This window comes from Nicotiana tomentosiformis, chromosome 4, assembly GCF_000390325.3.
Source record: "Nicotiana tomentosiformis chromosome 4, ASM39032v3, whole genome shotgun sequence".
Taxonomy (NCBI): domain Eukaryota; kingdom Viridiplantae; phylum Streptophyta; class Magnoliopsida; order Solanales; family Solanaceae; genus Nicotiana; species Nicotiana tomentosiformis.
Genome location: NC_090815.1, coordinates 34,718,290 through 34,790,378, shown reverse-complemented (window position 1 = coordinate 34,790,378; position 72,089 = coordinate 34,718,290). Strand labels below are relative to the sequence as shown.

The window sequence follows — 72,089 nt, the reverse complement described above, 5'->3', positions numbered from 1 at the left end:
GCAAAGAGTTTGGGGAGTTTAGCATATCTACCAGCAGCAGAGAGTCCATTGGCATTGGATGTTCATGCATTAGCCTGCCAGTTTTTGAGATTGGATATTTCTGAGCCGAGTCGAGTATTGGCTTGTGCGGTCTCTCGGTCTTCTCTTTATGATCGTATCAGGGAGTGTCAGTATGACGACCCCAATCTGCTTGTCCTTAGGGACACCATTCAGCACGGTGATGCTAAGGAGGTCACTATTGGGGATGATGGTGCATTGAGGATGCATGGCAGGCTATGTGTGCCCAATGTAGATGGGTTGCATGAGTTGATTCTCCAGGAGCTTCACAGCTCGCAATACTCCATTCATCCGAGTACCGCGAAGATATACCAGGACTTGAGCCAGCATTACTGGTGGAGGAAGATGAATAAGAACATAGTGGAATATGTAGATCGGTGTCTGAATTGCCAGAAGGTAAAGTATGCGCGTCAGCGGTCAGGTGGATTGCTTCAAAAGTTAGAGATTCCAAAGTGGAAATGGTAGCGGATCACTATGGATTTCGTTGTTGGGCTTCCATGGACTCATCGGAAGTTTGATGCAATTTGGGTGATTATGGATAGGCTGACCAAGTTAGCTCATTTCATTCCTATAATGACTACCTATTCTTTCGACTAGCTAGCCCGAGTTTATATCCGCGGGAGCGTCAGGCTTCATGGCGTATCGGTATACATCATCTCTAACCGGGCTCCACAGTTTACATCACGGTTCTAGAGGGCCGTATAACATGAGTTGGGTACTCAAGTGGATTTGAGCACATCATTTCACCCTTAGACGGACAATCAGTCTGAGCGCGCTATTCATATATTAGAGGATATGCTACGTGCGTGTGTGATAGATTTTGGAGGTTCTTGGGATCAATTCTTGCCACTTGCAGAGTTTGCCTACAATAACAGTTATCGGTCGAGTATCCAAATGGCACCGTATGAAGCTCTGTATGGTAGGCGTTGTTGGTCTCTAGTGGGTTGGTTCGAGCCAGGCGAGGCTATATTATTGGGTACATACTTGGTTCATGATGCTTTGGAAAAGGTTAAGGTGATTCAGAATCGACTACGCACAGCCCAGTCCAGAGAGAAATGTTATGCAAATCGAAAGGTTCGTGATGTTGCATTCCTGGTTGGGGAACGGGTCTTGCTCCGGGTGTCACCTATGAAGGGTGTTATGAGGTTCGGAAAGAAGGGCAAGCTAAACCCAAGGTTTATCGGCCTATTTCAGGTGTTGCGACGTGTTGGGGCGGTTGCTTCTGAGCTTGCCTTGCCTCCCAGCCTATCAGGAGTTCATCCAATATTCCATCTTTCGATGCTCCGGAAGTATCACAACGATCCATCTCACGTGTTAGATTTCAGCTATGTCCAGTTGGATAAGGATTTGACTTACGAGGAGGAGCCGATGGCTATTCTAACCCAACAAGTTCGTCAGTTGAGGTCGAAGAGTTATCCTTCAGTCTAAGTGCTGTGGAGAGGTCAGCCCATCGAGACAGCTACTTGGGAGTCCGAGTCAGACATGCGGAGTAGATATCCCCACCGTTTCACCAGCCCAAGTACTTTTCTATGTTTGTTCAAGGACGAACGGATGTTTTAGAGGTGGAGCATATGATGATCCGATACGTCATCTTATGTTTTAGAACTTAATTCTGCGCTTTAAAGCCTTAAATACCTCATCTTAACCCACCTCGATTTGTGTGCACAATCTGGGTTTTTTTCCAGAAAGCTTTTATGTTAAAAACTGAGAAAATATGAAATTTTTGCCTTAAGATCCTTTTGGGTTGACTTCGGTCAACGTTTTGAGCAAACGGACACCAGATTCGTATTTTGTCAGTCCTGGTGGGTCCGTATCGTGATTTAGGACTTTGGCGTATGCCCGGACTCGAATTCGGAAGTCCCTAGATCGGGTTATCGCACTTTGTTGAAATTTGAAAGTAAAAGGCTTAATGACTTTGAAATATTTAACCAATGTTTGAATTTTTGGATATCGGATCCGTATTTATGTTCCGAAACCCGGTATAGGTTAATACGCCATCAACCAAGCAATACCCAATACTCTTCTCGCTCAAATTCCGCTCTAAGGCCACAATAGAACTGCACCATATGTGCATGTAACCAACGAATCACAACTCCTCATAGCATTGAGGAGTAACTCACAGATCTTTTCAGAACACGAATAAGCTCCACATCAACCGAATGGCACATCCTTCAACAATAGCAGTATGAAGCCAACCAATTCGGCTGAGTGTAGAATACACATCCTAATTGGGCCTACCAATGGACTCCCAAATCATCTCTAGTCACCCACAGATAGATAAATAACCTCTGAAAGTCCACAATGACTGAATCATAACACATTCTATCATATGACTGGCTCCGGCCACAACTTCACAGTCCACAACCATGAAACACTCTGCTCCTGAGAACTCCCAATCTCCAAATCCATAGAACACGCGAATCACCATATTTGATTCCATCCCCACCGCCCGAATGCCTAACACCTCTCTCATACACTATCATCCCACGAGAAATACTTTTAAAATTCTTCCGTGCCACCTGGAAAAATTTGAATATCAACAGTCGATCAACCAGGAGAGTGCCGCAATACTAGTGAAGTACCCATAAATCCAAAAATATTGCCCCTTATGAAATGTACACTCTCATCAAGCCATACCAAATAGAAATATCATTTACCTCGTCGTCTAAAACTTCCCATGCTGCCTAAGAATTCTATGACCTTCCCTTCAAAACTGAATTGTGACCTCGCTCAAGCAAATCTCAATTCCACACAACAAACCACATATACCATGCCATCATGCGAAGAGTACACGAATCTCATAATCAACTTTGAGTCACAAGCAGAATACATACCCGATCAGTCAGAATCCTCCATTGATCTCATCCCGGAGAAAAATCCCAATAAGCAACATATTCCTTACACCGGTAAGAAATATACTCCTCGAATCGTGGTAAAACCATTGAGAACCCTTCGAAGTCCATTTGTACATAACCAAACTATCAGAACTGAATCTCTCTAACTTAACCCAGCCACGCAGGTCGCCAAATCCCAAGAGCATTTCCACGAAGCACTTGTAAAAACCCACCATATCACAAGCACCCAAAGAACCGATTATATCCATTATTTTGCTGATTCAACCTACTACCAAGCTGTCCTATTTTTCTGAGTTCCTTCTGAATTACCTTCAAATTGATTCTTCTCCTCGCCATAATACCTCAATTCTCAACAAAAATTCACTACACGAGATCCTATCATATAACCACACCACCCTAAGGCTCATAAGCCGCTGAATGCTCTCTTAAGCACCACAAAAGTACCACAATCGAGATACCCAGTCTGAAGATACCTTCTGTGAATTTAAATTTGTTTCCTTCACCTTCTTGATACTGAAATGCATAATCCACCATGATATAAAAATGCCACAAGTTTTGATATCATCCCATGCAAATATCAGATCCTAGCCATATGCTAATCCGAAATTCTCAATTTCTACATATAATTCTTGAATCCATTAGAACCATTCTCGAGAGCCATCCACTCTACTTCAAATCTCAATTGAAACGACCAAACGGACCGAACGACCTGTGCCCCAATAGTACACCAACACCCAAGGGAATAAGGAGTAACCCACACTCCTAAGAATTCGAGAAAATTCCTAATCCGTGTACACTACATCCTTTGCGAATAACCACTCAATTATTTTATGATTCCCATATACCCATAGGGTGAAATACAACTTGTATCCAGAAATTTCTTTACCCGAGTCATCCTCGATATCGACCTCTGCAAGTCATAACTGATTCACCAGTATACCTCAAACCGAAACTAATACGACACATAACAGTGCAATCGACTCGTCGATAGCAAACTCCCCCACTTGGCTCAAAGCCATAGAACAAAATAGTCGATAACATCACGATACCCATACTTAATTACTGCCAAAATCCCGCACTGAAATTCAACCAAATCCTTCGCAAGCCCATGTAACACAAACCATATAATACCTCAAATCGTCTGCAAATCTCGCATTCACCCTTGTAATAGTCAAGCCAGCTTCCACAAGCGAACCAAACTCAAATTGTAACATATATCATTCACTAGTAAAAGAGAACTCTCTATAAAACATCAGAAGGACCACACAACCCGAGGACACCTTGCAGGAGATAACCCGCCTGCTCTGGCTCAACCGATATCTCTCTATACCCTTCCACAGTCACGACTACTACGCAATCACTTATTCTTCTTGATTCTGAACACATCAACAAGACATGAGAATCTACTTCACTCCACAACTAAACAACATGAGAGATCCTTCAACACACCTACAACTCGAGGCCATATGCCAAATCAAGACATAAATCAAACACCCAATAGTCCTTGCTACATCTCAATTAAACTATTGTCGTCATATTCGAACAATCTGAACACACCTCGCAGTCACATCATACTCACCACATAGTCATCCAATCATATTTTCCACTAATAGGGACACCAACGGATATATAAGTCCCAAAATCACGTGCTCACACAATCGAAATCTTCGTGCTCCAGCTACAGTCAAAACTCGAACTCAACTCCTCCAGACTGGCCAATCATCAGCACGCCAAGATCACATCTCGCACCTCAACCATGGAATCACAAACCGTCATTGCACAGCAGATACCGAGCGATCACATGCGTATATGAATGCGTGGAAGGAATTCAAAGAGTTACGCTTCAAGCTGAATCAATTTCGCACGATAAGGAAAGAAAGAAAGATGGGAAGTATATCCTAAATGTCATGTAGCCTCTCAAATATAGGTTTGGATGTCATCATACCGATCCGCAAGACTCTACTAGGCATTTGCTCATGACTTGTAGAACCTATGACCCTAGAGCTCTGATACCAATCTGTCACGACCCAAAATCCAACTAGTCGTGATGGCACCTAACCCCAACCCGCTAGGTAAGGCAATTACCAACTATCCAATTCCAATGAAATTAATATGGCAATTATTTAAAAGAAAGTATCTAAAACCAATACATTTCCCCAAGAACTCGTAGTTCAAATCATGAGCTTCTAAGAATAAAGTTTACAAAGCAGAAATGAAATAAGTACATAGTCTGTTTGAATATTATATAAACAGAGTTTTTATAAATCTAAGGCTACCATGAACAAGAGGCAGCCACAACAGGAATGCAGGTACATCTTCAAATCTGGCAACCATCGAGCACAACAACAACAACAGCCAACATCTGCACGCAATGTGAAGAAGTGTAGTATCGGTGAAAATTACACTGGGCTATAAGTCGCGGTGGAAATTATATAAGGACGAGTTCCTTGTGGTGAAAAACTTATGAGTTTAAATTCTCCTTTTGTGAAATTAAAATTTGTACTATAGTATTAATAAGGAGTCATGCCTGTTAGGCTTATTTGATAATACTTTTATGTGTTTTTGTGCATATTTACCCATAATTGTGAGGAAAATATTGAGTTTTAGCCTACGAGGTGAGTGCACAGGCGGCGTTAAATGTGGCTTGTTAAGTCGGGTAAATAGTTATGAGGTCTTCATGCCTCACATTTTGCTGTCAGTGTTGTGAAAATTCGAAATGAGGTTTTTGTTAATATGAGGTTAATTGGCGATGCTGTAATTGATTATGTGTCACGACCTAAAATCCAACTAGTAGTGATGACACCTAACCCCAACCCGCTAGTTAAGCCAATTACCAACTATCCAATTCCAATGAAATTAATAAGGCAACTAATTAAAAGAAAGTATCTAAAAGCAATACATTTTCCCAAGAACTGGTAGTACAAATCATGAGCTTCTAAGAATAGAGTATACAAAGCGGAAATGAAATAAGTACATAGTCTGTTTGAATAGTACATAAACAGAGTTTTTATAAATCTAAGGCTAACATGAACAAGAGGCAGCCACAACAGGAATGCAAGTACATCTTCAAATCTGGCAACCATCGAGCACAACAACAACAACCAACATCTGCACGCAATGTGCAGAACTGTAGTATCAGTACAACCGACCCCATGTACTGATTAAGTAACAAATTTAACCTTAGGTTTAAAGTAGTGACGAGCTTATACCTAGGTGGGGTCCCAACTTCAATAACCAACAATAGCTCATAACAACATAAAACAAGTAATACCAGAAGTAACTCAACAATCAAATGCTCAACAAAACATGATTTCTTTAATATGAAAACCCAAATCATTTACCGGAGTTTCCAAGAATATGAATAAGTTTGAAAACAATAATTTTAACAAAAACCTTTCAATAATAAATAAGATGTTTCATTTTTCTTTCCAGATAACCAGTGTAAAACAAATGCATCACTAAGCCCCTCTCTTAACATGTGTGAGAAATTATGAATGATGTGATATTGTACAGCATGAGGAAAACACATCTCTATGCCTGTATGTAAAATGTGCATGTCAATGCGATGCAACTCAGTGATAAAATCATATGCATACTCTTAGAGTACCATTTCGATCAGTCCTCCCAATCACTCAATCCTCATAGTCACTCATGCCTCACAGTCACTCAATCCTCCCAAATCACTCACACTTGGCACTCGCACTTAGTAGGTACCTGTGCTCACTAGGGGTGTTCGGACAACTTATGTGCTATAATAAAGCCTATAAGGCTTGTTGCAGGCGGGCAGCCCCGATCCACATAATAATCCTCACAATCAGGCCCTCGGCCTCACTCAGCCATCAATCTCTCCAGTCTCTCTCTCATGGGCTCACAATGTCATGAAAATATCCTGAAAATGATGATATGATGTATCAATAAATAACAACAGAGACTGAGATATGATATGTAACGACATGAATATGACTGAGTATGAATTTTCAATTTAAAACAAATAATTCAAAGCAATATGATCTCTGTGGGCCCCAATAATACTGGCACATAGCCTCAACATGATTTTCAATACGATTCTCAACTCAATTTCTATAGCACATAAAACTATATAGAAAATGCCAAGACTATTTAACTACAAAATTCCACGGAAACAATTATGTCACAATTTCTATGGTGCACTCCCACACGCCCGTCACCTAGCATGTGCGTCACCTCCCAGCAATTCACATAACATATATATTCAGTGTTCATACCCTTAGCTCCAAGATTAGAAGAGTTACTTACCTCGAACAAGCCAATAACAATGCCGAGCAAGCCAAGCGATGCTCCAAAGAAGCCATCACGCACGTAGCGATCTCCTAACGGCTTGAAACTAACCAAAACCAACTCAAGTACATCAAACAATGCTAAAGGAATCAATCTCGATCGGAAAATCAAATCTTGAATCAAAAGCCCAAAATTGGCCAAAAGCCCAACCCGGGCCCGCACCTCGAAACCCGACAAAATTTATAAAATCTGACAACCCATTAAATTACGAGTCCAACCATACTAGTTTCACTCAAATCCGGCTCTAATTCGATGTTCAAAACTCAAAAATTCATATTATGAAACTTTAGGCCAAAACCCCCCCAATTTCCTCTATAAAATTCACAATCCAATTGCCAAACACGAAGGTAGATTCATGATATAAGCTCAAAAATGAGTAGAGAACACTTACCCTAATCCACAAGATGAAAATTGCTCCAAGAATCACCTCAATCCGAGCTCCATAACTCCCAAAATCCAAAAATGGCTGAAACCCCTGAAATAGAGTAATTTATACTTCTGCCAAGGCATACTCTTATGCAAACGCGTCAACACCATCGCGTTCGCGATGAACAAGATAATCTGCCACCATAATACACTTCATGTTCACGGTAAAAACCTCGCGAATATGACTCACAGCTGGCTCAGACCTTCGCGAACGCAGATCCAACAATGCGAACGCAATGAAGAAGGCCTCCAGCTCAACCCTATGCGTCCGCAATCCATCATACGCGAACACGAAGAAGACTTTCCCCAACACTATGCGAACGCAGACCATTACTCGCGAATGCGTAGAACAATTTGTTGCTGCCATCCAAATGCACTACGCATTCGCGACACTTGCCACGCGAACACGATGAAGAAATGAGATACCAGAAAATAGCAGAACACAGCAATACCAAAATAAAGAAACATTATCCGAAATCAATCTGAATCATGCCCGAGCCCCTCGGGACCCTGTCCAAACATACCAACAATCCCCATAACATAACACAGACCTACTCAAGGCCTCAAAACACACAAAACAACATCGAAACAACTAATCACACGTCAATTCGAATTCAATGAACTTTGAAACTTGAAACTTCCACAACCGATGTCGAAACCTATCAAATCATGTCCGATTGACCTCATATTTTTCACACAAGTCACATTCGGCATTACGAACCTAATCCAACATCCGGAATCGGAATCGGAATCCGACCCCGATATCAAAAAGCCCGCTCCCGGTCAAACATTCCAAAATTTTAACTTTTGCCATTTCGAGCCAAATTCAACCACGGACCTCCAAATCACAATCCGGACGGGCTCATAAGTCCAACATCACCCAATGAAGCTAACAGAACCATCATAAATCCAATCTGAGGTCAATTACTCCAAAATCAAAACTTGGTCAAACCTTTCAAATTTAAAGCTTCTAGCTGAGAATCATTCCTCCAAATCTATTCCGAATAACCTAAAAACCAAAATCAACGATGCACATAAGTCATTATACATCATACAGAGCTACTCATACCCTCAAACAACCAAGCAAAGTGCAAATGCTCAAAACGGTCAATCGGGTCGTTACATTATGAACAACTATTAAGACCAGAGATGTGGTTATGGGCATACGTATGATGTGTGCATAGGCACGAGTTTCTACCATCGGTTGAGGTTAATACCGTGCGTTGATATGAATTTTTTTTGAAAATGTTTCGAGTATACGGAATTTGGTTTTAAAGTTATAAATGTGGATAAAAGAAATAATCTCAATTGAGAAGGTGTGGTCAGACGTATGTCGATTGCGGTGATGTATAATCACTTGTGAGTATATGTGTAAGAGAAAAATCAACAATTTGATAACCTTAGAAAAATTCTTTCCACGTTCGAGAACGAACGTTAGTTTTAGATATGGAGAATGTGATGACCCGATATGTCATTTGTTTTTAATTTTAACTTTCATTTATGTATTCCGGGACCTCAAATAGATCCATTCAGCCTTCCTCGATTTTGCGTGTGCAATCCGTATCTTTTTTCGGAAAATTTTATGTGAAACACCAAAGAAAATATGAAAGTTTTCCTTTAAAACTCATATGAGTTGACTTCGGTCAATATTTTGAGAAAACGAATTCAGATCAGTGTTTTAATGATTTTGGTGTATCTGAATCGTGATTTGGGACTTGGGCGTATGCCTAGAATCAAATTTGGAAGTCCCTAGCTGGAATTATCGCCATTTGACGGAAACTAGAAATTTAAAGGTTTAAAGAATTTTTAAATTTGGCCATAATTAGATTTTTGTTGATACCAGGTCCCGATTTGGATTCCGAGAGTTCGATCATCTTCATAACAATATAAATGACTTATGTACAAAATTTGAAGTTATTCCGAGGTGTGTAGGCAACGTTTCCCGTTAGTTTTTGAAAAACTAAAATAAAATAAAAGGTTTGATTTTATAAAGCTTGAATTTCTAAAGTTTGACCAGAGTTTGACTTTTGAGCAAACGACTCCGAAATGAATTTTTGATGATGTCAATAGCTTCGTATGGTAATTTTGGACTTAGGAGTGTGTCTGGATATTTATTTGGATGTTCGTAATTGATTAGGCTTGAAATGAAGAAAATAGTAAGTTAAGTTTGAAAGTTTGATCGGGGAGTTAACTTTTTGATATCGGCATCGAAATTCGATTCTAGAAATTGGAATAGCTCTGTTATGCCATTTATGACTTGTGTGCAAATTTTGAGGTCAATCGGACTTGATTTGATAGGTTTCGGGATCGAATGTAGAAGTTGGAATTTCTTAGTTTCATTAGGCTTGAATTGGGGTGTGAATCATATTTTTAGCAAAGTTTGATGCGATTTGAGGTTTTGACTAAGTTCGTATGATATTTTAGGACTTGTTGGTATATTTGGTTGGGGTCCTGAGGGCCTCGGGTGTGTTTCAGATCATTTTGGGCTACTTTGGATGCTGATTTTCTGATATTTGGTGTTGTTCTTCGCGTTCGCGAGGAGTGTCTCGCGTTCGTGAAAAAGGATTTGGATTCTGAGATTTTGTTCTTCGCGTTCGCAAAGAAGGAAATCTCTGTTGCAATAGTCTAACTTTGGAGGCTCATATCTCGCAATCTATAAGGAATTTGGAGATGATCCAAATATGAAAGTTCTAGCCCTTTGTATCTTGTTTTCAGAAAGATTAACCACTTTTCATTTGGAGTTGTGTACCAAAAGTTATGGTAGATACACTACATGCTATATAGGAAGAGTTTGGAAATCTCTGTTGCACAGGGCTGACTTTGGAAGCTTATATCTCGCAATCTATAAGGAATGGGGAGATGAGTAACAAATAAAAGTTATAGTCCATGGAGTCTAGTAGTTATAAAATTAAACCATTTATCATTTGGAGTTTTGTACAAAAGGTTATGATCATTATACTAGAGGCTGTCGGAGAAGAGTTTGAAAATGGCTGTTGGAGAATCTGTTCACCGCGAACGCGAAGAACAAACCCCTGGACGGCAGAATAAAGCCTAAATTTGTCTCATACTTCCATTTTTGGAACCAAGGAAGCTCGGGTGAGGCGAGTTTTCGAGAGTTTTTCAAGGAAAACATTGGGATTTGAGTTGTCTGGAGGTCAATTCAAGCAAGAAGGCGATTTTGGAATATTGGCATATAATCAAAAAGGTAAGTATCTTGCCTAACCTTGAGTGGGGGAATTACCCCTTAGGCATTGAGTCTTATGTGAAAATTGTGTGATTGGAAGTCGTGTACGCGAGGTGACGAGTACGTACTCGGGCTTATATGTGCAAATTTTATTGGTTTAAAGTTTTAGGCATCCTTATGTATTAAATTGGATAATTTTTGGCATTTGGTAAATCCTTAAATTATCACGCCTCATTCCTTATTTGTCGAGTTAGTATTTTATATAATAATTTGGTGTTGTTGTCACTTGGATTTTTTGTGAATTCTGTGTGTTTGTTGATTTGATATTTTTCTTGGAAATAAATTCATGATGGAATCCTTATCTGCAAATATTTATAAAATAAGTTTAAATTGAGAAGTTAATATAATTATCAATAATTTGGATTAATGAAGGTGTTTCCCTATACAGAGTATTTTTCACCTCTGTTGATTGTTTTGAGGTTTTATATACGTTGTATGGAGCCTTGGACTATTTGTTGAGAAATGTATTGATTCTGCTACATATTTGGAATTTGGTTGTGGTCAGTGGAAAATTGTGATATAAATTATAGTATTGTGTTTTGGATTAAACACTCTCCTTGATGTTATTTATGCTTCCTACCTTGCTTGTTAATGACATACATGCGCTTGGTAAGGAAGAGTGTAAAGCATGAAAGGTGATGTCGTGCCATTTGAGAGTATAAAGCACAAAGGGTGATTCTGTGCCATTTGAATTATATTATCATGTGAGGGAGAGTGTAAAGCACGAAGGGTGATGGTGTGCCAGTTGAGAGTGTAAGGCACGAAGGGTGATGCCGTGCCATTGAGAGTGTAAGCACGAAGGGTGATACTGTGCCATTTCATTTATATTATCATGTGAGGATGAGAATAAAAGCACGAAGGGTGATGCCATGCCATTATTGTTAAATTATCATATATTCATGGCACGAAGGGTGTTTCCGTGAAGGCGAGGACGAGAGACATACATTATATTGTGATAGCGTTTTGTTGTGTATACATTCATGCCTTTATCTTGAGATGTTATTGTGCACCTATATTTTCTATGTGACTTGTAGTCATTGTTGCTTACTGTGTGCCTCCCACTTTATTTCTTTTATTGTTATTGACTTTTCTCCCACCTAGTTGGTACTGTTATATGTATGCATGGTAAGAAAGAGATAAATACACGAAGGGTGTTGCCGTGCTAATTGTTTTGGTCTACACACACACACACACAAAATATATATATATATATATATATATATATTGGGTGAGAATGAGACAAGTGCACAAAGGTATTGCCGTGCCATTTGATGTGATATGTTCAATATATTTCTTACGCCAGGAAAGTTAAATGAGGTGTCACATGGTGACTTTTATTTGGAAGGATTATATTTGAAAGATATTTACTTGAAAGAATTATATTTGAAATATATTTACTTGAAAGAATTATATTTGAAAGATAGTTATTTGAAATTCTTATATTCGAAAGATATTTATTTGAAAGAATTATAATAGAAAGATATTTATTTGAAAGAAGTATATTCGAAAGATATTTATTTGAAAGAATTATAATGGAAAGATATTTATTTGAAGGAAGTATATTCGAAATATATTTATTGAAAATGATTATATTCTAGAGACTTTTATTGGAAATAATTATAAATAAAATATGTATATCTTGGAGGAGTTGATTAATTGGTTGTACTTGTGTTTATTATTCGTTTGAGCAATATTTATAGTGTTCCTGTTGCCTCGCAGTTTAAATCACTAGTTGATTGTTGTTGCTATCACTGCTATTTGTTTTCTATTACTATTTTATGCTATATTGCACGGGTTATTTGACTAGTGAGTGTATTGACTGTACCTCGTCACTATTTCACCGAGTTAGTCTTGATACTTACTGGGTACCGACCGTGGTGTACTCATACTACACTTCTGCACATTTTTGTACAGAGCCAGGTATTGAAGATATCGGATTCAGACAGAGATTTGAGTATGATCGCAAGGATTCAAGGTAGGACTGCTTGGTCCTCGCAGTCCCTTGGATTCTTTTCATTTTATTGTACTGTTAATTTCTTATTCGAACAGTATTGTACATTCAGTCCTCGAGATCATTCAATGTATTCAGTTAGAGTTCGTGACTCGATATTACCAGTCTTGGGAGGTTGTATTAAAATATATGTTTTAAAAAACAAATGTCTTGAATTATGATTATAATCGGCTTACTTAGTCTTAGAGAATAAGTTCCATCATGACGCTTGTGGTCGGATTTTTGGGTCATGCCAATTTTTGGCAATTTCGGTAATAGATTTGGGTTTTCATTGAAGTACTTGAAAGGCAGAACTATTTTTAGAAATCATGTTTTGTTGAGCATTTGATCGTTGAGTTACTTATGGTATTACTTGTTTTATTTTGTTATGAACTATTGTTGGTTATTGTAATTTGACCCGACCTTGGTACAAGCTCGTCACTACTTTCAACCTTAAAGTTAGGTTTGTTACTTATTGAGTACATGGAGTCGGTTGTACTCATACTACACTTCTGCACCTTGCGTGCAGATGCTGGCTTCTGATGTTGCTGCGTTCGTTGGGAGCTGGATCTGAAGATGTACCACCATTCCGGTTGTAGCTGCCTCTTGTTCATGGTAGCCTTAGATTCATAAAACTCTGTTTATGTACTTTTCAAACAGATGATGTATTTACTTCATACTAGCTTTGTATATTCTATTCTTAGAAGTTCATCATTTGTACTATCAGTTCTAGGGGAATGTATAAGATTATGATTTTTCTTTACTTAAATTGCTTTAATAATTGTTGTTGGAATTAGTTCAACAAACATAACCTTAGGTTGAAAGTAGTGACGAGCTGGAACATGGCCGGGTCCAACACTAATAGCCAACAATAATCCATAAAAAAGTAAAGCATTTACATAAGAAAGTAACTCAGAGATAAGATACTCCGCTTTTTCCTAGTGTTTCCGAAAATATCGATGAAAACTCAAATCCTTTACCAAAATCGTCAGAAATATGTGAGATAGTTTGAAAACTATAATTTTTCCAAAACCCTTTCCAAAATAAATAAGATGTTTCATTTTCACTCCAGATAGCAAGTGTGAAATACCTCTTTATTCCCACATATCAATATGTATGAAAAGTCATGAATGACGTGATACCGTACAGTATGAGGAAAATGCATCTCTATGCCTGTATGTCATGTGTGCATGCCAATGACATGCATCTCAGAGATGAATCACGTACTCACACTCTCAGAGTACTCAATCTCACTATCTCACGCTTTCCACTCATCATGCTCAACCACTCGGTATTGTATATGGCCCATACGGCCCAGGGAAATCCACCCCGGAACATATACAACATTGACTATAAGTCACCTAGTATCGAGGAAAAAGGGCAATCCAACCCTGTGGAGAAATTCATCTCCAAGTATCAAGTACTTCGGACAAATCCATGTCCAGGGAAATCCATCCCTCAATAATATCATCCGCGCTCACTAGGATGTGTACAGACTTCAGAGGGGCTCCTGCAACCCAAGCACTAGAATAATCATCAATATAACCGTTGCGGCGTGCAACCCGATCCCATAACTATCACTTATAATCAGGCTCTCGGCCTCACTCAGTCATCACTCTCTCCAGTTTCACCCACGGGCTCACAATGTCATGAAAATAGTCCTGAAACAATGATATGATGTATCAATAAATAACAACTGAGATTGAGATATAATATGAATGCATGAATATGAAAGAGTACGAAATATAAATGAAATCAGTGAGATGACAGTAAGAAGCGACCACTATGGGTCCTAACAGTATTAGCAAAAAGTCTAAACATGATATCTAGCATGATTGACAGCTCAGTTACTTAATCACATGGTGAAAACACAGATGTCAACAAAATAGGGCCACTAAACAGTGCTATAAAAACAACGAAGTCCCAATTCAAAGGGTGCACACCCACACGCCCGTTACTTAGCATGTGCGTCACCTCAACCTCAATCACTTAGCACGTAATTCGGGGTTTCATACCCTCAACACTAAGTTTAGAAGAGTTACTTACCTCGAACAAACCAATACTAATGCCGAGCGAGCCAAGCGATGCTCCAAAGATGCCAACACCCGTGTTCTGACCTCTGAACGGCTAGAAACTAACCAAAAACAACTCAAATACATCAAACAAGGCTAAGGGAACCCATCCCAATCATAAAAAATAAATCTTGAATCAAAGCCCAAAATCGGCCAAAAGTCCAGCCCAGGCCCGCACCTCGAAACCCGATAAAACTCAAAAAATCCGACAACCCATTCAATTATGAGTCCAACCATACTAATTTTACTCAATTCCGACTCCAAATCGATGTTCAAAACTCAAATATTCATATTATGAAACATTAGGCCAAAACCCCCAATTTTCCTCTTTAAATTCACAATCCTATTGCCAAAATGAAGATAGAGTCATGGAATATAACCAAAACTGAGTAGAGAACACTTACCCCAATTCATATGGTGAAAATTGCTTCAAGAATCGCCTCAATCCGAGCTCCATAGCTCCAAAAATGTGAAAATGGCTTAAACCCTCGAAATAGAGTATTTTATAATCTGCCCAGGCCTCCTCTTTCATGAACGCATCAATACCATCGCTTTCGCGACGAACAAAAATACCATCCACCAAAAATGCTCTACGCGTTTGCGACACAAGCCTCGCGAATGCGATACACACCTGAGACAGAACTACGTGAACGCGACCCAAGCCTCGCGAACGCGATGAAGAAAGGTCCTCCATCCCCGATCCCAGCTTAACTCTACGCAAACGCGAAGAAGACTTGCCCCAACGCTACGCGAACGTGGACCAAGACTTTCCCCAACGCTACACGAACGCGGACCAATACTCGCGAACACGATGAAGGAAATGCTACTGCTATAAAAATACACTAAGCCTTCGCGATACTTGCCTCGCGAACGCGATAAAGAACTGAGACACCACATACCAGCAAAATAAAGCAGTGGATGAAGTAGGAATAACAGGAACAATAGATAAAATAATAGCTATTTCTAGGACCGGAAATAAACAGGAGACAATAGTAGGAAGATATCTAAAGGGAATAACATCTTCTTTGAATATTACTTCTCTGGCAACCTAAAAATCCTTTGAGTGAATAACATACATTTTATATCCCTTTTATGTCATAGAGTAATCAAGGAATATAGCAGGTACAACTCTAGGCGAGAATTTATCCCCTCTTTTGAGATTTGTGACATATCCTAGACATCCAGATACCTTCAGATGATTCAAGGAAGGTGAATAACCATGTAGCACCTCATTGGAACTCTGTATGGACTCAAATATCCCCATGAATGGTATGAAAGTAAGTACTAGAAACAGTGTTACTCAAAGGAAATAACAGTTTTGATTGTTTAGCTAGTGGACAAACAATACAATGACCTTCATACTTATCAAGTTCTACTGACTAAAATTCTTTCATCCTTTTCAAAGTACTAACGGGCACATGGCCTAGCCTTCTATGCCAAAGATCTACATTTATTCTAGTACCAATTATTGTATTTACAATAACTGACTTTGAGACATCTTTTGTTGTCACAGCAGGATCCACATGAAGCTTGCTATTGTGGTTGAACACATATAGACTATTATCCTATCCACCAATACCCTTCACTTTGCTTCTGAAGAGGTCTTGGAAAATAAAGAAGCCAAGATAGAACAAGACTGCACACTATAGTTCTTTTGTCAACTTTGACACATACAAAGATTATATTGAAAACCAGGTATATGCATCACATTGGTTATATTTTGGCCAGGAAAGAGATAGGTAGAGACTATGTGATTGACAGTAACTGACTTCCCACTAGGTAGATGAACTTTGCACTCTTTAGATTTATCACATAAGCTACTTTCAGTCAAAATTTGTATGTTGTTAACCAGTGGTTTGATGCTCAGGAATCTACTGTCCCTTAATTAGATCCTCACTAATGGTAGTAACTACATTTGCTATACCTACAGGCACAAATTAACCACCATTCTCATTTCCTTTGCCAAGCATCTGCAGAATCTGAGTGTACTACTCCTGAGTAAACTGAGGAATTCCAGCTAGTACAGCTTGAATGTTCTAATTATGACCTTGACAAGGTGTTGCATTTCTAGCAAGATTGACACTTGCACAAAAACCATCACTGATAGAAGCAGAGTTAGCATAATTGCTAGGTTGGTTATCTCTACCATAATTGGCAGAGGGAGTCTTCTTCTTGGTTTTGAAGTCTGCTAGATATCCTATCAGCTTATAGCAAGTATCTCTAGTGTGCCCCATGAAATGACAATAGTCACAACACAAGTTGTTCTTTTTGTGCCTATAGACAGGCCCTGAACTAGCATATCCTTCTTTGCTATTGAACATGGCAGTGTTTCCAGGACTGGATGAATTAGCAGCTTTGTACCCTCCATTATTGCAAACAAAGTTATTCCATCATTTACTTCAGACACATGTGTGGGAGGAGTCAATGACCTCCTGCTTACCTCAAAGATAATCATGGCATATGCTTTATTAATAGATGGAGTTGGTTACATCATTATTATCTGATTGCTAGACTGAGCATATGACACATTCAGTCCCATTAGGAACTGCAGAAGCCTTTGAGACTCAAAATGATTAACATACTTTTTAGACTCTTCACAATCACAACCAGGACAAGACATTAAGGCATCAAACTCTGCCCACAGTTCTTTTAGTTTTGAGAAATAGACTGAAACATATGAGATCCCCTGAGTTAAAGTAGCTATTTGCCTATGAAGGTACAATATTCTAGATCCATTCACCTTATCAAAAGTTTTTCCTAAGGTATGTCCAAACCTTCTGAGCACTCACAACATACACCATACCACTCAGTAATTGATTGCTAAAAGAGTTTATTATCTATGAAAGCACTATAGTATTGCACTTCTCCGACAACTCATGTAGAGATGGGTCAAATATTTCCTTAAAATACCAAGCATCGACAAATCCTAATTTTTTCTTTCCAAGTAAACTTACTTGTCTAGAACTATTCCATAAGGCATAATTCTCAGGTCCAGTGAGTTTGATTGAGATTAGCGAACTATGTGGAGTATCGTAGGGCTGGAGAAAGACTGGATGATGCTGATCTACAATTGCAATTGTGCCAATGATGCATCTAGCTGGAGGTGGTGCAGGAGTATTAGTGATGCCATATGAACTTTCAATCGCCATTGATGATGAAGTTCAAATCTCAAGGAAATTTCTAATTTGTGTAACCCTAATTGCTCAAAGATGAATCACACCAAAAATTGGTGAATCGAAAATAATTGGGTGAAATGAAGAACATTTGAAGAGAACACTAGATAGGAGTGAACAAAGCTAGGATCAATCCGCAAGCTCTAATACCGAGATGATTTATGGAAGATAATATTTAACAAATAAGAGGAGAGATCAGAGAGACTATGGAGGGAATATTGTAACGACCCGACTGGTCATTTCTAGTATTACAACCTAGTTTCCCCATTTACTTCTCAAATTGGGCTTTACAGTTGTTGTGTGACTTGCCGGGGTAAATGGTTCGGGTCCGGTGAGGTTTTGGAATGAATTGGAACACTTAGTTTCAAGGTTTAAAGCTTAAGTTAAAAATAGTGACCGGATGTCGAGTTATGTGTAAACGACCTCGGACTCGAATTTTGATGATTCCAATAGCTCCATGTGGTGATTTTGGACTTAGGAGCGTGTCCGGTAAATTATTTGGAAATCCGTAGTGGAATTTGGCTTGAATTGCCGAAAGTTAAATTTTGGGAAGTTTGACCGGGGGGTTGACTTTTTGATATCGAGGTCGGAATCCTATTTTTTAGATTGGAATAGCTTTGTTATTCCATTTATGACTTGTACGCAAAATTTGAGTTTATTCCGGATTGATTTACTATGTTTCAGCATTGAATCTAGAATGTTCGATGTCGATTCTTCAAGAATATGTGGTATCACATTAAGAAAATGAGCTCCAAATTCAGTTTTGATTGAAGTATTAGATCCGTATTGAAATTACAGAGCCATAGCAAAAAGAATCATTGAATTCGGACATCGTATGAGAGAGTTATGTCTATTTTCGTGTCTGGAATGATTTTTCCGTCGCCGCGAGCGCCCAGGGTAGCGTGGGGCGCTAGCCCTGGCGCTGGGAATTTTGGGATACTGAAAACTGCGCCTTAGGCAGCGCCCCACACTACCTGTGACGCCCAAAACAACTGAGGGTTTATAAAACGGGGTTCTTGCCATTTTTACTCATTTTTGAGTTTATGGAGCTCGGTTTAGGCGATTTTTGGGCAATTTTCATGGGAAAAAACGGACCTACTCGAGGCCTCAAAACACACATAACAACATCTAAACGACAAATCACACCTAAATTCGAAATCAATGAACCTTGAAACTTCAAGCTTCCATAACTGATATCGAAACCTATCAACTCACGTCCAATTGACCTCAAATTTTGCACACAAGTCACATTTGACATTACGGACCTGGTCCAACTTCCGGAATCAGAATTCGATCCTGATATCAAAAAGTCCACTCCCGATCAACATCCCAAAATTCCAACTTTCTCCATTTCAAGCCAAATTCTACTACGGACCTCCAAATCGAAATCTGAACGCACTCCTAAGTCCAAAATCACCCAATGAAGCTATTGGAACCATCAGAATTCCAATCCGAGGTCAAATACTAAAAAGTCAAACTTGGTCAAATCTTTCAAATTTTAAAGCTTCTAGCTTAGAATCATTCTTCCAGATCAATTCTAAATAACCTGAAAACCAAAACCGACAATTCACATAAGTCATAATGCATCATACGGAGCTACTCGTGCCCAAGAACTAGCGAGCGAAGTGCAAATGCTCAAATGACCAGTCGGGTCATTATATCCTCCCCCACTTAAACATACGTTTGTCTTCGAACATGCCCAAAGTTGTTCTCAAAGCCATCAAACCGCAACGTAACCTTACCATGCACATACCCGGGGGTGATCCTACGTCACCGTATCCCATATAGGTATGATAACATAACATAACTGAAATTTCTTAATTCAACCTAGCCCATAAGCCTTAGAATTCAATTTCCAACATACGGAATTTACTATAAGATCAGAACCTCGCATCTACACACAGTGTAAGTCTGAACAAGCTGTATCAAGCCATATCTATAACCCAAGATGTAGTCACATGATATACAGCAAAACTTAAATACTCATAGCGATAATTTCCAATCATAGTAGCTGCTTAAAATAGCTCAATGCCGGTAATGAACCTCTTATCAAACAAAGCCTAGTTCTAACACCTTCATATACTACAAATGATGAAAGAAACACACAGAAACTCATAGCCATTCATCAGATCAACCAGTTGTGGAATCTCCCTCTCCTTCGACAAGAACTATAGCAAATTTTCTAAGCCGACTTTCGATATTATCCCTCCAACATGTTGTAATCAATTCTGATAGTATCCATTCTAGGTCCAATAACTTCATCTCCTCCAACACGACCACTCTAGTGACATGACACATCAATACAATCTAAAGCCACAACCCGTTCAATCCGTGCACCAGTAATCAACAATCCAAATGTACGCAAATCATGGAAAAATGATTCAAACGAGAGAAACATCCCGCAAGCTCAATGGGTACCACCCGAACTCAATGCTAAGAACCCATCACACACCGCAGAACCAAAACACGCAAATCTAACATAAAGGATCATACCTTAATGTAACTCTGCTACAATGTGTGACCCATCCAAACGCTGGTCCATGTTATGTACCTCGAGCCACCCTGTTCTAAATCAATAACCACACAAAATTCAACATCACGCACCCAAAGTGCATTTCCATAACTACGGAGAAGCAAATGACACAACACCACACAAAACCCGATAGAGCATAATCAATACGCCATCAACCAAGCAATACCCAATACCCTTCTCTCTCAAATTCCGCTATAAGACCCCAATAGAACCACACCATATGTGCATATAACAATGAATCACAACTCCTCATAGCATAGAAGAGTAACTCATAGATCATTTTAGAATACGAATAAGCTTAACAATAATCGAATGGCACAACCCTCAACAATAGAAGTATGGAGCCAACCAATGGACCCCCAAAACAACTCTAGTCATCCACAAATAGATAAATAACCCTCTGAAAGTCCACAATGATTGATTCATAATACATACTATCATCTGGCTAGCTTCAGCCACAACTTCACAATCCATAACCATGAAATAATCTACTCATAAGAACTCCAAGTCTCAAAATCCATAGAGCACACGAATCACCATATCTGATCCCAACTCCACCGCCCGAATACCTAACACATCTCTCATTCACGATCATCCCACGAGGAATACTTCTAAAACACTTCCGTGCCACATAGCAAAGTTTGAATATCAGTAGTCGATCAACCAGGAGAGTGCCGCAGTACCAATGAAGTATCCATAAATCAAAACATATTGCCCCTTCTGAATGTACACTATCATCAAACCATACCAAATAGTAATATCATTTACCTAGTCATCTGAAACCGTCCGTGCTACCTAAGAATTTATATCCTTCCCTTCAAAAGCGAATCATGACCTTGCACATGCCAATCTCGATCCCACAAAACACACCGCATATACCATGCCATCATATGAAAAATATGAGAACTTCATAATCCACTCCGAGTCACAAGCAACTACATACTCAATCAGCCAAGAACTTTCATTTGATTTCATCCGGAGAAAATCACTATACATCACATGCTCCTCACGCCAGTGGTAAATAAACTCCTCGAACCGTGGTATAAACTATTGAGATCTCTTCGAAGCCCATTTGCACATGATTAATCCATCATAACTAAATCTCTATAACTCAACCAAGCCACGCCGGTCACCCAAAACCCAAGAGCATTGCCACGAAACACCTGTAGAAACTCACCACGTCATAACCACCTAAAGAACCGATTATATCCATTAATGTGTAGGTCCAACCTACTACCAACTTGTCCTAATTCTCCGAGTTCTTTCTGAATTGCCTTCAAATTGTTACCTTTCCTTGCTAGAATACTACTAACCTTAACCAAAACTCGTCCCACGAACTTTAGCATAGAACCACACCGCCCTAAGGCTCATATGTCACTGAATTCCCTCATAAGTATCCCAAAAGTACCACATGCAAAATACCTACTCTAAAGAGACTTCTTGCGAATCTAAAGCCATTGCCTTAACCTTCCTGATACTGATATGTAGAATCCATAATGATATAGAAATGCCACAAGTATCAACACCATCCAATGTAAATCTCAATTTCTAGCCAAATACACATCCTGAAGATTCCCAATTGTTACATATAAATCTTGAATCAATAAGAACCATTTTCGAGAGTCATTTACTCTGCTCAAATCTCAATTAAACTGATCAAACGGACCGAACGACATGTGCCCCATTTGCACAGCCACACCCAGGGAAGTGACCCCACCTTAATGCAACCAAATAATTTCCTACTCCATGTACACTACATCCTTCACGAATAACCACTCAATCATTCCATGATTTCCATATACCCATAGATTGTAATACAACTCGCATTTAGAAATTCCTTCACTCGAGTCATCCTTAATCTCAACCTCTGTAAGTCATAACTGATTCACAAGTATACCTCAAACCGAAACCAATACAACACCTAGTCGTGCAATCAACTTAGCGATAGTAGACTCCCCCACTTGGCTCAAGGCCATAGATCAAAACACACAATCACTCATGATGCCCATACTCTATTACTGCCAGAATACCGCAGTGAGATTCCACTAAATCCTCCATAAGCTCATTAAACACAAATCATCTACAAAAATTGCATTCGCCCTTGTGATAGTCAAGCCAACTCTCATAAGCGATCCAAACTCAAATTGCAACACATATAATTCACTGATAAAAGAGAACTCACTACAAAACAACATAGGAATCACACAAACCTCAGGACACCCCGCAGGAGATAACCCACATGCTTTGCTTCAAACTGACATCTCTCTATTCCCTTCCATAGTCATAACTATTACACAATCACTTAATCTTTCTAAGTCTGAACTCTTATCACGACATTGAATACTTACTTCACTCTAGAACTAAATAACATGAAAGATCCTTTAACACACCCATAACTCGAGATGATACGTCAAATCAAGATGGAGATCAAGCACCCAATAGTACCTTCTACACCTCAAGAAAACCCTTCTTGTCACATTCAAACCACATGAACACATTTCGTAGTCACATCATACTCATCGTGTAGCCATCCAGCCACAAATTCCACTAATAGGGACACTACCAGACATATAAATCTAAAAGCACATCTCGCACCTCATCCCAGGAATCACAAGCCGTCGATGCACAGCTGATACCAAATGCTCATGTGCGCATACGAATATGTGGAAGGAATTCAAGGAGTTACGCTCCAAGCTGAATCAATGTCGCACGATAAGGAAAGAAAGATGGGAAGTATATCCTAAATGTCCTGTAGCCTCTCGAAGATAGGTATGGACGTCATCATACCGATCTGCAAGACTCTACTAGAAACTTACTCATGACTTGTAGAACCTATGAACCTAGAGCTATGATACCAATTTGTCACGACCCAAAATTCACTAGTCGTGATGGCACCTAACCCAACCCGCTAGGTAAGCCAACTAATAACTATCAAATTCTGATAATATTTAATAAGACAATTTTTAAGTAAAAGAAATTATCTGAATCTTATACATTTCCCAAGGACTGGTAGTACAAATCATGAGCTTCTAAGAATAGAGTGTGCAAAGCTGATATGAAGAAAATACATCTTCTGTTTGAAAAGTACATAAACAAAGTTTTATATATCTAATGCTACCATGAACAAGGGGCAGCTACAACAAGGACGCAAGTACATCTTCAAATCCGGCAACCATCGAGTTCAGCAACAACAACAGCCAACATTTGCACGCAATGTGCAGAAATGTAGTATCAGTACAACAGACCCCATGTACTAAGTAAGTAACAAACCTAACCTTAGGTTGAAAGTAGTGACGGGCTAGAACATGGTCGGGTCCAACACCAAAAGCCAACAATAATCCATAACAAAGTAAAGCATTTACATAAGGAAGTAACTCATAGATAAGATACTCCGCCTTTTCCCAGTTTTTCCGAAAATAGTTCCACTTTTCAAGAATATCGGTGAAAACTCAAATCCTTTACCGAAATCATCAGAAATATGTGAGATAGTTTGAAAACTATAATTTTTCCTAAAACCTTTCCAAAATAAATAAGTTGTTTCATTTTCTTTCCAGATAGCAAGTGTGAAATACCTCTTTATGCCCACATATCAATATGTATGTAAAGTCATGAATGTCGTGATACCGTACAGTATGAGGAACATGCATCTCTATGCATGTATGTCATGTGTGCATGCCAATGCCATGTATCTCAGAGATGAATCATGTACTCACACTCTCAGAATACTCAATCTCATTATCTCACGCTTTCCACTCATCATGCTCAACCACTCGGCACTGTATATGGCCCATACAGCCCAGGGAAATCCATCCTGGAACATATACAACACTGACTATATGTCACCCAGTACCGAGGAAAAAGGGCAATCCAACCTTGTGGAGAAATCCATCTCCAAGTATCAATTACTTCGGACAAATCCATGTCCAGGGAAATCCATCCCTCAATAATATCATCTGCGCTCACTAGGATGTGTACAGACTCCGGAGGGGCTCCTGCAGCCCAAGCGCTATCATAATCATCAATATAACCGCTGCGGCGTGCAGCCCGATCCCATAACTGTCACTCATAATCAGGCTCTCGGCCTCACTCAGTCATCACTCTCTCCAGTCTCACCCACGGGCTCACAATGTCATGAAAACAGTCCCGAAACAATGATATGATGTATCAATAAATAACAACTGAGACTGAGATATGATATGAATGCATGAATATGACTAAGTACGAAATATCAATAAAATCAGTGAGATGACAGTAAGAAGCCACCACTATGGGTCCTAACAGTATTAGCATAAAGCCTAAACATGATATCTAGCATGATTGACAACTCAATTACTTAATCACATAGTGAAAACACAGATATCAACAAAATAGGGCCACTAAACAGTGCCATAAAAACAACGGAGTCCTAGTTCAAAGGGTGCACACCCACACGCCCGTCACCTAGTATGTGTGTCACCTCAACCTTAATCACATAGCACGTAATTCGGAGTTTCATACCCTCACCACTAATTTTATAAGAGTTACTTACCTCGAACAAACAAATGCCGAGCGAGTCAAGCGATGCTCCAAAGATGCCAAAACGTGCGTTCCGACCTCCGAACGACTCGAAACTAACCAAATACAACTCAAATACATCAAACAAGGCTCAGGGAACCAATCCCAATCAGAAGATATAAATCTTGAATCAAAACCCGAAATCGGCCAAAAGCATAGCCCGGGCCCACACCTCGGAACCCAACCAAACTCACAAAATCCGACAACCCATTCAATTACGAGTCCAACCATACAAATTTCACTCAATTTCGACTCCAAATCAATTTTCAAAACTCAAAGATTCATATTATGAAACATTAGACCAAAACCCCCAATTTTCCTCTTTAACTTTACAATCTTATTGCCAAAATGAAGATATATTCATGGAATATAACCAAAACCGAGTAGAGAACACTTACCCGAATTCATATGGTAAAAATTACTTCAAGAATCGCCTCAATCCGAGCTCCATAGTTCCAAAATGTGAAATTGGTTGAAACCCTCGAAATAGAGTATTTTATAATCTGCCCAGGCCTCCTCTTTCGCAAACGCGTCAATAGCATCGCGTTCGCGATGAACAAGAATACCATCCACCAAATATGCTCTACGCGTTCGCGGCACAAGCCTCGCGAACGCGATACACACCGGAGATAGAACCACGTGAACGCGACCCAAGCCTCGCGAATGCGATGAAGAAAGGTCCTCCAGCCAGGGTCCCAGCTTAACTCTTCGCGGACGCGATCCCTCGTACTCACAAAGAAGACTTGCCCCAACGCTACGTGAACGCGGACCAATACTCGCGAACGCGGTGAAGGAAATGCTACTTCCATCAAAATATACTACGTGTTTGCGATACTTGCCTCGCGAATGTGATGAAGAACTGAGACACCAGATACCAGCAGAATACAACAGTGGAAAAATGAAGGAAAAATGGTCCGAAAACAATCCAAAACACGTCCGAGCCCCTCGGGACCCCATCCAAACATACCAACAAGTCCCACAACATAATACGGACCTACTCGAGGCCTCAAAACACACATAACAACATCCAAACGATGAATCACACCTCAATTCGAAATCAATGAACTTTGAAACTTCAAGCTTCCACAACTGATATTGAAACCTAACAAATCACGTCCGATTGACTTTAAATTTTGCATACAAGTCACATTTGATATTACGGACCTGCTCCAACTTTCGGAATCGGAATTCGATCCCGATATCAAAAAGTCCACTACCGGTCAAACATCCCAAAATTCTAACTTTCGCCATTTCAAGTCAAATTCTACTACGGACCTCCACATCGAAATCCGAACGTACTCCTAAGTCCAAAATTACCCAACAGAGCTAACGGAACCGTCAAAAATCCAATCCAAGGTCGAATACTAAAAAGTCAAACTTGGTCAAACCTTTCAAATTTTAAAGCTTCTAGCTTAGAATCATTCTTCCAAATCAATTCTGAATAACCTGAAAACCAAAACCGACGATTCACATAAGTCATAATGCATCTCGTGCCCAAGAACTAGCATGCGAAGTGCAAATGCTCAAAACGACCGGCCGGGTGGTTACAGTTTTCACAAAATATTGATAGTGGTCAACTCAAGTTATTTTTAAAGCTAAAAATTATTTTTTTTCAAATTTTCACATAATATCTTTTCAAAAAGAGACACAGACCATGCACGCAAACCAAAAAATATCAAACAAAACTAGCAGAGGTCTCGAAATACGAAATTAAGAGCTAATACTCAAAATGACCTATCGGGTCATCACATATACTAACCGTGAAATCTTTCCCCAAGACACGGATTCAGAATAAGCCCTCTTTAATTCAGTATAGATAGTAGGTAAATCGGTGGCCACTCATCACAAATTAAACCTAGAATTAAAGAAGCAACTAAGAATGGTAATTCGTATTAATATAAGATAATCAATAAACGTCAATGTTCATGTTCAACCCACAACCCCATAAATAAAGAACTTAGCCACTCATAGCCATAACAACAATCATATAAGTGTTTGAAATTTTTAAAATAATAAGACAAGATGAAAGGAAGAGAAATTCGATAATTCCTTGCTCCTTACACGCTCCAACGTGTGTTTTTCCTCCCAAGGTCAACCCCCCTTGAAAAATTAGGTTCTGAGCCTCTTTGGGGAAGTCTAGGACATTAATAACCTTTTTCCATTCACGCAAGAAGATATTCCTGGAATTACCAATGGCACCGTGAAACGCCACCTTTAGTGCTAGACGTTTTCAGGTTTTGTGACATTCTGGTTTCAGCGCAAATGCCACCATGGAATGATGGACTCAGCGCTGAAACCAGACTTCTCCCATATTTAGTTTCAACTAGTTCACTTTTATGTTATTTTACTCCTCATGATTCCTACATATATATAAACATTATTTAGCTCAAAAATACTTTAAAAATAGTGCAATCCACACTAGTTAGTGATACAATATGATGCGTAAATATGCTTTAAAATATATCTTTTAGCCGAATATCACCAGCACACACTTAGACTTTTTCTTGCTCTCGAGAAACATTAAAATTCACCACACTAGCAATTTCTACAAGAAAATAAGGATACGACGACATTATATAAATATCATATTAAGTCACTTAAATGTTGTTAATTTATTTACCGACATTTAATTTACATTTGTACTAAATGTCGTAAATTTCAGTATCGGAAATTTTCCGACATTTATGTCAATGTTGGTAAGAGATTTGCGATATATATTTGCGACATTTATAAAATTGTCTCTTGAAATTTATGACATTTAGCCTAATGTTGGTAAAAGATTTACGAAATGTATTTATAGCCTTTATAAAATGTCAATCATATTTCCAACATTTATATTAAAATGTCAATAGAAGATTCACGACATTTATATATAACTTTTGGGAAATGTCATATCAAAATTTCCAACATTTAGGTTAATGTCAATACAAAGTCTCATGTTTCATAGTGACATAAATATTTATATCAAGTCTGTAATTTCATAAATATGAAACACCACATCAATGTAACAAATACAAAATATATCTAAAGAAAATAGCTTTTATTATTGTATCAAACGAACAAAGTGATGATCAAATAAGCGTACTCCTTACAATTTAGATGACGTCAAATCAAATTCTCTCTCCATTACGAACTAAATCAGAAAAGTCAAATCTAAAAGCTAATTAAATCATAAAAGACAGTGAATCCAGCATACACACTCCTAATTCGAGCTAATTCCCTTAACTTCCAGAATAAATTATGCAATAAAATTTTATGGATCCATCTTTCCAAAAGTCGAGCATTCCCTTGCTAGTAATTGATCTCACATCTACCAAAAATGTTGTACACGAAGTCCACATAAGAAAAAATTATAACTATATAGTAAAGTATAAGAAGAGTGCGTTTAATTCTTTTTCAAAATTTACCATCTTTTTCTTCGTGCCAGCTCCACTATTTGCAGTTCTTGATTATGTTAACCTGACAAAACAAATTAGACTATTCAAAACTTAGATTTGGTTATAGCTACATTAGAAAAACACCAAGCACAGTTTTCTTGGATGAAAATTCACATTTATGCTTAATATATTCATTAAATTAGCTAAGGACCATTTTAGCAACAACATAAGAATATGATATGCTAGAGCACACATTTTGCCTATTAGACAATGATTGTTACCTCAATTGAATGTTCAAATGAATTCACCCTCTTTTTCCATCTCATGCTAGATAATACAACAATAACAACAACCCAGTAAAATCTCATTAGTGGGGTCTGGGGAGGGTAGTGTGTACGCAGACTTTACCCCTACCCTAGGGGTAGAGAGGTTGTTTCCGATAGACCCTCGGCTCCCTCCCTCCAAGAACTCCCACCTTACTCTTGGGGTGACTCGAACTTACAACCTCTTGATTGGAAGTGGAGGGTGGTCACCACTAGAGCAACTCACTCTTGTCAAAGTGCAAACTTAAAAATAAGATGTAAATGAAATTTGAAAGAGTTATCAATCCAACCTGACTAGAAGGCCAAATGTGTCGTGCTATGCAAAAGAGGCTAAGAATAATCTTATTAACTGAACCATAAATTTGAACTGCTTGAAATCCCAATGAAACATTGGACTACCTGAATTCGCAATGAAATAGAGTTTAATAGCCAGAACCCACATATCATTCACATGAATTTACTATCTCATTCCAAAGTAGGTCGAAAAGGAATCCTCTAAATAGAACTCAAACTCGAGCATCCAATTTAAATCTAAAAATATAGTGCTAAAATTACTCTTCTCGGTGTCCAACATGTTTTATGTAACGACCTGACCGGTCATTTTTCCTTCTAGAACCTCGTTCCCCTAAATAAGGCTTCTCGTACATGCTTTAACTATTTTATGACTTGCGGGGAGAGTTAGTTCGGGGTTTAGAAGGTTTCGGGTTGAAATCTGAACACTTGATTCCTTAAGGTTGGCTTAAAAGGCCAAGTTTGACTTTAGTCAACATTTTGAGTAAACGTCCTCGGTGGTATTCGTGTGTGATAATAGAACTGGATGTTCCTTTCATATTTGGTATTAATTCATTGTTTGTGTGATCATATGTGTTAAAGGAAGGAAGTGATTTAACCTCTTAAAGATGGTGAAGACTTGTTTAGTTATTTTTGGTTCTGAGTTTTATTGTTGTATATCATGTTTAATTAGGATTTCATATTATCATGTTATTGGTCCTAGTAAGTGTCGGAGTCGGCCCCTTGTCACTACTTCTTCGAGGTTAGACTAGATACTTACTGGGTACATATTGTTTATGTACTCACGCTACACTTTTGTACTTAATTGTACCGGATTTGAGGCAGGTGCATCTGGTTACCAGTCTGGTGCACAGATTTGATCCCCATCTTGAAACTTCACGGTGAGTTGCCTTTCGAGCCATCCTATAGCAACTGGAGTCTCTTTTATGCTCTATTTTTTTTTGTCTATTTCCTTTCAGACAGTAGGCTAGTACTCTTTTGTATATTCTACTAGATTGCCCTCATACTTGGGACACCAGGTCATGACATATACACTAGTAGACTTATAATTTGGATTTGTTTACATGATTACGATTAGTACTTGTTGTTTCTGTTTAATTATATCTCATTTGCAAATTTTTAAATCTTTTTAACCAATAAGGAAATGTTATCCACTTAGTAAATTTATTTAAACGGGAAACTATTATTTTGATTAGTGTTGGATTGCCTGACAATAGTGTTGGGCGTCATCACGGCCTATATTGGAAGTGGGTCGTGACAACATGGTATTAGAGCACTAGGTTCACGTAGGTCTCACAAGTTATGGGCAGGACTAGTAGAGTCTTGGGGATCGGTGTGGAGACATCAGTACTTATTTTCGAGAGATTATAGGGTGTTAGGAAAGTACTCTTTATTCATCTACTATCGTGCAATTGATGGTATACTAAGTTTCTTCCTTTATTCTCTCACAGATGGTGAGGACGCGTACGGTGGACGTTCCAGACCCAGGAGGCGTTGCTCCCCCCTGTTGCTAGAGGTCGGGGGAGGGCACTGGCCTGAGGTAGGGGACGAGGAAATCCCAGAGCTGCCCCAGTAGCACCACCTGCAGATCCAGTGGAGGATCCCATCATTGAGGAGTAGAGCGAGGTGCCTTCTGCAGAGCCAACCCCGGTAGATTTCATGTCAGCACTGGGTTTTCAGGAGGTGGGTCGTATGTTGCGGTTGATGGATACTATGACTCAGACTGATTTATTTCCAGCAGACCCAGCTGGTTGCAACTATAGTATATCAGACTCCGGGTACACTACCCGTAGGTGGAGCCCAGCCAGTTATGGTGGCTGCACCTGAGCCTAGACCAACTGCGGACGACGATCTGCAGAAGCTATTAGACAGATGGACTAGGCTACACCCTCCTATCTTCGGGGGCTAGCGGCATGAGGATCCTCAGGATTTCATTAACCGGTGCAAGGACATACTGCACAACATGAGGATATTGGAGTCCCATGGGGTGGATTTCACTACTTTTCAGCTAGAGGGCAGGGCCCGTAGATGGTAGCAGTCTTATTTTCTTGTCAGACCAGCAGTGTCTCCTCCCATGACCTGGGACCAGTTTACACAACTTTTCTTGGATAGGTATATTCCACCCTCTCAGAGGGAAGAGTTGCGAGGTCAGTTCGAGCAGCTCGAGCAGGGTTAGATGTCAGTGTCGGATTATGAGGCGAGATTCTCTGAGTTGTCTCGCCATGCACTTATGATACTTCCTACTGACGCAGAGAGAGTGCGGAGATTCGTTACGGGGTTGCACCCTAATATTCGGTATAGTACAGCCCGAGAGGTTAGGATGGGTACTAGTTATCAGCTAGTAGTGGAGATTGCTCGGAGGATTGAGGGCTACCGCCAGAGGGGTAGAGAGCAGATGCAGCAAGAAAAGAGGACCCATTTCTCTAGAGAGTTTAGTGGTGCCCCGGTTAGGGTCAAAGGTCAGTTTGGGGGGGGTCAGCCCAGCAGGCCCACATATCCAGTACCACCACCTCCTCGGGGTGCTCCGGCATGACCCAATTTTATAGCTATGCCAGAGACTTCTTATCGCCCACCAGCTCATCAGGGTTCTTCCAGCGCCTATTTCAGCGCCATGCCAGAGAGTTCATACCACCCACCAGCCATTCAGGGTTCTTCTAGTAGGTATTCAGGCCATCAGGGCTAGACTTCGGGGCAGCAATATATGTTACCGAGAGGTTGTTACGAGTGTGGGGATCCGAGTCACATGAAGAGAACCTGCACCAGACTTTGGGGCAAGGCAGTATAGCAGGGTCATCAGCCCATGATTGCAGCATCAGCCATCCGGCTACCTAGAGGTGGGGGACAAGTTGGTAGGGGCCATCCTAGAGGTAGAGGCCAGGCAGGGGGAGGTCAGCCAACTATTGTTCAGCCAGGTGGAGGCCAGTCGGCTGGTGCTCTAGCTAGATTTTATGCTTTTCCGGACAGACCAGATGCAGTGGCCTCAAATATCGTGATCACAGGTATTATTTTTGTCTGCGGTAGGGATGCTTCAGTATTATTTGATCCAGGGTCTACCTATTCATATGTATCATCTTTGTTTGCTCATTTCCTGGATACTCCTCATGAGTCTTTGGGTAATCCTGTTTATGTGTCCACTCATGTGGGCGATTCTGTGGTTGTGGATCGGATCTATCGGTCCTGTGTGGTCACATTCTGTAGTTACGAGACTAGAACAGACCTTTTGTTACTTGATATGACCGACTTTGAGGTCATCCTGGGCATGGGCTGGCTATCTCCATATCACGTCATCCTTGATTGCCATGCCAAGACTGTCACTTTAGCGATGCCAGAGTTGCCTAGTTTGGAGTGGAAGGGTTCATCTGTCAGTACACCTAGTCGGGTTATCTCTTTTCTGAAGGATCGACATATGGTCGAGAAGCGTTGCTTGGCTTATCTAGCCTATGTTCGGGATACTACCGCAGGGACTCCGACGATTGATTCGGTGCCAGTGGTTTGGGAGTTAGCCGATGTGTTTCCTTCTGACCTTCCAGGTATGCCGCCAGATCATGTTATTGATTTCTGTATTGACTTGCTCCAGGCACTCAGCCTATATTTATCCCACTATATCGTATGGCCTAGAAAGAATTGAAGGAGTTTAAGGAACAACTTGAGGAGTTGCTAGCAAAGGGGTTCGTCAGGCCAAGTGTATCACCTTGGGGTGCACCAGTATTATTTGTGAAGAAGAAAGACGGGACTATGCGGATGTGCATTGATTACCTCCAGTTGAACAAAGTCACTATTAAGAACAAGTACCCGTGTCGCGTATTGATGATTTGTTTGACCAGTTGCAGGACGCTAGGGTATTTTCTAAGATCGACTTGAGATCGGGGTACCATCAGTTGAAGATTCGGGACTCACATGTTCCGAAGACTACCTTTCGTACTAGATATGGCCATTATGAGTTTCTAGTAATGTCCTTCAGGGTGTTCAGTCCTTATATTGATTCGTTCGTCATTGTCTTCATTGATGACATCTTGATCTAATCGCATAGCCTGGGGGAGCACGAGCAGCATTTGAGAGTAGTGCTCTAGACTTTGCGAGAACAGAAGTTGTATGTTAAGTTCTCCAAGTGTGAGTTCTGGTTAGATTCTGTGGCATTCTTGGGGCATGTTGTATCATGCGAGGGTATTAAGGTGGATCCCAGGAAGATTGAGGTAGTTTAGAGTTGGCCTCGTCCTACTTCGGCGACTGATATCAGGAGTTTCTTGGGGCTAGAAAGTTATTATCGCCGATTTGTGGAGGGCGTCTTATCCAATGCAGCACCTTTGACTAGATTGACCCGGAAGGGTGCTCCGTTCCGTTAGACCGATGATTGTGAGGCGATCTTTCAAAAGCTCAAGACAGCTTTGACTACAGCACCAGTTCTAGTGTTGCCTTCCGGTTTGGGGACGTATACTGTGTATTGCGACGCTTCACGCGTTGGCTTGGGTTGTGTATTGATGTAGGAGGGGCGAGTTATTGCATATGCTTCACGTCACCTAAATCCCCATAAGAAAAATTATCTTGTGCACGATTTGGAGTTAGCCGCGATTATTCATGCTCTTAAGATTTGGAGGCATTATTTATATGGGGTGTCTTGTGAGGTCTACACTGATCACCGCAGTTTACAGCACTAGTTCAAGAAAAGGGACCTCAATTTGAGGCAGCGCGGATGGCTTGAGTTACTGAAGGACTATGACATCACTATACTTTATCATACGGGCAAGGCGAATGTAGTCGCGGATGCCTTGAGGAGGACGGCAAAGAGTATGGGTAGGTTGGCATTCATTTCAGTAAAGGAGAGGCCACTAGCCTTGGACATTCAGTCCTTGGCTAACAGACTGGTAAGATTGGATATTTCAGAGCTCGGCCGAGTTCTTGCATGTGTTGTTGCTCAGTCTTCATTATTGGGGAAGATCAAGGCCCGACAGTTTAATGATCCGCACTTGGCAGTCCTTAGAGAGACGGTACTACAGGGTGGTGCCAAAGAGGTTTCTATTGGCAAGGATGGTGTTCTGCAACTTCAGGGTCGCCTATGTGTTCTTAATGTTAATGGCTTGAGGGAGAGGATTCTAGAGGAGGCGCACAGTTCTCGATATTTTATTTATCTAGGTGCTACAAATATGTATCGGGACTTGAGACAGCATTATTGGTGGCGACAGATGAAGAAAGACATAGTTGAGTATATAGCTAGATGCCTAAATTGCCAACAGGTTAAGTACGAGCATCAGAGGCTAGGAGGCCTACTCCAGTAGATGACTATACCCTAGTGGAAGTGGGAGCGCATCACTATGGACTTCCTAGTTGAATTGCCGCAGACTTTGCGGAAGTTCGATGCAGTTTGTGTCATTGTTGACAGGTTAACCAAGTCGGCACACTTCATTCCAGTTGCCACTGCTCATACTTTAGAAAGGTTGGCCTAGATTTATATTCGGGATATTGTCTTGTTACACGGTGTGCCTGTTTTCATCATATCAGATAGAGGCCCTCAATTCACTTTGCATTTCTGGAGAGCTGTACAGAGTGAGTTGGGTACCCGTGTAGAGCTTAGCATTGCGTTTCATCCTCAGACCGATGGGTAGTCAGAGCGGACAGTTCAGATCTTGGAGTACATGATCAAAGCATGTGTGATTGACTTTGGGGGACAGTGGGATCAGTTCTTGCCTTTGGCCGAGTTTTCTTACAACAATAGTTATCAGTCCAGCATTGAGATGGCTCCATTTGAAGCTTTATATGGTCGGCGGTGTTATTATATCGTCGGATGGTTTGAGCCCGGAGAATCTAAGTTATATGGTACAAATTTGGTAAAAGATGCATTGGAAAAGGTAAAGTTAATTCAGGAGCGGCTCCGCACATCATAGTCCAAACAGAAGAGTTACACGGATCAGAAGGCGCGTGATGTGTCATTTATGGAAGGCGAGAAGGTTCTCTTGAAAGTCTCGTCGATGAAGAGTATTATGAGATTCAGGAAAAGGGCAAGCGGAGCCCCAGGTTTATAGGCCCATTCGAGGTGTTGAGGCGAGTTGGGTAGGTTGTTTATGAGCTTGCCTTACCTCCCAGCTTATCGGGGGTTCATCCAGTATTTCACGTGTCTATGCTCCAGAGGTATCACGCCGACCTGTCACAGGTACTAGACTTCAGCACCATTCAGCAGGATGAGAGCTTGGGTTACGAGGAGGAGCCAGTTGCCATTGTTGATAGGCAGGATCGCCAGTTGAGGTCCAAGAGGTTTTTTGCAGTTAAGGTCCAGTGGAGGGTCCAACCAGTCGAGGAAGCAACTTGGGAGTCCGAGTAGGACATACGGAGCAGATATCCTCACTTATTCAACACTTCAGGTATGATTCTAGACCCGTTCGAGGACGAACATTTATTTAAGAGGTAGAGAATGTAACAACCCGACCAGTCGTTTTTTCTTCTAGAACCCTTTTCACCTAAATAAGGCTTCTCGTACATGCTTTTATTGTTTTATGACTTGCGGGAAGAGTTAGTTCGGGGTTTGGAAGGATTCGGGTTGAAATCGAAACACTTGGTTCCTTAAGGTTGGCTTAAAAGGCCAAGTTTGACTTCGGTCAACATTTTGAGTAAACGACCTCGAAATCGGGATTTGACGGTTCCAATAGGTTCGTATGCCGATTTCGGACTTGGGCGTATGTTCGGATCGGGTGTTGGATGACCCGGGAGCGTTTCGGCGCCTAATATCAAAAGTTGGTTCTTGAAGTTCTTTAAATTTGGTTTGGAATGGGTTTTGATGATTTCAAGGTCCAAATGGATTTCCGAGATAGGTAATAGTTCTGTAATGTCATTTAAGACTTGCACGTAAAATTTGGTGTCATTCCGAGTAGTTTAAATACGTTTCGGCGCATTGGAAGTAAATTGAAGAACTTGAAGTTCTTAAGTTTGATTCAATTGGTTTTGGGGTGCGATTCTTAGTTTTAATGATGTTTCAAGCATTCCGAGAGTTCGAGCGAGTTCGTTTTATAATTCCAAACTTGTTGGTATATTCGGGCAGGGCCCGGGAGCCCCGAGTGTTGATCGGACGAGGCTCGGACCATTTCGGGAGCTGAAGCAACAGCTAAAGCTCCCCAGTTCTATCAAAATCGCACATGCGGTTGGCAAGACGCAGGTGCAAGCCTAGCCTCGCAAATGAGGCCCAAGAAAGGCAGCCCAGTTCCGCAGATGCGGCCACCTTTTTCGCAGAAGCGGGAGCCCGTCCGCAGAAGCGACCCCATTTTTCGCAGAAGCGGGATCTGCAGATGCGGCCAATGTACCGCAGGTGCGAAAATCGTTGGGGCAGTGTCTTCATTTAATACGAGACTTGAGCATTTTTTCCCCTACTCTATACTCACTTGGGCGATTTTAGAGCTTCAAAAGGGAGAGATTTCAACCTATCTATTGAGGGTAAGTAATTCCTACCTTGATGTGAGTTTAATACATAGATTATGGGTAGATTTCAACATGAAAATTGGTAGAAATCATGTGTTTAGGTGAGGGACCTAGGGTTTAATAAAAATTGGATTTTACCACGAAAATGATTATGAAACTTAGTGGAAATCATATATTATGTTCTTAAGGCTTTGGGTAATAACTTTCTTCAAACAATTTCGGAATCCGGGCGTGTAGGCCCGAGGGTAAAATTTTGAAATCTTGCAATTTGGGTTGGGTAGTCACTTTAATAGTGGAGATTTGAATTTCTGAGCATAGATTAATCGATTTATGTAATGTTTGACTAGTTCTGAGTCGCTTGGCATCAAATTTGGAGGTTTGAGAGCATTCTTGAATTTGGAAGTAGGCTTCGAGACGAGGTAAGTCTCTTTTTGTAACGACCCGACTTGTCGTTTTAAGAATTTACGCCCCATTAAGTGACTTAAGGTCTCGGGAAGCCTCACAATATGTATTATAAGCCACATGTGTGGTCGAGTTTGATTTACCGATGATTCGAAGTGATTTGGGACACTTAGTCCCTAAGACGAAAGCTTAAGTCTTAGGATTTTGACCATAGTTGGAACTGTGTGAAAACGACTCCGGAATAGAGTTTTCTCGGTTCCGGTAGCTCCTTTGGGTGATTTTGGACTTAGGAGCGTCTCCGGACTGTGAATCTGAGATCTGTAGCCAATATAGGCTTGAAATGGCGATAATCAAATTTTTGGGAAGTTTGACCGAGGGGTTGACTTTTTGATATCGGGGTTGGAATGCGATTCCGAGAGTTGGAACAGCTCCGTTTTATTTGGGACTTGCCTACAAAATTTGACGTCATTCGGGGTTAGTTTGATAGGTTTCGGCACGAGTTTTAGAAGTTGGAAGTTTTGGAAGTTCATAAGTTCGATTCGTGGTGGGATTTGTATTTTCGGCATTATTTGATGTGATTTGAAACCTCGAGCGAGTCCGTGATAGGTTATGGAACTTGTTGGTATGTTTAGACGGGGTCCCGGGGGCCTCAGGTGTGTTTCGGATGGGCTACGGGCCATTTCCTTCTATTTTTGAACTGTTGTTTTCTGTCATTTGGTTTCCTTCTTCGCGAATGCGAAGGGAGTCCCGCGTTCGCGAAGAGGAATTTGAGGGGTTGTTGGTTTGGCCTTCGCAAACGCGAAGCAGGGGACGCGAACGCGAAGAAGGAACTGGGCAAGCCTTCACGAATGCGGCCAAGGCAACGCAAATGCAAAGAAGAAAGGAAGAGTGGGGCCTGCGGTCGTTTGGCCTTCGTGAACGCGGAAAGTGGAACGCGAACGCATAGGAGTTGGTCAGCTGGTCATCGCGAACGCGACGAGGAGTCCGCGAACGCAAAGAGGAAATGATGGGGCAGAAATAGTTGGCCTTCGCGAACGCGATGAAGAATTTGAGGCAGTTGGGTTTTTGCCATAGCGAAAGCGAAGCAATGGTCGAGAACGTGAAGAAGCCCTATCTGGGCAGAATTAAAAGTCCCAAAAACGGGGGTTTAAGTTCATAACTAAAAATCAAATTTGGAGCTCGTAGAAGGCAACTTTTGGAGAGATTCTTGCGTGGGTGTTTGGGGTAAGTGATTCTTATCCAGTTTTGATTAAATTCCATGATTATGTCTTTGAATCCATCATTTAATTCGGATTTAATGGAGGAAAAATCAAGATTTTTGTAAAATTTTCCAAAACCGAAAATTAAAGATTTGGAAGTCGAGTTGTTATTGGAATTCGATAAAATTGGTATGGTTGAACTAGTATCGGAATGGGTGTTCGGATTTCATAAAAATTAGGTCAGGTTCCGAGAGGCGGGTCCCGTGTTGACTTTTTGGAATAAATTCTTAAGTCGATGTATTATTATCCGGAATTGTTTCCAACGAATTATAATGGAGTTATACAATTAATTTGGATAGATTTGAGCTGTCCGGAGCTCAATTCAAGCAAGAAGGCTATTTTGGAATATCGGCCTAACTTCAAAAAGATAAGTGTCTTCTTAACCTCGAGTGAGGGAATTTTCCCTTAGGCATTGAGTCTTATGTGCAATTTGTGTAATTGAAAACCATGTACGCGAGGTGACGAGTACGTACTTTGATTATATGTGCAAATTTTATTGAGTTAAAGTCTTGAGCATATTGTGTAGTAAATTGGATAATTGTCGGCATATATTTAATCATCTATTTGTCGTGCCTAAATCCTTGTTGTTGACTCTGTTGTATTATGAAAATTAGATGTGATTATTATTTGATTATTTGTGAAATTTCGTGAATTTGCTGGTTTGATAATTATTGGAATTTAATTCCATTTTGGATTTTTTCCTTTGCAAATAATTAATTAAATGAGCATAAGAAGAGGTGTTTATATAATTATCTAAAATTGGATTAATAAAGGTTTGCTTTATGCTGAGTATTTTCTATCTCTGTTGATTGTCTTTGGGGTGTTATATACATTTTTGTGGAGCCTTGGGCTATTTGTTGTGAAATTAATTGAATTGTTATATCGTTAGAATTTGGTTGTGGCCATTGGGAAAATTGTGATATGAATTGATTTTATTATGTTGCTGTGATAATTTTTCGTGTAAATTGTTGTGTTATGTGAATTGTTATTTTGGGAAGATAAGGGTGGCATTTCACTGTTGATATTATGTAGTTATAAGGGCGGCATTTCACTGTTGTGTTTGTTGGAATATTGTCTGGGCGAAGCGATAAGGGTGGCTATAGGAGCGATAAGGGTGGCAACAGTAGCGATAAGGGTGGCTATTGGTATTGTCTGTGCAGAGCGATAAGGGTGGCTATAGGAGCGATAAGGATGGAAATAGGAGTGATAAGGGTGGCTATTGTCAGGGACGATATGTGATGATGTGGGGTTGTGGTGTTGATAATTTTCATGTGATTTTCTTGTGTTTATTTTTATACCTTATGCAACTTGTCTTGTCGTTAGTAAATTGATAATAATTTGATTTATGTTGAAATTGGAAGCCTGTGGCTATTGCCAAGCGGTTTAAAAAATGAAATGTGGGCACGAGGTGCCGTGAATTATGATATGAAATGGGGATATTGGCACGTGAATTGTCCGTGCAGTTATGATTTAAAATGCGGGCACGAGGTGCTGTGATGAAATGATAATGATATTTGGCACGTGAATTGTCCATGCAGTTGTGATATGAAATGAGGGCACGAGGTGCCGGAGAAATATGATGATTTAATTATGGGCACGAGGTGCCGTAAAAACATGAAAATGGGTTGATACCCGTATTTTGATGATTATGAAATGAGGTATCACAGGGTGACTTTTTAATAGAAAGATTATATTCAAAATATTTATTTGGAAGGACTTTTACTTAGGAAGTATTATATAAAAGAATTGTATTTGAAAGACATTTATTTGAGAAAATTGTATTTGAAAAGATTTATTGAAAGAATTATATTTGAAAAATAATTATTTGAGAAAATTATATTTGAAAGAGAGTTATCTCGAAGAACTATGTGAAAGACATTTATTTGAAGGGTTTGATTTAATTGGGTGTAATTGTGTTTATTAATTGTTGAGTGATATTAATGGTATTCTTGTTGTGTGTTGTGCATATCACTGGTTGTTTTATCCTGCCCTTATTATTATTTGTTTTCTATTATTTTGCATATTATATTGCGCAGGTTATTAGACAAGTGAGTGTCTTAAATGTACCTCGTCTCTACTCCACTGAGGTTAGTCTTGATACTTACTGGGCACCGCTGTGGTGTGCTAACTCTACACTTCTGGACATTTTGTGCAGAGCCGGGTATTGGAGATATCGGACTTGAGCAGTGTTAAAGCGCGATCATAAGGATTCAAGGTAGTGTTGCTGGGTCGTCGCAGTCCCTTGGAGTCTTTTCATTTCATTGTACTGTTAAATTGTAATCAAACAGTATTGTATATTCGGTCCTCGTGGTCATTCCATGTATTCAGTTAGAGTTCGTGACTCAGTACTACCAGTCTTGGGAGGTTGTATATTCATATTTATTTCACTGTTAGTTTTTGTTACTTATTTAATAAATAAAAAATGTCTTCAAAATGTAATAAAAATCGGCTTACCTAGTCTTAGAGACTAGGTGCTATCATGACGCCTGTGGTGGGATTTTGGGTCGTGACAAGTTGGTATCAAAGCTCTAGGTTCATAGGTTCTACGAGTCACAAACTAGTCTAGTAGAGTCTTGCGGATCGGTACGGAAACGTCTGTACTTATCTTCGATAGGCTACAGAACTGTTAGGAAATTTTCATTTCTTTCATTCTTGTCGTGCAGAATTTGTTGAATTTGAAATTTGAACCTTTGTATCTCCATTCTCTCACAGATGGTGAGGACACGTGCTACTGGGTTAGCTGAGCAGGCATCCGCACGCACTGCTAGGGCTGCAAGAGGTCGGGGACGAGGTAGAGATCGAGGAAGGGCACGTGCTGCGACTAGAGCACCTGTCAGAACAACAGTTGAGGAGCCACTGGTAGATCCAGTTGGGGGACAGGTACCAGAAGCACATGTTGTTACCCCAAGACTTCAGGAGACTTTAGCACAGTTCCTGAGTATGTTTGGTATATTAACTCAGGCAGGATTGATCTCTGTTGCACCAAATATTTCGCAGATTGGGGGGTAGCTCAGACTCCTACCACAACTCCAGAGCAGCAGGTTCACGTTGGACATATTCCGGGTGTAGTACCGGTACAACCTATTATTCCGGTTCGGCCCGAGGTCAGGCCCGAGGCTTCAGAAGAAGAACAAAAGAGACTTGAAAGGTTTAAGAAATATGATCCACCAACTTTCAGTGGCACAGCTACAGAGGATGCCCAAGGATTTCTGGAAAATTGTCACCGTATTCTCCGCACCATGGGTATTGTGGAAGTTAGCGGAGTTTCCTTTACTACATTTCAACTGTCAGGCGCAGCGTATTGGTGGTGAGAAATATATGAAGAAGGTAGACCGGTCGATGCCACACCACTAACTTGGACTCAATTTTCGGAAATGTTCTTGAAAGAGTTTGTTCCCCAGACTCTCCGAGATGCGTGGCGCACGGAGTTTGAACGGTTGCGTCAGGGCACTATGACAGTATCAGAATATGCTATCGGGTTCAGTGAGTTAGCCCGTCATGCACCTATCTTAGTTCTTACAATCAGAGAACGGGTCCGCAGATTCATTGAGGGGCTCGATTATGATATTAAAATATATATGGCTTGAGAGTTGCAAACCGATGCCCCATTTCAACAAGTAGTGGAGATTGCAAGGAAGATTGAGAGTGTTTTAGGCGAAGAAAGGGATTCTAAGGAGGCCAAAAGGTCTCGAAGATCGGGAGGGTTTAGTGGATTTTACTCTTCAGCTAGAACCCATTATAGCGGAGGCTCGAGCAGTCGGTCATCTCAGTCCGCACATCAGATTTCTCGGAGTGCTCCAGTTTACAGTGCACCACCGACACGAGATTCTTACAGTGGTTATTCCAGTTATCCGACACATACTCAGTACGAGAAGCCGCGACCTCATAGGGGTTGTTATGAGTGTGGTGATACTAGGCATATCATGAGAGATTGTCCCAGACTTGGGAGGGGTGGATTACATCAGAACACTCCAGCTACAAGCTTTATTCCAGTCGATACTCCACGTGCACAGTCAGCTAGAGGTGGATGATAGGCGGGTAGTGGGCGCCTAAGAGGTGGAGGCCCGACCCGCTGATTTAATCACTATGATTTTGCTGAGGCCAACACACCAGATTGTGTCGTTACAGTTACGATCCTAATTTTTATTATAAAAGGATAATTTTCCTTAATTTGATTCGGTTCTGAATATTGAGGTGAGTCCTCCTATTATGCTCCACTTATGGGTGAGCTTCGTAAATTTGTGTCCCACTTATATGTTTATCCTTGTTGGGAGATTTAAAGATGTGAACCCGTGTCTGTTATTTTATTTTTGGTACACCATTGAGGGCTATAAACCCAAAAGTAATTTTTATTACTCATTACAGCGTGTTTAATGTGTTTCGGAATAATTGATTCCAATTTTTATGAATTATATGCCTTACCGGTAGGAGGGTTCATTATATGTTGTGAAAATTATTTATGAAATATATTGAAAAGAAGAAAGAAAGGAAATTGAAAATTTCAATTGGCACAATGTGCAACATACTTGTGATTTGGAGTTGAGAACGAGATCCTCGCATTTTTATATGATGTGAAATATTTAAACAGGGCTGCAATTCGCGATGGAAGTTATGTAAGGACAAGGTCCTTGTGGTGAAATATTTATGAGTTTAAAAGTTTCCCTTTGTGAAATTTAATTATACGATAGTATTAATATGGAGTCATGCCTGTTAGGCTTATTTGATAATTCTTGTATTTTTTCTGTGCATATTAAGCCATTTTGGTGCTGTAAACATTGAGTTTTAACCTATGAGATGAGTGCCCAGGTGGCGTTAAATGTGACTCATTAATCCGAGTGAGAAATCATGAGGTCTTCATTCCTCACATTCTGTTGTAAGTGTTGTGAAAATTTGAAATGTGGTGGTGGTTAATATGAGATTAATTGATGATGCTGGAATTAATTATGAGCAGCTTTTAAGACCAGAGATGTGATGATGAGCATACATATGATGTGCTTCATGTCCTGAGATCATTATGATAATGCAGTGCTTGTAATGCTGAGATTGGTGTTATTGATATATACCTTGTAGTATTGTGTTGGGTTGTGGAAGTGTTGTTAGGAGTTGTTTCTGTGTTACTCTGGCAGGTGGATAGGCCCAATTACAGGGGAGACACTACCGAAATTTCTGAAACAATTGGGAGTTAGTAAAATTTGGAGGTTTGAGATTTGGAAAGGAAGAGATAAGTTATGCTATGTGTATGAGGGAGAATGATCCTAAGCGGGGGAGAATGTAACACCCGAGAACATTTTGAAGTATTTCAACGCTATCAAGAAAATTGATGTGTGCGTAGGCACGAGTTGCTATAGCCAGTTGAGACTAATACCGTGCGTTGTTGTAAAACATCAGACCTTTTGAAATGTTGGAGTGTAAGAAATTGATCTTAAAGTTTACAAATATGGATAAAAGAAATTATCTCAAATGAGATGATGTTGTCGGGCTTATCTCAAATGCGGTAACGTGGAATCAACCATGAGTATATGTGTAAAAGTAAAATCATCAATTTGGTAACCTCAAAATAATTCTTAGAACGTTCGAGGACGAACATTTGTTTAAGAGGTGGAGAGTGTAACGACCCGACTTGTCGTTTTAAGAATTTACGCCGCGTTCAGTAACTTAAGGTCTCGAGAAGCCTCGCAATACGTATTATGCCCCGCGTGTGTGGTCAAGTTTGATTTACGGATGATTCGGAGTGATTTGGGACACTTAGTCCCTAAAACGAAAGCTTAAGTCTTAGGATTTTGACCGTAGTCGGAACTGTGTAAAAACGACTACGGAATAGAGTTATGTCGGTTTCATTATCTCCGTTGGGTGATTATGAACTTAGGAACGTGTTCGGACTGTGAATTTGAGGTATGTAGCCAATTGAGGCTTGAAATGGCGAAAATTGAATTTTTGGAAAGTTTGACCGAGGGGTGACTTTTTGATATCGGGGTGGGAATGCAATTCCGAGAGTTGGAACAGCTTCGTTATGTTACTTGGGACTTGCCTGCAAAATTTGACCTCATTCCGGGTAGGTTTGAAGCAATGGTCGCGAACGCAAAGAAGGCCTATCTGGGCATAATTAAAAGTCCCAAAAACGGGGGTTTGAGCTCAAAACTCAAAATCAAATTTGGATCTCTGTAGAAGGCGATTTTTGGAGAGATTCTTGCGTGGGCATTTGGGGTAAGTGATTCTTATCCAGTTTTGATTAATTTTCATGATTATGTCTTTGAATCCATCCTTTAATTCGGATTTAATGGAGGAAAAATCAAGATTTTTGTAAAATCTTCCAAAAACGAAAATTTAAAATTTGGAAGTCGAGTTGTTATTGGAATTCGATAAAATTGGTATGGTTGAACTCGTATCGGAATGGGTGTTCGAATTTCATTAAAATTATGTCGGGTTCCGAGAGGCGGGTCTCGCGTTGACTTGTGTTGACTTTTGGAATAAATTCTTAAGTCGACGAATTATTATCCGGAATTGTTTCCGACGAATTTTAATGGAGTTATACAATTAATTTGGATAGATTTGAGATGTCCGGAGGTCAATTCAAGCAAGATGTTATTTTGGAATATCGGCCTAACTTCAAAAAGGTAAGTGTCTTGTTTAATCTCGAGTGGAGGAATTTCCCCTTAGGCATTGAGTCTTATGTACAATTTGTGTAATTGAAAACCATGTACGCGAGGTGATGAGTACGTACTTAGGTTATATGTGCAAATTTTATTGAGTTAAAGTCTTGAGCATATTGTGTAGTAAATTGGATAATTGCCGGCATATATTTAATCATCTATTTGTCGTGCCTAAATCCTTGTTGTTGACTCTGTTGTATTATGACAATTTGATGTGATTATTATTTGATTATTTGTGAAATTTCGTGAATTTGCTGGTTTGATAATTATTGGAATTTAATTCCATTTTGGATTTTTTCCTCTACAAATAATTAATTAAATGAGCTTAAGAAGAGGTGTTTATATAATTATCTAAAATTGGATTAATAAAGGTTTGCTTTATGCTGAGTATTTTCTATCTTTGTTGATTGTCTTTGGGGTGTTATATACATTTTTGTGGAGCCTTGGGCTATTTGTTGTGAAATTAATTGAATTGTTATATCGTTGGAATTTGGTTGTGGCCATTGGGAAAATTGTGATATGAATTGATTTTATTATGTTGCTGTGATAATTTTTCGTGTAAATTGTTGTGTTGTGTGAATTGTTATTTTGGGAAGATAAGGGTGACATTTCACTGTTGATATTATGTGGTTATAAGGGCGGTATTTCACCCTTGTGTTTGTTGGAATATTGTCTGGGCGGAGCGATAAGGGTGGCTATAGGAGCGATAAGGGTGGCTATTGGTATTGTCTGTGCAGAGCGATAAGGGTGGCTATAGGAGCGATAAGGATGGCAATAGGAGCGATAAGGGTGGCTATTTTCAGGGACGATATGTGATGATGTGGGGTTGTGGTGTTGATAATTTTCATGTGATGTTGTGATTTTCTTGTGTTTATTTTTATACCTTATGCAACTTGTCTTGCCGTTAGTAAATTGATAATAATTTGATTTATGTTGAAATTGGGAGTCTGTGGCTATTACCAAGCGGTTTAAAAAATGAAATATGGGCACGAGGTGCCGTGAATTGTGATATGAAATGGGGATATTGGCACGTGAATTGTCCGTGCAGTTATGATATAAAATGCGGGCACGAGGTGCTGTGATGAAATGATAATGATATTTGGCACGTGAATTGTCCATGCAGTTGTGATATGAAATGAGGGCACGAGGTGCCGGGGAAATATGATGATTTAATTATGGGCACGAGGTGCCGTGAAAACATGAAAATGGGTTGAGACCCGTATTTTGATGATTATGAAATGAGGTATCACAGGGTGACTTTTTAATAGAAAGAATTATATTCAAAATATTTATTTGGAAGGACTTTTACTTAGGAAGTATTATATAAAAGAATTGTATTTGAAAGATATTTATTTGAGAAAATTGTATTTGAAAAGATTTATTAAAAGAATTATATTTGAAAAATAATTATTTTAGAAAATTATATTTGAAAGAAAGTTATCTGAAAGAACTATGTGAAAGATATTTATTTGAAGGGCTTGATTTAATTGGGTGTAATTGTGTTTATTAAATGTTGAGTGATATTAATGGTATTCTTGTTGTCTGTTGTGCATATCACTGGTTGTTTTATCCTGCCCTTATTATTATTTGTTTTCTATTATTTTGTATATTATATTGCACAGGTTATTAGACTAGTGAGTGTCTTGACTGTACCTCGTCTCTACTCCATTGAGGTTAGTCTTGATACGACTGGGCACCGATGTGGTGTGCTCACTCTACACTTCTGCACATTTTTTGCAGAGCCAAGTATTGGAGATATCGGACTTGAGAAGAGTTAATATGCGATCATAAGGATTCAAGGTAGAGTTTCTTGGTCGTCGCAGTTCCTTGGAGCATTTTCATTTCATTGTATTGTTAAATTGTAATCAAACAGTATTGTATATTCGGTCCTCGTGGTCATTCCATGTATTCAGTTATAGTTCGTGACTCAGTACTACCAGTCTTGAGAGGTTGTATATTCATATTTATTCTGCTGTTAGTTTTGGTTACTTATTTAATAATAAAAAATGGCTTCAAAATGTAATAGAAATCGGCTTACCTAGTCTTAGAGACTAGGTGCTAGGTGCCATCACGAAGCCTGTGGTGGGATTTTGGGTCGGGACACTTTTCTAACCTTGTAAGAGGTAATTAACCCCATAGGTGAACTTAATTAATATGTGTTGTTATTTGTGGGGGGGCTACGTACGCACGAAGTGACGAGAGTCCGTACGTAGCTACTATTCTTGTTTATATCTGGGTAGTTTTAGGCTTACACCATGCTTGTGGACATCGTTATTGGATGATATTTGTTAACTGTATCAAATGGAACTGAGTTGAGGATTTTTAAGGATTTAAAAGCTTCAAGTCAAATTGTCTTTATTTTGAAAAGAATTAAAAAAGAGTTATGGTTCATTGATAAATTTATATTTGACCGCGTCGCATGTATGATCCTCGAGCAGGGTAATTAAGAAAAAAAAGTTATGATTTATTGATAAATTATATTTGACTGCGACGCATGTATGATTCGCGAGCGGGGTAATAGATGCATCTATGGTTCGCGTCGTTCGACTCTCGGCAGTGCACAATTTATATTTATATTGGATCGGGCCGAACGTCCTCGGTGGTATTCGTGTGTGATAATAGAACTGGATGCTCCTTTCATATTTGGTATAAATTCATTGTTTGTGTGATCATATGTGTTAAAGGAAGGAAGTTATTTAAGCTCTTAAAGATGGTGAAGACTTGTTTAGTTATTTCTGGTTCTAAGTTTTATTGTTGTATATCATGTTTAATTAGGATTTCATATTATCATGTTATTGGTCCTAGTAAGTGTCGGAGTGGGCCCCTTGTCACTACTTCTTTGAGGTTAGACTAGATACTTACTAGGTACATATTGTTTATGTACTCATGCTACACTTCTATACTTAATTGTACAGGATCTGAGGCAGGTGCATCTGGTTACCAGTCTGGTGTGAAGATTTGATCCCCATCTCGAGACTTCACGGTGAGCTGCCTTCCGAGCCGTCCTGCAGCAACTGGAGTCTCTTATGCTCTATTTTTTCTGTCTATTTCCTTTCCGACAGTAGGCTAGTACTCTTTTGTATATTCTACTAGATTGCCCTCATACTTGTGACACCAGGTTTTGGCACATATACTAATAGACTTATGATTTGGATTTGTTTACATGATTACGATTAGTACTTGTTGTTTCCATTTAATTATGTCTCATTTTCAAATTTCTAAATCTTTTTAACTAATAAGGAAATGTTATCCACTTAGTAAATTTATTTAAATGGAAAAATATTATTTTGATTAGTGTTGTCTTGCTTGACAATGGTGTTGGGCGCCATCACGACCTAGTACACTTAGCAGATTCAAAGTCTAAATTAAAAACTAAAAATAGAGATCGGCAGAAACAAAGGTAGTTCCTAAAATTATCTTGCGTCATATAATCAGTTCACAAGTATAATGGTGGAAAAAATATCAATTACCGCTTTGCATAGAAAACCCTAATGCTCCACCCAAAACTCAAAATTGAAGTTATATTAATTGGCAAAATTTTCAAAACATAAAAAATAGCATACAAGACGTCAATTAGGAATGACGATACTCGAAAATCTTGTTCTTGAATCTTATTAAATAAAGATAAAAATTCACAAGGGTGGAAATCCTTCATAGAAACATAGATCTTCGATTCAAATAGAAAACCCAGAATTCAGAAAAGAGATAGGCAGGATAATATATATATATATATATAGAGAGAGAGAGAGAGAGACATATGAGTTGGGTTACCTGGAATGGTTTCCGGTGATGTTGAAAGAGAAATAAGTTGGGCGAGGCGACGGCAGCTCCTAAACTTTGGTAGATGAGGGCATTTTGCTTCATTCGTTTATGTCTAAACTTTTCACTTATGGGAGGGAATGTATGATTGTTGTGGGGAAATGGGAGGGAAAGATAAAATATTAAAATTTTCGATCAATTACTAAAAACAATGTAGAGGAATTTCTAACATTTATTGTAAATGTTGCTAATTACCGACAAATAATATGATATTTGGAATAAATGTCACTATAATTGTGACATTTTGAATTAAATGTCCTTATTTTTGCTACCCTTTCTTATAAATGTTATGAAATTCTTTTTTCCCGACATTTATTTTAAATGTCACTAAATAAATATCGTCGTATCCTACTTTTCTTGTAGTGGAGCACTTTTTTTTTTTTTTTTGTAAAGTTTTTGACAAATCCAAGCCCAAACTAATGACAATGATTTATATCGACACTTAGAACCAAACATATGCACTATTAACACCTTTCCTCAAGTATTAACATGCCAGGACTTTTTTTAACATTCAAGTGACCTCCTCTAACATCCTAACCTCAAAAATTAACTCAAATACATTTCATTTATGACTTTCTTTCTTATGTCAACTCAAGAATGGAGTACTCCACTAATCCTTCGTAAATCATGTGCCTCTCCAACAAATAAACGAAGAGAGTAGTCCACACACTCATATAAATTCAAATATAATTTAAGGACTCAAATATAGAATGAGTTGGCTCACTCTCTTGAAAAAATTCATGTGCCATTCGAGATCGTACTATATGATTGCCCGTAGTATAGGACTCGGTTAATCTAAGCTCGCAAAATCTACGATCTAGTAGGGTTTTAAGGATTGTAATGTAGGCTAAGGGACATATAGGATATATTTGAAAAAACAGTGACTAACCTCCTTAAGCATTTTAATACAAAACAACTTTTAACTTATTATAGCCACCTTCCAATACTATACCAAGAAACCATAACAAAATTAGGTAATTTTTTTTTCAATTAAGCACTTCACATATTGATAACTTACTAGCACAGACAAGGTACATTTGGGAGATGTATTTTATTTTTGTGTTTTCTTTCCTTTACTTTTTTTTTTTCACGCTCTGTATTTTTGCACACCCGGTTAGTAGTTTCTTAATAACACAAGTGCATCTTTCTTTCTTTTTATGGTTCCACTCAAATGCTATGCAATTTCGTCCTCGCCCTTTATAGCGCTTGTTCTTGTGACTCAAATGCTTTTGGAGGTAAGGGTTCAAAATAATTTAATTAAGAGCAAAAGAGGTATCGATTTGTAATGTGGGTTCCAAAAAAAAGGTTTAAAGGCTCAAAGAGGCTGACTACGAAAAATATGAATAATGGTAGGAAAAAAGGCTTAACAGCGAATCAAAGAAATACCTATATTATCTTTTAGACTCACAACATGACAAGTTTCAGACTAACAAGGGAAAACACACTCTAAACCTGACCTCAAACAATGCACACGGTCTTATCAAGACAGTTCAGACCCAACTCCCAAATTAAAGAAAATAGGCACAATCGAAAAATATAATACTTAGAATCTTCTCAAGACAGTTCAGACCCCACTCCCAAATTAAATAAAATAGGCACAATCGAAAAATATAGCACTTAGGAAGTATTAACAGGAGTCAAAGAACGAGCCCCAGTATCAAAAGAAAGTTACAAATAATCTCAAAACATAAAACAAAATTTCATGAAGAAAGTGATCAATGCACCAGATTTTGGAAGGCAAACCTTTCTTAAACATCTTAATCCCAATATTCTCCATCTACAATTTTTGGTTTATGATTTTAGAAACTAAAAATTTCCTATATTAATAAAAACAAATGTGACTCATGTATTTTTGTGGCGCAATTCATGTAAACAATTTCGAAAGTGATGATGTTATTCATTAAAAACATGTTTCTTACATTTGGATTTATTAAACGTAATTTCATCAAACTAAGTTAACTTACTGTTTTATTAAAGATTAACGTTAATCAGATCACACAATAATACAAACAAAAGTGGATAAGGAAATTGTCCTAGTCTACAGAAGGAGATTTTTTACTGGACATAGCACGAGAACTCCTTCCGTGAACAGATTCAGCACATCATATGCACTTGTTTGGCCAATTTTAAATTCTTCAGACTTATTTGAATGGAACAAAGTCAAGATACGCTATTGCAATAGTTGATCATTTACTGGATACCTAGAGAGAGAATTGTTCATCGAGAGTCTATTATTAAAGACTATGAAATTGTTGTGCAATTTTTTGACACCCATAAAGGAGATGAGGAGAAGAAGGCAGAAAAAATGTTGAGTACCTATATATTGTTATCTATTCATTTATAGCAGAATGAAACAAAACTTTCTTCAGTGGCCAGCTTATTTGGGAAGCCCAATTTCGACGTTATGGGAAGGTTGAAGGGAATAATGTATTTTACTGTTTTAAAATCTCTATTTTTCCTTTCCTAGCAAATCGAGCAAGAAAAAAGAATGTATGATATAGATATACAATTTATTTATAATTTTCATTCAAATTTAATACATTTACAAGAGCATATTTATTAAAAACAATTTTTAATATATATGTAGCTTCATATATAACATTTACAAGAGTATTTGCACTCACTTCGGTGGTTTGAGGTCATGAGTAGATTCATATGGTATATTATGACTTGCGTGTATCATCGGTTTTGGTATTCGAATTGTTTGGAATTAATTTGGAAGAATGATTCCTAAATAGGAAGCTTTATGTTAGAAGAGTTGACCAAGTTTGACTTTTGTGTATTTGACCCCGGATCGGAGTTTTGATGGTTTCGATAGGTCCGGATGGTGATTTTGCATATGCCCGAATTTGCATTTGGATGTTTCTAGAAGGTTTTAGCACTATTTGGCGAAAATTGACAATTTGAAGGTTTGGAAAGTTCATAGGTTTGAATCGGGAGTTGACTTTGATGCTATCAGATTTGGATTATTATTCCGGGAGTTGGAATAGTTTTGATATGTCATTTGGAACTTGTATGCAAAATTTGGGTTCATTCGGATTGGTTAGGCTTCAATCGGACACTTGGTTCGAAGTTTGATGTTTATGAACTTAAGGGATTGTTCTTGACCTACAACACGTGGTTTTGATATTGTTATGTGGAATTTAAATCCTCGAGCATGTCCATATTATATTTTAGGACTTATTGGTGTGTTGGACGGGGGGGCCTGAGGGGCTCGGGTGAGTTTCAGATAGGTTTGCGTTGTGTTGCGCTCATTTTTGAAATTACGGCGTCGTTTCTTCAAGCGTAAGTGGAACCATATTAAGCAAATGAGCTCTGAATTTTGTTTTGTTTGAAGCATTAGATCCATATCGTAATTACGAAGTCATAGCAAAAAGAATAGTCAAATTTGAACATAGTATGAGGGAGTTATGCTCACTTTAGTGTGGGAGAAGAAAACTGATGTTGGTGCTTCACGGATGCAAAGTTGGGTCCACATCTACTATCCCGCATATGTGAAAATGGTCCGCAAAATCGGAAATGACAGCTGAAAAACTGCAGGTGCGTATTTTTGGGCACAAAAGTTAAAATTCCTGTGTATAAAAATAATTAGATTGCGTTCTTTTGGTAATTTGAGCATATCTTGAGTTTTAGAGCTCCGATCGAGGTGAATTTTGCGGCGCTCTTCTCGCCTTTTTATGGGGTAAGTATCTAACCTCAATTTTTTGCATTTTAACATAATTACAGTAGTTTATTTGTGAACAAACCTATATTTTGATTGGAGAATTGGGGTTTTTATTTCAAAAACGTTTCTAAAGAGAATAATTAGGTTTTGAATATCGATTCAGAGTCAGAAATGGATGAAATTAGTATAGTTGGACTCGTAATTGAATGAGTTTTCGAAATTTATATGTTTTTTTGAGTTTTGAGGTACGTTCGCGGGTTGACCTTTTGGGTTGACTTTGAATTTTGATTAAAGATTTGAATTTTAACGTTTGGTTAGTTGGCATTATTTGATATTTTTGAGTTGCTTTTGGCTAGTTTCGAGCTGTTTTGAAGTGGATTCGTACGTGATGGAGGTTCTAGAGTATTGGTTGTCTTTCTCGGTATTTGATTTGGCTTGTTCGAGGTAAGTAACATTTCTAAACTTTGAATTAAAGGTAATTATCCTTGGGAACCATGTTATTTGTGTTGTGTTGGGGTGACACACATGCTAGGTGACGGGCATGTGGACGTGCACCGGGGTAATCATGATCTAGGTTGATTTTTGGATTATGTTGCCATCATGTCTTGCTTTATCCATGTTGTTCCTACTTTTTAGATTAACTGAACTATGATTCATGTTAGAATTCATATTTAGGCTATGTGGTTATTTAATTGAGACTTAATGAGGTTATTTCTGTTGTTTTGAGTTAGCTGATTTAACTGTAATTATACACTCAGTCTTGGTTCTTCATTTGCATATCATATCTTAGTCTTTGTTCACCATTTATTGTTACATCGCATGTTATCATTGTTTTTCCATATGTTAAGTTGTTAGGCTGAGCGGTATGAGATTGTGAGCCCTTGGGACTTGAAAGGTTGATGACAGAGATGGGCCTTAGAGCCGTGTTGAGAGTGTTATTGTAGATCTGGCTGCACGCCGCAGCAGGCCGTATTGGCTTTTGATTAACGCTTGGGCATGATCCACCCCTCCGGAGTCTGACATACCAGCAGTGAGCACATGTACAGTGATATACGTACACGTGCTTTGGTTAGGGGCATTGATGCCAGACACATGTACAGTGCTGAGTGGTTGTGTGTGGGTGATGATGTAGGCATTTGAGACAGATAACTTGAGTATGTTGAGAATGAGAGCACTTGGGATACCACCGTGAAATCATTCATTTGACATGTAGACTTGACATGTAGGCATACAGATATATTCTCCTCATGCTAGACGGTAATGTGATATTTGATAATTTGACATTTAGGCATAGAGATGTATATTTCTAATGCTAGACGGTACATGATAATTGATGATTTAACATGTATATGGACATGTTAGCATAGAAATGTAATTTCCTCATGCTAACTGGTAAACAAAAATTCTGATTTGAGGTAAGAAAATCGTATTGGCGCCTAAGATTTCACTTGCTAGGCAAGCCAACATTAGAATAATATTATCCATTTTAAAATAATTTTAAATTGATTAATAACAAAGAAACAAATGCGGAAGTAAAGTCTGAAATATAGTGAATAATCCATAAAAATAGCGATGTCTAAATACCATCCCAGAACTGGAGTCACAAGTCAACGAGCTTCTAGAATAATACAAATAAAGGTTTGAATAAAATAAAGTTGTTTGAAAGCAAACACACAGCTAAAGCAAAGTAGACGAGGATTTCAGAATTGCGGACGCTGTGCAGTTATACCTCAAGTCTTCTCTGAGTAGCTAAAAGCCGAGCCAGTCTATGGTACGCCGCTGGGACCAACTCTGAAATCTGCACAAGAAGTGTTGAGTGTAGTATCAGTACAACCGACCCCATGCACTGGTAAGTGTCGAGCCTAACCTCGACGAAGTAGTGACGAGGCTAAGGCGGGTCACTTACATTAACCTGTACGCAATAATAGTAATAGTAATAATAATAATAATAATAATAATAATAATAATAATAATAATAATAATAATAATAATAATAATAATAATAATAATAATAATAATAATAATAATAATAATAATAATAATAATAATAATAATAATAATAATAATGATGGAAATATTAGTAAAACCAGTAAATAATATTAATAATTAAAATCAACTCAGCAGTCACAATTCCTCAACTTGTTTCCATTGCGGCGTGCAACCCGTTACCCCAATATAAACTTTAAATAAGTCTGTTGTGGCGTGCAACTCGATCCCCCAATATAGACTTTTAAATAAGTCTGTTGTGGCGTGCAATCCGATTCCCCAATCTAGACTTTTAAATAAGTTTGTTGTGGCGTGCAATCCGATCCCCCAATATAGACTTTTAAATAAGTCTGTTGCGGCGTGCAATCCGATCCCCCAATATAGTTATTTTCATTTTCGTTGCGGCGTGCAACCCGATCCCCCAGTATATTTTAACAACTCATAAATGTAATAAAAATTACTCCAATAAATACCACGTTCAATAAGAAACTATTAAGCATCAAGGCACACAATAGCTATAATTTATTTGTGAACAAACAATGACAAATAGCAATTAATTGTAGAAATCATGGAGAAAATAGGCAATTTAATATTTGGTATGCTAAATGTCAAATAGCAATTAAGACACATAAGTCAAATAAGCATGTAATAATTATTGAAGGAATTCAAGAATTAATATTTGACAAGAAATATGAGTGAAACAATTAATATAATAATTAATTCATGATTTAAAACGATTTATGATTCTTCAAGTAATTATGCAAACAATTAATTTGACGACGTATAGACACTCGTCACCTTGCCTATATGTGATTCACATGCATCTCACATAACAAATAATTTAAGGGTTCTATTCCCTCTAGTCAAGGTTAACCACGAAAATTACCTCGCTTTGCAACCAAATTTCAAGAATCCAATAAACCTTTGCCTCGCGAATTCGTATCTGAAATCCTCAAATCTTGTCATAAACAATTCAATATACTCAATATAAATCATAGGAATTAATTCCATATGAATATACTAATTTTCCGGATTAAAATCCGAAATTCATCACAAAAATCATCAGTGCGACCCACGTCTCGAATCCCGGAAAACTCACGAAATACGAACACCCATTCCGATACGAGTTCAACCATACAAAAAATATCGAATTCCGACATCGGAATGGCTTTCAAATCTTCATTTTATATTTTTGGAAGATTTTATAAAAAATCTGATTTTTCTTCCATAAATTCACGGATTCATGATGTAAATGAGTATGGAATCATAAAATATAATCAATATAGGATAAAGAACACTTACCCCAAATGCTTTCCCGTGAAAATCGCCCAAACATCGTCTTACCCGAGCTCCAAAATGACCAAAATGAGAAAAATCTCGAAAACACTCATTTTTAACACTGCCCAGGCATTTTTGCACATGCGGTGCCTGGGCTCGCACCTGCGCGTCCTCTTTTGCGGAAGGAGTTTCACTTCTGCGAAACTCCCTTGCCCAAACTCCGCTTCTGCGATGCTTAGGACCGCATCTGCGGTCGCGCTTTTGCCCAAAAATTGCCACACATGCGGACTTATGCCCAGCTAGCCCAGGCCGCTTCTGCGAGGGGTGTCTCGCTTCTGCGAGCTCGCACTTGCGGTCAAAAATTTGCAGGTGCGATTACACTAGAAAGCCAACTTTTAGATTTTTCCTCAAGTCCAAATTTGATCCGATTTCAATCTGAATCACCCTCGGGGTACCCGGGACACCGTCCGAATATACCAACAAGTCCCATAACATAATACAGACTTACTCGTAGTCTCAAATCACATCAAATAACGCTAAAACTACAATTCTCACCTTGATTCAAACTTTTCAGTTTTAAACTTACATATTAAATGAATCCTGAATGACTTCAAATTTGGCACACAAGTCATAAATGACATAACAGAGTTATTCCAATTTTCAGAATCAGATTCCGACCCCGGTATCAAAAAGTCAAATCCGTGGTCAAACTTTTGGAAATCTTTAGCCTTTAAGTTACTAGTTTCCGTTAAATGGCTATAACTTGAGTTAGGGACCTCCAAATTAAATTTCGGGCATACGCCCAAGTCTTAAATTACGATACGTACATACCAGAACTGTTAAAACACTGATTTGAGTTTGTTTTCTCAAAATGTTGACCAACATCAACTCAGTTGAGTTTTAAGGCTCTATTTCATATTTTAATCCATTTTTCACATAAATAATTTCTGAAAAATTATACAGACTGTGCACGCAAGTGGAGAAATGATAAATAATGCTTTTTGATGTCTTAGAACACAGAATTAGTTATCAAATTTAAAGATAACCTTTTGGGTCATTACACAAATATAGTTCTTTTGATAAACTCTTGATTAATTAGTTACATTGGTAAGATTTGGATTTAACTGTTATACCTGGAAAGCATGTCTACTTTTCTGTAATTGTGAACTAGATGAGCAAAATATCTTTTGAGTTATTGATTTTACTGCCTTCATTATATTATTATGAGTTAATATTGGTATTGGTGTTGGACTCTGACCGTTTTTGAGCTCATCACTGCTTTCAACCTGAGGTTAGGTTTGTTACTTATTGAGTAGATGATGTCGGTTGTACTCATACTATACTTTTACACCTTGCCTGTAAATCTTGGAGTTGATGTTGATGTGTATGGAGGGAGCCGGCTTTGAAGATGTATATGTGTTCCGGCTATAGCCGCCACTTGTCCTTGGCAGCTTTAGATTTGCAAATTTGTTTATGTATATTTCAAACGGATGATGTATTTATTTCATGCAAGCCTTGTAAATTCTAAGTCTTATAAGCTCATTACTTGTAATACAAATCCTTTGGAGTTTGAATAGAAATTCAGTCTTTTTACACATTTACTCTTATTATTCTCATATGAGATGTGTTGAATGTTACTTGGCTTACCTAAAGGGTTGGGTTAGGTGCCATCACGACTAGTTGGATTTTGGGTCGTAATAAGTTGGTATCAGAGCTCTAGGTTCATAGGCTCTATGAGTCATGAGTAAATCTGTAGTAGAGTCTTGCGGATCGGTATGATGACATCCATACCTATCTTCGAGAGGCTATAGGGAATGTAGGAAAATTTCCCATCTTTCGTTTTTTATCGTGCGACATTGATTCAGCTTGAAGTGTATTTCTTTGAACTCCTCCCACTAACTCATACGTGATGTTGAGCACTTGGTATCGTGGATGAGGTGCGAGATATGTTCTCTGTGTTGTGGTGTTAGGCCAGTCTGGAGGACTTGAGGCCAGGTTCAGACCGCAGCTTTGACTCGGTAGCTTCTGTTGTGTGAGTATGAGTTTTTGGACTCATATGCGGTAGTATCCCTAAGGGTGGGATTGATGGTTTGGTGAGTGTTTGGATAGTTATATGATGAGTATGATATAATGGCGGGATGTGTTCGGATGGCTTGGATATGACAAAGAGAGTTTGCTTGGGATGTAAAAAGGACTATTGAGTGCTAGATTTTTATCTTGATGTGTTGTACAACCTCGAGTTATGAGTGTGTAGAGGGATCTTTCATGTTGTTCATGTGTATGATGAAGTAAACCATTATGTCTTGTTGGCGAGTTTAGACTCGGGAAGATTAAGTAACTGTATAGTGATTGTGACCATGATAGGGTCATATATGGGTTCCAGTTGAGGCTAAGCAGGTGGGTTATCTCCTACGGAATGTTCTGATTTTGGGGTTCCATTGATGTTTCTGTGGAAAGTTTTTATTCTACCAGTGGGTTATATGTGTTGCAATTGGATTTGGATCGCTTGAGGAGGTTGGCTCGACTATCACAAGAATGAATGTGCCTATAGCAGACGATTTGAGGTATTTTATTATTAGTGCTACATGAGTTCATGAAGGGTTTTATTGAATTGTAGTGCAGGATTATGGCAATAATGGAGTAAAGGTATTGTGGGTTATCAGATGCCGTGATCTATGGCTTTGAGCTAAGTAGGGGAGGCTACTATCGACGATCAAATTGCATGGTCATGTGTTACGTTAGTTTTGGTCTGATGCATACATCGGTAATGACTTGAAGAGGTTGATTTCGAGAATAACTAGATTAAGGAAGTTTCTGGGTGCATGATGTAATGCATTTTATGGATACATAAATCTTGTAATGATTTGGGTTTGTTATTTGTGATAAATGTAATGTGCTAAGGAAAGGGAGTCCCTCGGTTGCATTAAGGTGGGGTTACTTCTTTAGGGTGTTTGTGTGCTAATGGAGCACATGTCGTTCAACTTGTTTGGGTGGTGCATTTGAGATTATAATAGGGTGAAACTAGAGAAGGTTCTAATGGGTTCAAGAATCATATGTGTCATTTGAGGAATTTTTTTATTTGTAAATGGGTAAAATCTGAGATTTACATTGGATGGCTTCAAGACTCGCAGTATTTCTGTATCATTATGGATTATACGTTTCAGTATCAGAGAGGTTAAGGAAACAACGTCAGATTCACATAAGGTTTATTCAGAGTGGGTATTCGGATACAAGACTTTTGGGTACCTAAGAGGGTGTACAATGGCTTATGGGCTTTAGGACGATGAGGTTTAATGCTATGATCTTTTGTAGTGAGCTTTGGTTAAGGATCGTAGTATACTTGGAAGGAGAAGTGTTAACTTGAATAAAGTTCTGAAGGAACTAAGAGAAATAGGACAACCTAGTGGTAGTTTGGATCAACATGGTAATTGTAACAACCCGACCGGTCATTTTGAGCTCTAGCGCGTCGTTCAGCGGTTTGCGGCCCTGAGTAGCTTCACCTCATGTATCATGACTTGTACGTGTAGTCGGAATTGAATTCTGGGAAATTCAGAGTTGTTTCAAAAGGAAAAATTCTCAATTTGGAAGCTTTAAGTTGGAAGAGTTGACCAAGGTTTGACTTTTGAGTAAATGACCTCGAAATCAGGATTTGAAGGTTCTAATAGGATCGTATGATGATTTCGGAATTGGGAGTAGTTTTGATGTTGCTTGGTATAATTTAAGGCTTCGACTAAGTTCATATCATGTTTAAGGATGCGTTGGTATGGTTGGTTGGGGTACCGGGGGGGTCCGGGTACGAATCAGATTGGAATCAAATCGAATTTTGGACTTAAAGAATTTTTGAAGCTTAAGGCCTCTGGTGTAATCGCACCTACGAAGTTATGGTCGCGAGTGCTAGACCGCAGAAGCAGATGGGAGTAAGGTTGGCTGGATTCGCAAGTGCTAAGGTTTTACCACACCTGCGGGCTCACAGATGCGGGCGGAGGTGCGCAGAAGCGAACTTGGCCTGGAAATTTCACCGTGTGGATGGGTGTTCTATCATTTCAGTTCAGAAATTGTGTTGCCTACGGTTGAGATTTGATACTTTCAAATTTGGTGGAATTCTTGTTAATATTGTGGCATCGCCATCCCTGATTGAGTGCATTAAGGCTCATCGGCATGTTGGTCTTCATTCGTTTGCCTCTGGGCGTGGTGTTGTGAGATGGACCATAAGAGGAAGTTATCAGAGATGATTGTGTGTGGCAACTTCAGGATCGAATCGGTGTTTCCAGTGCTGATGGTTCGAGGGAGATGATCTCTGAGGTGGTTCCTATGCTTAGAAAATTTTGAATGGGACGAGAAGGGCTTGATTGGAATGTAGGAAAAAAGTGAAGTATTCGATCATTGTCTTGGATGCAATACGACTTCGAGTTTCACACGTTGTTGGATTTTCAAGTGATGTTAATGAATGAAGGGATTCTTAGGGCTGGCGGATTTAGCGGTTGCGTGGTTTTGAGGAGGTTCCTACAAAGAGTTATACTTTATTCCCAACATGGGATGAATGTACTGCGAGGTGAGCTTGGATCATTTGAAGAAGATGGTACGATTGTTGGAAGGTTGCGCTTGCGATAGTGGCTGATAATTCCGGATGTGATATGATTGGCGCAACAAGAGCTCGCGAGAAGTTAGCCGAGTAACGGTGTAGGATCATGGTAACTGAGAAGAAGAAGTCGTAGTAGGTTATGGGTCTATGTGATTATAGTGTAAAGCTAAGTGGGGGATCCTACCGTCTATGATTGGGTCACATATTATGTGCGAGTGCATTTTATTTATCATCGGTACATTGGTGGATCAGTTGTGACTAAGGGAAGGGAACATTAGGGGTAATTCAGACAAATGACTTGAGGAATGTGTGCTACATCTCACCTATCGATTCATGAGCAGGCGTTGGGATGACTCAGAGTTTATGCTTCTGGTAGATGTGATGTACAAGGTAGAGAATTCATCTGGTCGCTTCTTTGGAAGTGTTCATGTGCTATCAGAGCACTAGAGTTTGGTTATATAGTGGGGACCAAGTTAGAGTGGGTGACTCTCAACAATGGTTCTAATGGGTTTGATAATTAAAGTGAGGTGTTTAAAGATTTTTTTGGGTTTGTTATGTGGCTTAGGACTGGGTTTTGCAGCAAAGTTTGAAGAACACTTGGGGAATTTCTATGTTATCATCGGGTCTACGGTGTAGTGTCAGAGAAATGGGAGAAACAACTTCGAATTCGTAGAAGATCTAATCAGCGCAGGTGTATCAGTTGGAGATACTCTTGAGTGCATGAGGAGGGTATACAATGGCTTATGGATGATGAGAAAACGTGGTCTCATTAGTTGGGTCACTCGGAATGAGTGTTGTTTAAGGTCTGTTATGCATTTGAATGGAGCTATTATTATTTCGAAGGCAAGTCAAGAATAAATTTGGAAGAAGTTGGGTCAGTTAGTGATAGTTTGAATCATCATGGTTGTGGAAATTATCAGTTCCTTCGGTAGGTTAAGCTATGCAGGTGATTCGTGGTTGCACGTGTGGGCTTGACAGCCACCATAATTTGATTGATTTCTAAGTATTTGATCTTGATGACCTTGTTATGTGTAAATGAATCCTGGAAGAGTTATGGTGGTATAGACCACAACTTGAAGTTTGATTTCTGCGGTTATGAGAATTCATTGCATGTTGCTATTGCTCCTCTGAAATGTGTTAAGTGAAAGGGTTCTAGATGATGAAGTGTTTATTCTATTGGTCGTTTATAAGTTATGATCAGATTCTTGTGCTTTCGCATAGTGGCATGATAGGTACGGTGAACGGTACAATAATTGGAAGTTGAGGATCAAGGTTGCAGTTCTATTTCGATAAGAATGTCACGAGCTTGGAGGAGCATGAGAAGATTTCAGATGTTTGGAATGTGCTGGCACTATTTTCGGGCAGCCTAATAATGGTCTGTTTTGTGGAAGAAGTGTTGGGTAGTGAAATGCGGATGCTTGACTAGCACTTTGGAAATAGCATAGTCGGTGGCCATTATTGTTCAGATATTACTACATGGTGCGGAAGTTTGTGGGGGTATATTCCACGAGAATATCGTATGAGTGTGACGTGTTAGTCATTCGATTGTTAGAGATTCAAATCAGATATGGAGATTTTCGTACTGTCGCCAATGTGAGAGGCTATCATTGGGAGGCTCTCTATTCCTTTGGTTGTGGACTGTGTGAGTTTGTTCCAGATTTGACGACTGCTCTTATGTGTCATGAATAGGGTCATTGTGGATCCTTGGAAGGTTAGTGGCCCAGTATGGGATGATCAAAATCGTCTTGAGGACTGTTAGTAGACTTAATGTGAATGTGTGCTCTACATCATATCAGGTCAGATGTGTTCATTTACCATAGCACTATTAATGGAGGAGTCTTCGGGTGTTGGATGTTATTCCAATCGTTAGCTATTCTCTGTAATACTGTATTATGCCATGTGGGTTGTGAGATGACTTGATTATTCGCACGTGTGTTGTGGTCTAGTGTAGCTTGTCATTATTGCACCTTAGTCGTACTTGAGTTTTTGTAGCGCGTGGCGCTATCCATCTTCCCAGAGTCGTATTTATGCACTTGGCGTGCTTGTAATCAATATTCTGACATTCCGTAGGTATGAGAATTATGGCTCGATGGGTATTTCCTTATGTGTAGATCAGGTGGCACGCTGCCATGGGTATGATGTTTGGATCGGGTTGCACGCCGCAACGGTATCATGTGTGGATCGGGTTGCACACCGCAACAGTAAGATGTTGAGTACGACTCGCTATACTTATTAATGTGTATTTTGTTTCTCATTCTCTGAGAACGGTTCATAGCATCTATTCGGGTGTTTTATTCATTACGCGGGCTGGGTAGTTCTCTTCCAGAGTTCGTTCTTCCTTATGTGTCATATTCAAGTTGTAGCTTGTTGGCGCATTAATATCGTCATATGAGATCTTGGTTAGTGTTTGAGGTGGCTTATGGCATGAGTAGCTTATACTAGGTGAGACGAGGTTATTGGACCTGAAATCGGTGCGGTCATATTTATGCAAGGTGTATTAAAGAGAAAGTGTCAATATTCCGTTTAGAATAAGGTAACGGTTCTTGTCAAGCGGAGAAACTCCGTGAGTTATTGATTTGCCGGGTGATTATGAGTTCCTGCACATCTCATTCATCGTTGTAGTATTATGAGGATTGAAAGGGGGCTTAGATGGGTTGTGAGGTGTACTACAGGCATCAGGTCAGTGAATTTGCAACTATTGTACTTGGAGGAGGTTACCATGGGCAAATGAGTTATGCGATTCATTGTGTGATGTCAGCATGGGTGCATGATTAGGTGTGGGTTCGGTGTGTGGAGATTGATACAATGTTCGTATGGTAGAATCAGGTCTTGTAGAGAAATTGGAGGTTGGAATTTGGTCCTACGACTTGTTGGCTAAAATAAAAAGGGAGGATCTTATGTCTAGCTCGAGCTAATGTGCTCACCTAGGTTGTGGGGGCACAGGTAGATGCACAAGGTGTTGAACAATGATTTTAGGGGCAACTCCGGAGCCGTTCTTAGCACGTTCGAGGACGAACGTATGTTTAAGTGGGGAGAATGTAATGACCCGACCGGTCATTTGAAGCTCTAGCGCACCGTTCGGCAATTTGAGTCCTTGAGTAGCTTCACTTCATGTATCATGACTTGTACGTGTGGTCGAAATTGAATTTCGGGAAATTTAGAGTTGTTTCGGAAGGAACAATTCTCAATTCGGAAGTTTAAGTTGGAAGAGTTGACCAAGGTTTGACTTTTGAGTAAACAACCTCAGAATCAGGATTTGAAGGTTCTAATAGGTTTGTATGATGATTTTGGAATTGGAAGTATGTTCGGATTGAGTATCGGGTGGTCCAGGAGCATTCAACGCCTATTATGGAAGGTTTGCATTTTTCAAAGTTTAAGAATTTCCTAAATATGATTTGAAGTGAATTTTGGTGTTATCGATGTCTGTTTGGGGTTCCGACCCTTGGAATTGGTTCGTAATGTGATTTATGATTTGCACGTAAAGTTTGGCGTCATTCCGAGATGTTTAAGCATAATTTGGATGCGTTCGGCGAAGTTTACAAGTTTGAAAGTTTAAATAAAGGTTTCGATCGTCGATTCATAGTTTTGATGTTGTTTGACGTAATTTGAGGCTTCGACTAAGTTCGAATTTGGGACTTAAAGAATTTCTGAAGCTTAAGGCTTCCGGCGTAATCGCACTTGCAAAGTTATGGCCGCAGGTGCGAAACCGAACAAGTGGCCTAGGGGTCGCAGAAATGGATGAGAGTAGGGATGGCTGGATTCTCAGGTGCGAAGGATTTATCGCACCTGCGGGCTCGCAGATCCGGGCGGAGGGGCGCAAAAGCGAACTTGGCCTGAAGATAGGGAGCTCGCACATGCGAGTGATGTCCGCGGAAGAGGATGTGCATCTGCGATTGCACATTATTTGACAGGTTTTGGATCGATGGGCATTTGGTTTGAGGTGTTAGAGAGGCGCTGGAGCCGGTTATGGAACTTCGGAGTGAGGTAAGTCTCCTATCTAACCTTGTGAGGTGGAAATTACTCCATAGGTATTATATTGATTACATGCTACATGTTGTGGGAGCTACGCACGTACGAGGTGATGAGTGTCGTGCGTATATTAGAATTTCTGATTATGTCTGGGTAGAGTAAGATTCACGCCTTGTTTTAAATGTGTTATTTGAGATACCCTTGCATGTTTAATTACTATATATTGCATTACGAAGTGAGATGAGATTAGACTTGCGTAGAGTAATGGACTCGCTATTTTAGAAATTGGACGAGCTACTTGATTAGCCGTAGAAATTGTGCTTCCTTTATGAATTTTTCCCACGTTGTGCGTATTCATCGCAAAGTTTTCCTTAAACTTCATAACTCACACGTATATTTGAGAGTGGGGTCAAGGACCCGTTAAGTATCATATTCCTATGGGATCGGTCGGTTCGCCTTGGCAGTATGATATTCTTAAGGGATCGGGTCGTTCACCTCTTCAGTATCATATTCTTATGGGATCAGGTCATTGCCTTGGCATTTCTATAAAATACTCTTATGGGATAGGTCCATTCGCCTCGGCGGAGTCGTGCATAATATTTGACAAAAATCCAGCGTATCCGTGAGTTTTCCTGATTTGAGTATGACGACCTGTCTGATGGGCATCATTTTATATATACTCTGGTTGAGGAGATAACCGATAATTGAGAACTTGTGTTTATTGTTCAGAGGAGGATCATACCATGTACTTATATTTGTTTACACTATTTATTTACCATGCCTCATACTTGTTTACTTTCTACTGTACTTAATTTATTTGGATCACTAGTAAGTGTCGATATCGACCCCTCGTCACTACTTCTCCGGGTTTACGCTAGATATTTACTAGGTACGCGTTGATTTGCATACTCATGCTATACTTCTACACTTATTGTGCATGTATATATTTCTGGTGGTCTTTTGGGCGCAAAGGCGCAACTATTGCGTGGAATTTACGGTGAACTGCATCCCATGCTACAATCCACAACATACAGAGTCTCCATCAAAATTATATACATTTTCCTGTCTAACTTCTTTTCCAGACAGATTTTGTATTGTTATTGTACCTTCTAGTAGATTCCCATGCACTTATGACACCGAATTTTGGGGGTGTTCTAGAATTTGTTTATGGATTGTTTTACATTGGTACACTTTTACTTATTATTCTAATTAAATTGTACATAACTACAAATTATGTTAATGCACTAACCTTTCTATGTAAATAAGATTCACGATTCTGAAAATAATAAAATGAATAAAAAATCTCGCAGTTGCTTCCTGAAAAGTCTTGCATCTTCTTCCTGAAAAGCATCGCAGCTGATCCTTTCTTCTATAAATAGCGGAGATTTTAGTTCATTATGTACAACAGTTTAAAGTTGAATAATATATCAATCTCTCTATACTTGTCTTTGATTTATGTACTTTATAGTTTTTATTTTATAACACGTTATCAGCACGAGACTCTGCCATTTTGAGCACTTACTTCAAATTTAATTTCTATTTCAATGTTCATCTCTGATGTAAGGCGACGCTCTTATGTATGTGGTTAGATCTTGTTCATTCTGAGCATCATAAGGCAGATTATATCCTTGAGGTGGTGATCTTTTCTTCTTGGAAGTAGTAATGTGGATATCACTTACGTCTACAGTGACCAAATTTGTGTAAAGTAATTTGGATCTTTTGTTTATATTTGGTTTAATATCTTTATCATCACTTGCTTGGTTATATGCTACGTATACAATACCTATTTTGGTATTTATTTTCATCCTTATTATCTTAATAAATGATTACAAAGTGGATAACATTGTTAGATCCACTTAAACTCTAGCAGAGTTTGCAAGAAATATACAACCACCAGAAGTAGTTATGTTTCGTATATCTCATTGTAACTAAAATTTGTTAACCACCAGAAGTGGTATATGCCTATGACCACCAGAAGTGATAATTAAGTCTTTCTATGCTTACAATTGAAGATAAGATAGAGAAATATTCGCTATATTACATGCATGCCTCAATTTGGTCCTAAAGTAGTATAATCGTATAAAAAGTTCTAGTACATCACAAAATTTGGTGTGATTAATATACATTCAGATAATTATGTTCTGTTTCCTGAAGGATGAGAACTAGGAATACGCTGGTAAATTGAATGTGATAATATTAATAAAGCTCGTAAATAGGAACACGCTCTTGATGTGAATACATTAAAATTCACCTCTAGAAGAGGTAATATGATTGAGAGAATATATACTCAATATTTTGTATTTTAAATTTGCTCCTAAAGTAGTAAAACAATTAAAATTTACTCTTGGAGTAGGAAAATATTTTGAAGCAGTGTCTTTCTGTGCTTAAACAAAATTATGAGCTATTCAAAGTTATTTTTGAAGAACATTTTCATTCCCTTGAGTGAATGAAGAAATACCACAAGGTAGAATAACAGAGAATATAAATATTATTTTTGTGGCATAAAGATCATTGTCGCATGTACCTGTTGTATGTAAAATATCTTGGATAATTTTATTAAGTATCATTCTAAGGCAAAAGTATTCTAGTAGTAGAAAGCGTTGACATATTATGATTAGTTGTTATTAATTACCCCGAAGAAAATAAAAACTCATGTATATTTCCCTGAAGGATGTAATGACTATGTGGTTGCCGCTTTGATATAAAATATTCAGATGTTAATGTCGTTTCTCCATAAAGGAGATATTTGTCTCAAAGTTGGTGGTAAAAATATTGAAATTCATAATTTATGACATTTATAAATTCAAAATTATCTTTATATTGTTCATTTGATTATGATTCTCTCATGATACTCGAAGTGTCTGAGCAATATTTGATATTACAAAATATATCAAAAACTCCTGAAGAGCTAACTGTTTGTCTAGAAGACACTGACACCAGTAGTGTTCGAATAATATTAGATTGTGGATAATATATAAAAGCTCTTGAAGAGCTTATATATAAATGTGTCATTCATATTATATGATTATGGTCAGAACATATGTTGTAGTAAACCCTAAGGTTACTAATACAAATGGCTATTATATTGAGACTACAAATGATTCGAAGATTGAAAATCTTCATGTTTCCACAATCATAGGGGGTAAATGTATGTGAAAGTTACCCGCCTTATTTTTCAATTTGTATTACATCATGTATCACAATAAATCAGAAGTTTACTAATGCAAAAGTTTATGCCATAGTAAATCAGATGTTTGCTAAGAGATAGCACATGCCATGATAAACTTGAAGTTTTTATTTGCTATTTTTAAATGAGCTATTTGAGAATTCAGATAAGCATATACTGAAGAACTAGAAGATTCTTCAAGAATTTTCATGTGTTGCTTGTTTTCATAATAAATTGATTATACCAGCTAAAGTTGGGACTGAAACCCCTGAATTTTGGAATATATAAAAGGTGAATATGGGCACATTAACCTATCATGTGAACCACTTATAGATGCATATATGAGATGGTTACATGTGTGTTTATTGTCAACCTACAGTTTGGCATTTGAAATTGATTTTCTCAATTAAGAGAATAATATTCAGTTTATGAAATCAAGACAGTTCATCTTGATAATGCCGGTTTATATCCAAGCTCGTTTAGCATTGAATACCTCCTATTAATGGCTAAACTATTGCTTATGAGAACAAAGCTTCATGTGTTGGTATAATATTTTCTAAATTGCATACAACAACACTTGTATGCATTAGACCAACAATATATGATAAGTCCTCCCCTCACAATTGGTTTAGGATTAGAAACCATATATTTTTACTATCTAATAACTTTTGATGCGTGGTATATGATTAATTTCTCTACCACAAAGCTCAAAGATAGGTTTCCAAAAGAATATTTGGGATATATGTTAGTTTTTCTAACATTAGGGGGATGGAATATGTAGTTGAAAAATATGTTATTTGAATCAAATTATTATTAATGTGATCCTCATTCAGAAGATAATTTAAGTCAAATGCCAGAAGCATTTGTTGATCTAAAATAAAATATCATATTTCAGCTGCAAATGGATATTAATGGTTGATTTAGCATTGAATACCTCCTATTAATAGTTAAACTATTGCTTATGAGAACAAAGCTTTATGTGTTGGTCTAAAATTTTCTAAATTGCATACAACAATACTTGTATGCATCAGACTAACAATACATGATAAGTCCTCCTCTCACAATTGGTTTAGGATCAGAAACCAAATATTTTTACTATCTAATAACTTTTGATGCATGGTATATGATTAATTTCTCTACCAGAAACCATAAAGATAGGTTTCCCAAAGAAGATTTAGGATATGTTAGTTTTTCTAACATTAGGGGATGGAATATGTAGTTGAAAAATATGTTATATGAATCGAATTTTCATTAATGTGATCCTCATTCAGAAGATAATTCAAGTCAAATGCCAGAAGCATTTGTTGATCCAAAATAAAATATCATATTTCAGCTGCAAATTCTCCTATTAAAATTAAAGTCCCTGAAGGATAAAGTTTACTGCACGCATAAAGTTTAGTAAACTGATCGGTTCCAAAGGTAACAATTCTTAAAAAATGATAGGAGAAAATGATCAAAATAATCATAATAAGGAGGAAATAATCTCTAGAAGAGCCCACGACATAACATTTCATGAAACTCCAAAAGAAGTTCAGGTAGCTGAAAATAAAGAAAGTGATGAGATCTCAAAAAGTTATGTCGCTTGCGAACCGATACAAAATGATCGTCGGCGATATATTTGATACAATATGGTGCACAATATTATAAAAGATTGTGAGGATCAGACCTGTAGTCCAGACACATGAAGATGTCAGGCCATTTAAATGCAAGTCATAACTTGTACGACTCATTTGACTAAATCTCCATAAAGATCCTGTCACGACCTAATTTTCTATAGGTTGTGATGGCGCCCAACATCACATCTAGGCAATCCAACTAGTGATTTTAACATATATTCATTTCTTTAAAAATTATCCCAGTAATAAAACTCTTCGTACTTGCAAAAAAATAATTAAGAAATATGAAAGATCAGATAAATTAAAATGCCAAGAAAAATAATTAAGTCCAAAATTCTACTAGTGTATGTGCCAAGATCTGGTATCACAGGTGTATGAGCATCTAGTAGATTATACAAAAATTTCTAAATATTGTCTGAAATAAAATAGACAGAGTACAAATACAAGAAGAGGCACTAGTTGCTGCAGAACGCCTCATAAAGGCACCTCACCACTGAGCCTCTGGGTAACGTGGGTACGCGCCGGTAGGTCCTCCTATAGCACCTGTCTCAGGTCCTGTACAAAAGGTGCAGCAAGCGTAGCATGAGTATGTAAACAACATGTACCCAGAAAGTATCAAGCTTAATCTCGAAGAAGTAGTAACGAGAGGTTGACTTTGACACTCACTATGGGTCAATAAATTTTAAAAATAAAAACATATAATTAAACATGATTTATATGAACAACAATAATTTCCTTAACAAACAGAATCAAATAAATTATCAAATTTCAATAATTTCCAGTTTATCAACTAGCTTCACGAGCTGTAATAAAATATCAAGGTATCGTGTAATTATTAGTATTAGGCACGATTTCCAGTCGAGGTCATTCAACCCGATCCAGAGTGTTGTGTACATTGCCGAGGGACGTGCGGCATGAGCCATAGATGCATCTATACTGTCGAGGAGTTCAGCTCGCTCCACAAGAAAGGATGTCATTTTCTTATGAACCTCCGGAATGAGAAGTTATTATAATATTAACACATAGGATGTTCAATTTCTATTAACAATTAAATAATTTACACAAAATTCAAGTATATGAAGTTTCGATCTTTTACTATTTCCTCTAACAATTTACAATATAATACTAGTAACTTAATTAAATAAAGATGCAATTATCACAAGTAATTCATGATTTGCATCCTAAACTACCCGGACATAGCATATTTAGTAGCTACGCACGGAGTCTCGTTACCTCGTGCGTACGTAGACCCCACAATTAGCAAAACCTATTAATTTAAATTCACCTATGGGATAAATTCCCTCTTACAAGGTTAGACAAGAGACTTACCTTGTCTCAAAGTCCACTTTCCGATCACAATGTCGCGTAATAATCACAATTTGATGCCGAAAAATCCGAAACTATCAAAATTTTATATAAAATAATTAAAACATGTTCAATGATTTGAAATTAGACTATTAAATAAATTACCAACCCAAAATGGTAAAATTTCCAAAATTTACCCCGGGCCCACGTGCCCGGATTCAGAAAATATTTGGAGAAAATCGTTACCCATAATCTCAAGAACTCAAATATACAATTTCCATCCAATTCCATAACCATTTTCGTGGTTAAAATCTCATTTTTATAAAAATCTAGGTTTTGCATCTAAACCCTTGATTTGCTAAATCTACAGGTTATAATCTACCCATAATCTATGTATTGAACTCAAAGTGTGTAGAATTAACTTACCTTCAAGTTGCTAGTTGAAATCCCCTCTCAAAAAGTTCCAAAATCGCCAAAGAATGGAGGGAAATGAGCAAAAATGGTTATTTTTCCCATTCTTTAAGGGTTCTACCAAACAGCCCGTTCGCATCTTGCGGATGCGTCACAGATGCGGCTTCCCCCTAAACTGTCCATGTCCCCTTCTGCGGTTCCTTTTATGCACCTGCGGGCTCGCACCTGTGGCTGGCTAAGCACAGGTGCGGTTGCAGCAGAAGCTGGAAGCTTCAGCTGTTGCTCCAAGGTCCAAAATCGATCCGTGCCTCGTTCGGTTAATGCTCGAGGCCACCGGGGGCCCGTCCGAACATACCAACAAGTTTGAAATCATAAAATGGACTCGCTCGAATCCTCGGAACGTGTAAAACAACATCAAAACTAAGAATCACACCTCAAACCAAATTGATTCAACTTAGAAATTTCAAATTCTTCATACTTACTCCAAACACGCCGAAATATGCTTATACTACTCGGAATGACACCAAATTTTGCGTGCAAGTATTACATAACCATACGGAGCTATTCCCATTCTCGAAATTCTAAACGGACTACAATTACTCCAAAACCTACTCCAAACCAAAGTTAAAGAACATTAAACCTTCAAATAGTTGATTTTCACTATTAAGCGCCGAAACGCTCCCTGGTTGTCCAAAACCCGTTTCGAACATACGCCCAAGTCCAAAATCATCATACGAACATATTGGAACCATCAAATCCCGATTCTGGGGTCGTTTTCTCAAAATATTGATCAAAGTCAAACTTGGCCTTTTAAAGTCAAACTAGGAGACCAAGTGTTCCGGTTTCAACCCGAACACCTCCTAATCCCGAACCAATCATCCCCGCAAGTCATAAAATAGTAAAAGCACATACGGGGAGTCTTATTTAGGGGAACGGGATTCTAAAAGTAAAAATGATCGGTTGGGTCATTACATTCTCCACCTCTTAAACAAACGTTCATCCTCGAACGAGTTTAGAATTATACGTGGAGTGTTGAATAAGTGTGGATATCTGCTCTGCATGTACTCCTCGGCCTCCCAAGTCGCTTCCTCGACTGGTTGGCCCCTCCACTGTACGTTTACCGCAAAAATCTTCTTGGACCTCAACTGGAAAACATGTCTATCAACAATGGCAATTGGTTCCTCTTCATAACCCAAGCTCTTATCTAGCTGAACTGTGTTAAAGTCTAACAGATGTGATATGTCAACATGATACTTTCGGAGCATAGATACATGGAAAATCGGATGAACTCCTCATAGACTGGAAGGCAAAGAAAGCTCATAAGCAACCTCCCCAACTCGTCTCAACACCTCAAATGAGCCTATAAACC

General features: G+C 38.8%; 1 long non-coding RNA gene across 2 annotated transcripts; it reads right to left on the bottom strand.

Annotated features, from left to right (window-relative positions):
• Positions 1 to 28,242: 28,242 nt before the first annotated feature.
• LOC104113140 (uncharacterized) lies at positions 28,243 to 48,838 on the bottom strand. Of its 2 annotated transcripts, XR_001972668.3 has the most exons (4): positions 48,696 to 48,794; positions 29,212 to 29,320; positions 28,629 to 28,680; positions 28,243 to 28,531 (listed from the first exon to the last, which is right to left on the bottom strand). It is a non-coding gene; the product is annotated as an uncharacterized lncRNA (long non-coding RNA). The 2 variants fall into 2 exon arrangements; XR_690168.4 differs by lacking the exon at positions 29,212 to 29,320 and having other exon boundaries at positions 48,696 to 48,838.
• Between the last annotated feature and the right edge of the window lie 23,251 nt (positions 48,839 to 72,089).